Here is a 72,089-nt window from a genome sequence, read left to right on the forward strand (position 1 = left end):
AGTGCTCCCCTCTCTTGGTGGCCAGGGTCGAGCTCGCTCTCAGCTCTCTCTGTCGGGGTCGAGTGCTCCTCTCACTTGGTGGCCAGGGTCGAGCTCGCTCTCTCTCTCTCTCTCTCTGGTCCGGAAGCCCTCTCTGCCTCTCCTTCTTCTCGGTACAGTGCTATCTCTCTCTCCCTCTCGTGGGCCGGCGAGCGGCCTGTTGGTGGAGACCCGGACGGGAGGCGCAGCAGTGCCGGCTGTCTGGTGGACCTGCGCATCCGGACGAGGGGGCGGAGAGGGTTCGCTGGCCGCGTGGGAGGCCGGAACCAGGCGTGACCATGCTGACGGTCATGGGAGAGAGAGACTGGACAACCACTTTAGGGAGGTCTTTTCTTTTGTTTGTGTGTGTGTGTTTGTGTGTGTGTGTGTGTGTGTGTGGCGCCGTGTCCGACAAGTAAACCTGTGTTAGTGCCTGTACATTGCCAATAATTACACTGAACAACAAATTTCAAAAATTTTTTTTTACTGGAGATGTGTAAAGTGATTAAGACTAATTTGGGTACGCTGATTTCAAAAATCATAACCGTTTTGCTGTATCATGTCAGGATTTTCAGGAACAGAAATATTCCCATTGCCTAGAAGTCAGGATTTCAATGAAATTTACATATGTCTTTAACATGTCTATTTCGTACAATTGTTGTTAACTTGTGTTATATTTCTTTCTTTCAGATAAAGATGAGTAGGCGTTCCTGTACCAATCATCCTGACAACTTCTGTTATGTCTGTGGTCGGTATACCAAAAAAGATCAACAGCGAAGTATATCTACAGCAGTGAAAATGAAGGCCGCCTACTTTCACTACTTCGGGTGTAAGGTGGGGGACCAAGAACAGAGCTGGGCACCACACATCTGTTGCACAAGCTGTCACACAACCTTGACTCAGTGGTTGGTGGGCAAGCGCGCGAGCATGCCATTTGCGGTGCCCATGATATGGCGTGAGCCGCAGAATCATCATGATGATTGTTATTTCTGCTGCACAAGCATCGCCGGCTTCAACAAGAAGAATAAAGGTCACATCAAGTACGCTGACTGCGTCTCTGCTCGTAAACCTGTGCCTCATGATGACGAGAACCCCGTTCCAACACTTCCAGCTGATCAGAACATAGCTGTAAGCAGTGGTGAAGAGGATGGTGATGATGAACCTTTTGAACCCGACACTCAAGAATCACACCTTCTGAACCAGGGAGACTTAAATGATCTTGTAAGAGATCTCTCGCTGTCAAAGGCGAAGGCAGAGCTGCTTGGATCAAGGCTGCAGCAGTGGAATCTACTTGAACCTAACACCAAGATATCCTTGTTCAGAGCACGTCACAGAGACATGGCTGAGTTCTTTGAGATGGAAGACACGATGACATTCTGCAGTGACATCAACGGTCTGTTGAAAGAACTTGGGTGTGATCACGATCCTGCAGACTGGCGCCTCTTCATCGACTCGGGGAAGAACAGCTTGAAGGCTGTTTTGCTCCACAATGGCAACGAGAAACCATCAGTCCCACTGGCTCACGCGTTCGGCATGACAGAGACCTATGAGACTATGCGGCAGCTGCTTGATTCCATCAAGTACAACTTCAACTGGCACATCTGCGGAGACTTGAAAGTGGTGGCGCTGTTGTTAGGGCTGCAGTCAGGCTACACGAAATACATGTGCTTCCTTTGTCTCTGGGATAGCAGAGACGACAAGAATCACTGGACGAAGAAAGATTGGGAAGAGCGAAAAGAGCATGTACCTGGTCGACACAACGTGAAGCATGTCGCCCTTGTCGACCCAGCCAAGGTTTTCCTTCCACCACTCCACATAAAACTCGGCTTGATGAAAAGTTTTGTACGGGCAATGGATCGGAATGGGCGTGGGTTTTTATACCTCAAGGAAAAGTTTGGCAACACCTTGTCGGAGGCCAAGATCAAGGCTGGTGTCTTTGTTGGACCGCAAATCCGACAGATTATGAAGGACGAAACTTTTCCGACAACTCTAAACCCCAAAGAGCTGGCAGCGTGGAGGAGCTTCAAAGCTGTGACAGACAACTTCTTGGGGAACGAGCGCGCGGACAACTATGAAGAAATAGTGCAGCAGCTGCTGGAGTCCTTCAGGAAACTTGGCTCCAGGATGTCCCTGAAAATCCATTTCCTACACCAGCACCTGAACTTCTTCCCTGACAACTTGGGAGCAGTCTCGGACGAGCACGGCGAGCGATTCCACCAAGAGATTTCACTCATGGAGACGCGTTACCAAGGGCGGCACAACCCGAACATGATGGGCGATTTCTGCTGGTTCCTGCATCGTGAAACTGACACAGAGCAGCACAAACGCAAAGCCAAATGCCTAAAGCATTTTTAATTACATTCTAGTGGAGTTTTTCTGTAATTTCTATAATTTTGAAGCATTCATGATGAAATAAATGAATTTTTGTAAATTTCATTGAAATCCTGACTTCTAGGCAATGGGAATATTTCTGTTACTGAAAATCCTGACGTGATACAGCAAAACGGTTATGATTTTTGAAATCGACGTACGCAAATTAGTCTAAATCACTTTACACATCTCCAGTAAAAAATTTTTGTTGTTCAGTGTTATAGTCGGTGGTATTGCTTTCATTGCTTTTTTGCCTGTATCCGTGTTCCATTTTGATTTGCTTTGCTTGTAAATACGTACATGATTCCTTGCTTGTGTTGTGTGTTATAATAAATGTCCTTGTGTGAAATGTATCCCGTTCGTCGTCTTTTTCCCTTTTGAAAGTGCCATCTTAAATCGCGGAATAAATTAGTAGTGGGTTTTGAACACCCGGTTAAGAAGAGAATCTGATACGTCGAGGTCGGCGATAACACCGCTCGGTTATCGCTGTAGCACGGAACGGACCGCTTACGGTTCGTGTCCGAGGCCGACCTGCGTCGAGGTTGAATCGCCCAGTGGACTACTCGCGCAGGTACTGAGGTAGGTCGAATTTGTCGAGCAACCCTATCCTGTGCGGGTGGGCAATTGACACGATCGTGGTGAGGTTAAACCCCCACCCGTGACTGGCTCCTGGCGGTAGTTTCAGGAGGGTCACGACTGAATTGTCCGTCCGGTGGGCGACGCGGTTGCGATTGGAGTAACACAATCGCTAGCACGCCTGGCGGGACAGAATTCGTAACACTGGTGTCCGGGAGTGAGATTCGAATCCACCCCGTCTCCAACTAAATTCACGGGAATCGGTTCAGGGGTGAGTGCAGCAACCCCCCCCCCCCCCGTTCACCCCAAATTACGAGCGATTCAAATTAAATTCTTCCACGGGATAAGATGGCATTTGAAGGCGAACAGGAGCCGGGGGTATTAGAAATGGACGTGGAATTGGTAGAATCCATGGCTCAGGATGAGAACCCCGAGCAGGAAATGCTTGTTGTGCAGGAGCAATTCCCCCCCCCCAACCGAACCCAGAACCCGAAATGGGCGCGGCAGCGGTGGATGACACCCCCCCTCCCCTCCTCCGTCAAGGTCCTCCTCCGGTCTCCGGCGAATCCACGCCTAATGATGGCGAAGCGACCGCCACAGACCCACCTGACGTGGGCCAGCGATTCATAGTTCTGCTGGCACAAATGAACGAAATGAAAACAAATGCGCAACAAATGGTAAGAGAAATGAACGAAAAGATGGATACAAACACAAATAAAATAAAAAACGGAATGAAAGAAGAAATGAAAAAAAATGATGCCTGCAGGCGGGCAGAATGGCGATTGAGAGGAGCGAAACGCGGGCAGTGGAGCTCAAAATGGCGGCGCCACGTACTGGAGCGAACGAGCTGGGGGGGAGTGCAACGGCTGTCAGGCCCGCAATGGAGGCGGGTGAGGGCGAATTAATTCGGGAGACGTGTAAAACGAGACTCGCAAAGATGAGGGAGAAAGTGACGGTGACACAGAGGGAAAAATTAAATGGAGAGACTGAGACATGTGGAAAACACGGAGAGACGACGGAGATAATGGACGAGGGGAAATAAATAACAGAGACACGGGAGGGAGAAACGGTAGAGGAGAGACTACACGGATAAAGACGGGGTGAAAAACGTGCAGACACACACAGAGTTCGTGGAGGACGATGAGGGGAGCTCGGGGAATGTGTCGTGACCCGGTGCAAGCAGCCAGATAGCCTCCTTCGGGAACGGAGGGAGACGCGATTCTCCCTTGAAGCGGATCACGACCAGGTGGGTCCGGTTGAGCTTTGCGAGGTCGAGGGGGCGAGTGCTGTGGACGGGTGAACACGGAGCTTGGGGGGTTTGAAGGCCCCGGGAACCTTTGTGGTGACGCGATTCCTCATTGTGAATGTTCCTGTGTGTGTGTTCAGGAGTGAGGCGAAATTTGTGCTGAAACGCGCGCATAGTGTGTGAAAGGCGTTGTGTGAGTAAAGTGGTGTGCGAGGTTGCGAGTGGGCCGAAGTGCGTGCTTCCCAGCACGCCGTGTGTGGACGAAACACCCTGTGTGAGTGGAACCACGTGTGCGAGGAAAATGGCATGCGTGTGTGAGGGACAGCGTGTGTGAGGTCGTTGTGTGTGGGGAGATTACGGTGGGCATGTGGGAGCACGCAGCCGCATCTCCGAGAGTGAGTGTCATGGTGAGGAGTGTGAGTCTCGTGACACGCGGGAGTTTGAGCGCGTGGATGGAATGGCGACGAAGATGGCGACAGAGAGACAAGGGCCGAGTCGCAGCCGGAGATGCAATGGGGACCGCGCCGGGTTCACCCAGCGGCGAGCGCGACGTTCGTGCCGTGCTGCGCACGAGATGCCGCGTACGCGTCTGCGGGAGTGAAACCCGGTCCGGAAACGCCCGCGGTGGATGTTGCCGATCGCGCAACGGATAAAAGCTTGGCTGGATTACGGATTCGGACCGGATGGGTTCTCCACGCGGGCGTGTGTGAAGCTCCAACGGGCAGAGCACATGTGTTCGTGTGGGGAACCCCTCGAAACGCGAGGCTTGTTTTTTGAACGCGCAGGGTGACGTCATGGCTGCACGTAGGGTTGGAATCCGGCAGGAGGGGTATCCCTACCGGATGGTACCGTCCAAGAGGGACGAGGTTCGTGAACAGCTGCCATGACGTCACGCCAAAGGTGGGCGGCTGTGAATTGCCGCGCTGGTGCGCAGGCTGCGAGTTGCCGCGTTGGTGATGCGCAGTTGAAAAAAAAGCAAGCCTCGCTTCGGTTGACCAGGATTCCCGGGCATGGGGTGGAAGACCCCCCTGCTCGGGCACAGGATAACACTAGTTAGGGGGAAAGGTTAGTGTTATTTAGACCGGCTTCATGGGGCAGGGGTAAGTCCTTATGGAGCCCGTGGAATGGATGAGTTTGAGGAATGTCAGTTCAGATTTAGGATGAGATATGGAAGATGGGAAATAATATTTGAGGACAGTGATATACTTTGATGTGTAGAGGGGACGTAGCTTAGCTACGTAGGTTAAAAGGAACGTGCTATTGTGTAAGGGACTGTGGTGTATTGGCATCGAGCGTTGTGGGGGCGTGGAGGAGTTGTGATAGTAGTCATGTGTCTGCAATGAATATAGCTGTTCTCGCCCGCTCGGGACTTGGAGCACCAGTTCGCAATATGTGGTATCATTAGCAGTGTCTTGTAGGTCGTGTGCCTGTAGGGGGCATCCTACGCCTACCCTCTCGCTCGAAGCAAGAAAGCGGAGTTGTGTTCCCCTCCGGCTCGTGTCTGCCTGTTCGCACCTCGGCCACGACACCACAGGGACGACGTGGGAGCACGAGGTAGTTAGGGGTTTTAGTGAGAGGGATGGCAGAATTCAGCGGGGTGAGTTGAAGAGCGGAAAGGAAACATGATGAGTGAGTGAGGCCAGCAGGTCTGAGTGTATGGAGTGAATGGGGAAAGCATGGTGTGATGAGTGATTGGGGGTAAGAGTGATTCCCACCCAAGGGACCCTGGGGTCAGTGTAAAGTGAGTTCGTGGGTTAGTTTAATTGACAAAAATGGAGGTCGTTTTGCTGTTGGTGGGAGTGTAGGCTCGATACCCATTTGGAGGGGTGCAGGAGCCCTGTTGACGGGCTGGGAGCGTGGCTGCGAATGGTGAGTATCGTGGAGTGGGTACCCCGGGCACTGGGCTAGTCAGCCACGGTAGGCCAAGGGCCCATGGTGGGGCCGGGATAGCGTAGTGGGCTTGGGTGCGCCCGCATTATGCGGGGGCCCGGGGCGCCATTGGCCATGTGGGCAGTGGCGTGGGCACGGGTGACCCTCGGAAAGGGGCCAGGGAAGCCAGCCTGCCACGTGAGCGTTTCAGGGGAGTCGCCATGGAGGGCACTCCCCGCTGTTTCGGGAGCTGGTAGGCTCGGAGGCAGTGTTGTGCCCAGGGTTGCCATCGTAGGAGAATCGGCAGAGGGTAGTGCCTGCCAAGGGAGCCACGCGTCCCAGACATGAGACCGTGTGAGGGCACGGAAGGAAAATTGGGGGGCGAGGCCTGAAATTTGAGAGGACACCAACACAGGCGACGGGAATCTGGGTTGTTAGAACCAATAGTTTAAGCGAGAGGCGCTTGTTGAAAGCCCTGGGGTAGTTCAAAAGTCAAATGGATAGGGTAGATAGGAAGTGTACCCCTCCGCACCATCCATCCCTTCGCTCTCGTTGTGGGCCGCTGAACCCACTTTGGGTAAAGATCCCTGAACTCCGAGGAGGCCATCTTGAGGCTTGAGTTGGGCCTCGACACAAGACGCTAGCTCCACTCATTCCCCTCCGGGAAGGGAACGTAGGGGTTGGGAGTAGGCTAGGACAGGATAGGTTAGCCGAACAAAGACAACAAAGGGGGTTAGGGGACGATTCATAGTGGGAAAGTAAAAATACAAACAAAAAAATAAGTTGGGGCTAAATTGGGTTTTACAAATTAAGGGGGTGGGTAGGTACAGAGACAGGCAAAGGCGATAGGTTGGGAGGGAGACAGCAGGTTAGGTCCGAGCCCGCCTTCCGAGTGGCCAGCACCACCGCACTCCCTCCACCAACCTCCAATGAACAAGGCCTGTGCAGGCCACTTCATCGGCTGGCTGTTTGCTGCAAGGCCTGTGTCGGTCGGATCGTCTGTCGGCTGTGATTGCTACAAGGCCTGTGCCGGCCATTTCGTCTGCCGGCTGTGTTTGCTACAGCGGCCTTGTCATGCCATGCCTTGCCTGCCTGCCTTTGCCTTGGCCAATGCCTGCTGCCCTCATCCAGTTGCCCTGTTCTGTTTTGCATTCCCCTCCCCCCCCCCCACCTTGCTCATTGCCATGTACGCCAGGATCACCGCACAAATTTGCAGGGACTGCCCTGATGGCAGCTGCAACACGGGCCTGCACCGGCGGCCCGTGCATCGTTCATTGTTTGTGTTGCTTGAGCCAACACGGAGACTGCGTTTGCGCAGCTCGTGCGCCGTTGTTCGCTGCGTCTATTTCAGAGGGGGGAGGCCTTGGACTGTGTTTGAGCAGCCGGCCACGTTCCCTGTCACCTGCATTTCATGAGCCTTGGACTGCGCTTGAGCAGCCTGGCTCCCTCCTAACTCTTGTGTTCTCCACAGAGTCCATAGGTCCTGGGCCATGGTTTAGTGTAAATTATAAGGTTAAGTTGTAATTATACATGAGTGCACCCCCGGCATGTATGTCTTCGCGCCGGCAATTTAGTTAAGTCGTCTGTATGAGTGGGTTTGTTTAGTTAGTTACTCAGCCCGTAGGTTAATTATTTTGGGGACACGAATACACTGAATGTCGCACTCAGGGATCCGCAGGTAAATCGTACTCGGGGAGAACTTACACATGATGGCACACGAAAATTCGACGACTCGGGAGGAGTCTGTAAAAAATGGAGAGGGTAGTGTTACGGCTGTGGAAATTCGCAATACACCATAATGGTCCTAAGATCAGATATGACGCTAAGTTTATGTGCAGATAGTTCCCTACCGTTGTTTAAAGGGATTTCGTGTGATTCACCGGGCTGCGACTCTTTGAGATAGCCGTTTTTCTTTTTCTATTGTTATTTTGAACAAACCTACACGCAAGCAACAAGCCGCGTTGAAAACCGTCGAACGAAAAAGGGAACCAAAAGAGTTCGCTTTTCGGCGCGCGGATTTTTTCCCGCCTATTTTTCCCCGCGCTTGGTGTGAAGGAAAGGGGGAGGGCAGCTCACCGCCGATTGGTGGATGAACAGCGTGAGGCTGTCGGGGTGAGGGAACGCCCTTTTTCGGGAACCTTCTCAAAGGGAGGTGGAGCCGAAAACAGGGAGGAGCGAAGGGCGGAGCCCCGCGCTATATAAGGCGGACCGCGGACGGGGCTCACTCTCTCTCTCTCTCTCTGTCGGGGTCGAGTGCTCCTCTCTCTTGGCGGGCAGTGTTGAGCTCACTCTCACTCTCTGTCTGGGCCATCGACGTCACTCTCTCTCTGTCGGGGTCGAGTGCTCCCCTCTCTTGGTGGCCAGGGTCGAGCTCGCTCTCAGCTCTCTCTGTCGGGGTCGAGTGCTCCCCTCTCTTGGTGGCCAGGGTCGAGCTCGCTCTCAGCTCTCTCTGTCCAGGTCGAGTGCTCCCCTCTCTTGGTGGCCAGGGTCGAGCTCGCTCTCAGCTCTCTCTCTGTCAGGGTCGAGTGCTCCTCTCTCTTGGTGGCCAGGGTCGAGCTCGCTCTATCTCTCTCTGGTCCATGAGCTCTCTCTCTCTCCTTCTTCTCGGTGCAGCGCTCCTCTCACTTGGTGGCCAGGGTCGAGCTCGCTCTCTCTCTCTGGTCCGGAAGCCCTCTCTGCCTCTCCTTCTTCTCGGTGCAGCGCTCTCTCTCTCTCTCTCGGTCCTGCGCTCATGGTCCGGCGAGCGGCCTGTTGGTGGAGATGCGGACGAGAGGCGCAACAGTGCCGGCTGTCTGGTGGACCTGCGCGTCCGGACGAGGGGTGCCGGAGAGGGTTCGCCGGCCGCGTCCGAGGCCGGAACCAAGCGCGACCACGCAGACGGTCGTGGGAGAGAGACTGGACGACCACTAAAGGGAGGTCTTTTCTTTTGTTTGTGTGTGTGTGCGGGTGGCGCCGTGTCTGACAAGTAAACCTGTATTAGTGCCTCTACATTGCCAAGAATTATAGTCGGTGGTATTGCTCTCATTTCTTTCTTGCCTGTATCCGTGTTTCATTTCGATTTGCCTTGATTGTAAATACGTGCATGATTCCTTGCTTGTGTTGTGTGTGTAATATGTGTGTGTTATGATAAATGTCCTTGTGTGAAATGTATCCCGTTCGTCGTCTTTTTTCCCTTTTGAAAGTGCCATCTTGAATCGCGGAATAAATTAGGAGTGGGTTTTGAACACCCGGGTAAAGAAGAGAATCTGATCCGTCGAGGTCGGCTATAACACCGCTCGGTTATCACTGTCGCACGGAACGGACCGCTTGAGTGGTTCGTGTCCGAGGCTGACCTGCAGCGAGGTACGATCGCCCGGTCGACGACTCGCGCAGGTATTTAGGTAGGTCGAATTTGGCGAGCAACCCTATCCAGCGCGGGTGGGCAATTGGCACGATCGTGGTGAAGTTAAACCCCCACCCGTGACTGGCTCCTGGCGGTAGTTCCAGGAGGGTCACGACTGAATTGTCCATCCGGTGGGCGACGCGGTTGCGATTGGAGTTACGCAATCGCTCGCACGCCTGGCGGGCCAGAATTTGTAACAATATATATATATATATATATATATGTATATATATATATATATATATATATATATATATATATATATATATATATATATATATATATATACATATATATTGCATATCATTGGGATTCTCATGTGTGCACTTTGTGTGAACGTCTTTATAGCTGTGGATGAACTCTGGGAAGGGTTTGAAACAGCAAAGCACTTACCTTGTGAATAGCCTTCTTGGGTTGCTTTCTGCAGCTCCTTCGGCTGGAGAAGTGTGAGAGGTGTCCATTACAAATATATATATAGTGTTGTGGTTACCAAATTCGCAAACCACCATTCAGGTCCCTTCGGTGAGGTATCTCGGTAAGTACATGTGTAGTTAGGCCCAAACCCGTTGTCTAGTGGGAATACATGTCATTCATGCGTGCTGCGACTCTTCAGGATAGCCGTTTTTCTTTTGCTATCTTTATTTTGGACCAACCGCCATGATTACCACCACAACCACAACATCAACCACCAACCACAACGCCGCTTCACCACAACCGCCACGACCTTCACGTCACACCTCGCAACCGTCGCATCGCCACCGTTCTTGCGCCGCCTGTGGGTACCGGTGTTGGACTCGTGCAGGGCGCGCGCCGAACAGCGTGTACAAAATCACGGATTTTGTGCTTCAAAAACGGATCAAAAACGACACACGCCCACTTTTTGCCGTCCAATCGGTGAGCGAGGGGCGAATTGGCCCCGCCCCCAGGGCGTTGGAGGGCGATCGATATATGCAAATTTATGGATCAAAAATCATTCACGCCCACTTTTTCTCGGGCCAATGGGGAGCGAGGTGAAAGGTCGAAGGGAGGGGGTCAAAGATGAGAGGGCGAAGCTACGGGGCTGATAAAAGGACCGTGTTCGTCAGTCCGGAGAGTAGTAGAGTAGGAGAGTCGAGAGGGAACAGAGAGTCAAGACTTCGCGGGCGGTGGAGTTGGCAAGAAGGAGCTGGTCGTCGTGTGCGTTGGAGTCGGAACGGAGGGGACGGAGCTGTGGAGAGGCGGCGAGGGCAGACGAGGGGGTGCTCGAGTCGTGCAGGGAGCTGCACCCCAGGGAGGCCGACAGCGCGACCTGGCCGAGGTGGAGACGCTCGTCGCGGGACAATAAAAATCCTCTATACCCCGAGCATCAGCAACCCCCTCCTGTTTCCCCCCCGCGCTGAGATAGTGCGACCAAGGGGGCCCCTTTCCCACCCCCTACCAGACACTGCCCGCGAGGCCCGCGGAGTTGAGGCACCATCGCCGCTCCGCGTCTCATCACCAGACGGGTAGGCCCGACCCGGTCTCGGCCTCAGGCCCGCCTCATCCTTGAGGGTATTCTTTCCTTGGTTTTGGGTATGTGTTGTCGGCGCCGTCTGTGAAGTAAAATTGTATAAGTGTTGCCGTGTGCTCGGTAGTCGGTAGTAGATCTGCATTGTCTGTGTGTGTGTGTGTGTGTGTGTGTGTGTGTGTGTGTGTGTGTGTGTGTGTGTGTGTGTATGTGTGCTTTCCGTTCGTCGCGAATAAATGTGCTTTTGTGTTGAACTGTTTCCCGCTTCGCTTCGTCATTTTCTTCATTGAATCCTCATCTTGCTTCGCGTAAAGGGTTGGTAGTGGGCTGAATACACCCGATAATTAATCGAACCGTCGAGGTCGACGAATAACACCGCTCGGTTATCCTGATACTACGGAACGGGTCGCTTAAGTGGCCCGTGTCCGAAGTCGACCTGCGGCGAGGTGCGATCGCCCGGTCTACCCTCCGCGTGGGTACTTAGGTAGGTCGAATTTGGCGAGCAACCCTATCCCACGCGGGGGCTGATTGGCTCGATCGCGGTGAGACCGAAAGGTCCACCCGTGACTGGTTCCCGGCGTTAGTCCGAGAGGGTCACGACTGGATTGTCCGTCCGGTGGGCGACGTGCCGCGATTCGAGTTACGTCGCCGTCAGCACGCCGGCGGGCGCAAATCCGCAACAATATATATATATCGAAAATATATTTTTATATATATATTTTTTATATATATATATATATATATATATATATATATATATATATATATATATATATATATATATATATATATATATATATATATATATATATATATATATATATATATATATGGAGATATATACAGACTGCATACATACATATATATGTATTTGTATACATATATTATATATATATATATATATATATATATATATATATATATATATATATATATATATATATATATATATATATATATATATACTGTTATGGCTGTAGAAATTCGCAAACCACCATTCAGGGCCTGAAGGTGAGATAACTCTAAGTACATGTGTAGTTAGCCCCAAACCCGCTGTTTAGAGGGAATTTATGTGATTCATTCGGGCTGCGACGCTTTGAGATAGCTGTTTTTCTCTTCTATCTTTATTTTGAACCGCCATAACCATCAATCCACCACCAAAAACCCTCCACCACCCTCACCTCTCTCCTTCTATGGCCATTCCCGCACCAGCTGTGAACACTGAGCGTTGGGCTGTCTTGGGCTCGTTCAAGCGATACGCACTGAGCCGCGAGTGCAAATAGCGGCCTTTCCGAGGGAGAATTCGGATCAGGAATGCTGCACGCCCACTTCTGATCCGTCCAATCAGAAAGCGCGGAGCGGCTTGTCCCCGTCTCCAGGCGCGTCCGTGTGAAATCGAAATATGCAAATTTTAAGATCAGGGGAGGTTCACGCCCACTTTTCCTCCGTCCAATGGGCGAGCGTGGCTCCGCCCCCGAGCTCATCCTGATCCGGAAATTTGCATATGGGTTCTCCTGCCGGCCTATAAAACGCCGAGCGCAAGGCAAATCGGGGCTGAGAGTTTTGGCAGAGAGTGAGAGTTTTGGTAAGAGAGTCATCGGGCGGAGTGTGGCAGAGAGTGGGGTCGGGTGGCGAAGGCATCGAGTTTGGTTCTGCAGTCGGCTGAGGAGAGTTGGGGGAAGAGGCCAAGGAGCTCGGGTCTGAGGCGAGAAGGACTGCGGTCGGCGACGAGGTCATGGTGGGAGATCGCTCGTCGCGGGACCTAAGCCAGCCAGCCATTCTCCCTCCCCCAGAGCATCAACAATCCCCCCTTTTTCCCCCGCGCTGAGATAGTGCAACTAAGGGGGCCCCGTTCCCACCCCACTCCAAACGTTGTGCCAACGAAACCCGCGAAGGAGCACGGAGTTGGGGCACAGCCACGCGGCCACGTCTGCGGCTCGTCCGCCAACGCACCACGAGGACGCGGGTCTTACCCACCCGGTCTCACGGACCTGGCCGTTCCTTCAGGTCCCGCGCACATATTGGCCTACAGTCCCGTCTGCCCCCTTGTCTATGAGGATGGCTTCTTTCCTTTGCTTTTGAGTAAATGTTGGTTGCCGCTGTGTCTTGTAAAGTAGAACTGTGTAAATGTTGCTGTGTGTACGCGTATTCGGTTGTAACTCTGCGTCGTTGTTTCTTTTGTTTTCCTAATGTAGGTGCATTCTGACTGTTTGGCTGTATATGTTTGCTTTCCGTGTGTCGCGTTATAAATGTGCATTGTGTGAACTGTTTTCCCGTTTCGCTTCATCTTTTCTTTATTGACCCTCCATCCTGCTTCACGTAAAAGGGTTCGTAGTGGGCTAAAAATGCCCGATAATTAATCGGAACCGTCGAGGCCGACGATAACACCGCTCGGTTATCCCGATAGCACGGAACGGACCGCCTAAGCGGTTCATGTCCGGAGTCGGCCTGTGGTGAGGTACGATCGCCCGGTCGACCATCTGCGCAGGTACTTAGGTAGATCGAATTTGGCGAGCAACCTGATCCTGCGCGGGTGGGCAATTGGCACGGTCGTGGTGGGGTTAAACCCCCACCCGTGACTAGCTCCCGGCGTTGTTCCGAGAGGGTCAAGACAGAATTGTCCGTTCCGGTGGGCGAGGCGGCCGCCATTCGAGTCGAGCGGCCGATCGCACACCGGCGGGCGCGAATTCGCAACAATACTAATAAAAGGCAATGTGTGTATGTCAGTGTGTCTCCTCCATAACTCCAAAACTATAAAACCAAGCATCCTGAAACCTTACATGCATACTAAGAAAACTCCACGGAATTACAAGAGTGAAAATTGCATGATTGGGTTAATTAAAACACCCCTTTGAAAGATAATTTACGGCCTTATTTAATTATATCCTTCATTTGGCAATCCTCGGCCACCTCGCTGTCTGGGGTCTGAAGGTGTTTCCTGGGTAACCACGCTGGGGGTCTGAAGCCGCCATGTGTTTTTGACCTGCTCAACCTTAACTTGACATGGAACAAGCCTCAACTTTGAACAAGTTGTTTATCATCGCTACGAATCGCTGGGTACATTGCAAAGCTTATTAATGCCTGGGTACATCAGCGTTCGTTGTTGTATTTTATTTCATTTCCACATATGTGTTTGCCAACGAGTTTCTTTGAAACTAAAAATAATTACAAAATTTAAGCTCCAAAATCGAACTTACAAGCACTTCCGACTCCGAGAAAAGTGTTCATTTGTCCAATTCGGACATATGTGACATTTTGAGCGTCTCCGGGAGGTGTATGCTTAATATGACGGGTCAGTGATTGCCATTTGCGTGCCAAGGAAGCCGTTTCATTTTGACCGTTTAGTTGAAGTGCTTGCTTGAATGCTTAAGCCACATGGCGAGCACTCTCCAAGCTGCTTGGTTGTTCGTTTCAGGAAAAAGTACGTGTTTTCAATCTCACATCGATTTGATCAAGTCCCAATTAAAATCAAGTTTACCTCCCTGTCTTTGCTTGCCATGACAATCACTGCCATTGACCAGTGCCACTCGTACGCTACGGGAACTAAATGGCGCCCTTTCCCCATCGGCCATGCCTACGCAGCAACATGTCTTGTCATTGGTTTGGTAAATAAATGGCCATAACTTGTGAAGTACTTGTCCGATATGTTCTCCTGCATGAGGCATTGCGTGGTGAGGGTACGTGGTCTACCGAGTGCCTTTCTCGTCATGATTGTTATTATGTTCTTTTCATTGTGTTCATCTGTTATGTTATGATTATCAGTTGTTTTTATCTTGTAAATCATTTATAGCTGCGATGTTTTTGTGAGCTTTATTGCTTTATAACGATATAATATGGTCTTATCAGCTTTATAGCTGCGGTGTTTTGGGGGTTTTTTTTCATCATCAAACCATTCATTTTCATCGTTATTATTTATCTTTAAAACATTGTCTTGCTTCATTTCCGATTTAACATAGCATTTATCCATGTTTCGACAACCGCTTTTAAACAGAATCTTCGTCATATCAAACATGTTTGAACCAGCCTGCCAATATGCTTAATCAATCAATTCCTGGTAACTCCAAAAGAGGCAAGAACTTTGATGGAATACTTGCTCCATTACATTATGATTCTTCCAATTATTCTTATTTTTGTGCACTGCCTTCAATAGCTATGTTCGGTATATACATAGCACAATGAGTGTATGCAACGAGATTTCTGTGCAGATAGTGTTTCTATTTTTTAACAGCCCAAAAGAGGCAAAAGATCAACGTGTAAAGAATCATTGGTTCTTGGCTCAATGGGTGTGCTTCGCATGAGATGAATAAATAGCTGACATTTCCACTTGTAGCCATTCTCAACACTGTCAGTATTGAAGTCTTCAACGATCTTGAGAAGTTACAGACGATGCAGATCTCACTTCAAACTCTTCTGCTTCTTTTAGTGGCTTTTGTGCCAGCCACAGTCTACAGCGCAAGTGAGTTTTGCTTATTAATTATCCCGTTTTGTATTCTGTTAGTTCCACCATCGATAATAGAAATTGAAGAAGCATTAAAGCCCAGTGATATTTAATAACTGTTATCATGTGAGCTGATGATGTATTTTGTGATGTAATTTATTCTGCTCGGGCTGGCATGGCTGGCCAAGACTCCAGAGGTATGCGCAATCGCCTCTGAGCTGCCGAGCCTGGGTTCGAATCTCGACCCAGCGATAAACTGACGTCCCAGTGTTTCGCAGGCAGGGTGATGCACAGCTTACATCCGAAGGACTCTTCTTCCAGCATTGGTCATTGGTGGACATGAAAGATCGATCCTTCGATACCCATCCTGAAGAGTAGGCGAGCTATCACCAGCACCCTGAACAAATTACAAATTCCTGCTGTATAACCAGCCACACTCTCAACAATGATGCAACGAGCATGCAAAATGAATGAATGAATTTATTCTGCTTGGATATGCTGTGCTTGTCAAAAGCCCTATCACTGAACATTGTCGCCCGTCATGATCGGTCAACGAAGGACATGTTTCAAAACTTACAAAAGTACCGCTAGGCAAGTTTTTCAACCACAACTTCTGTTATTACCTTCTATGGTACCAAGTCAGAGGAGGCTTTGTGACCAAATCATGCCATGAGACGTCTTCATGTTCAGATTACCATGAGAAATATGGAGGGCGTTGTATGAATGATATACTCACAGTGTTGTCCAAGACATGCCAAAAATGTATAACAAGGTTAATATGTGAGTTAATAATACATTTTTATTTTCTCACCAATCTGAGAATCTTATGTTTTGAAAAATGAAAACACAATTTGTCATGCGTTCTATGGACGACTCATGTGAGCATCTCATTCGTATAACTTCTTGAACGCCCTATATATTTGACGGTGGTGAAAAATTACCCATTTAACATGTTTGTGTTTCACAGTGATCCTCTTATTTATTTACAATAGCCATCGTCGTCGTTGGTTGCCCATTCGTTGTCCAAGATAGCCATTTCATGCGTAGGTTTTTATTCATTACTTGTGCGTCTGCGAATGGGCTGAACAGCAACATCCTCCATCTGCATGGCTTTCTGCACTCAGGACATGGAAAAACTGGCTGATTTGGCTGAGCTTGATTGCTCTTTCGAGCTTGCCTTTTCTCCTGAGCTTTCTGGATTCTTTATTCATAATAAGTGATGTCTCTTCTTCTCCTTCTTTTTCAATGTTCTCTCCAGGCAGTTCTGTCTGAAGCTTGGCTCTCCCAGTCCATGGTTGGCCCTGCCACATTTCCAAACGTTTGCCTTCAGGGAATCTGTGAATCTTAGCCTTGGCCTCTCTTTTGGTAACTTGCGATGACCAAATTTAAGCTGAGAGTACATGATTGCCTTGGGAATTTTATCAGTCATACTTTATGAATGTCCACTCCATCTGATCTCAGCCTTGATTATGGATGCTTCGATTCCAGTCAAAGCGGCTCTATTCAGCACCTCAATAAAGGGCACTTTATTCTGCCACTTGATGCACATGATGCTCCGAATGTATTTGCTGTGGAACCGGTCCATCTGCTTTATATGTCTGGAATAAGTTGTCCATGTCTCATACACATGCAGGAGGGTAGGTATGACCACAGTTTTGTGGACTGCAAGTTTGGTTGAGAGTTTGAAACCTCTCTGTCACACGATCTAAGGCTCATAGCGGAGCTGCCACACACATCTCACACACATGGACATACTGATGAATGCATGAGACATAACACAGAACTGTTAGATGAGACAAACACAGCCACTGAGCTTAGGAGAAGTGCCGTCACTTCCCGGGGCACTCTGGCTCCCGGCGACCACAACAATGGCATTTCCTAAGGAGGAATTTCCTCCTCCCCATGGATGCAAACCTATGGAGATTGTCTGTGCCCTTAACCTTCTAATTGCTAAACGTCGAACAAGTAAGCAGTACGTACCATTTTTAAAGTCTTTGTTACGACTCTACTGGTGTTTGAACCACTGACCTCCAAGATTTGGAACAGAGGCTCGAACCATTACGCCACCAAGTCTCCCTTTTGACTTTCTTGAACTTAATTTCTTAGACCATGTCAAGAATTGAACTTGTACCCAGATTGTTAACCAAAACCTTTTTCGTGTTAAGGAGAACAGGGTTGGCCAGTACAGGGCACTCCACATGTTATCGACCATGTTTTGCAGAACGCGTAGCAGGAATAAATAGTCGAGTTCCCACAATAGGGTCCCGTGACCGTTTTTCCGGGACCAAGGTTTGAAGGTTGATTTTAGTCAATTTGAGGGTGCTGATTAAAATGAGCTGTGGTGAACCTCGTGAAAATGTGGGCTAACTCGGCCAGATGCGACAATTCAAAATGGCCGCCATGCTACTTCCAGTATATCAAAAATTGCATATCTTTCGTTCTACATGTCCGATTTTTCTGATTTTTGGGTCAAAATATATATTTTGAAGGTCAAGGATGTCATATATTACCATTCCAGATTGCTATATTTAAGGGTTAAGTCACAAAATATGAAATATAACTTTTCGGGGGCCAAATCCAAGATTGTCGTTGAGTAAGATCTGGAAAATAGTAAAAAATCAATTTTCTTCTCATAATATTATTGGCAGTGAATCTTTTCATGCAAGTAAATGTTTGTTTATATGTGGAAGTGCACAACAAATTGAGACAAGAAGAAAAGGACGCAATCATTGTCTATTTTCAGAACATGATGTGTACATAATATCAATTTCTCAACTTTTACACTATTCAGGTAGGTTATATCATTCTTTTGTATGTCCCTCCTGTACTTTATCTAGAACAGTAATCTGATGAAAGAATATCAACATTCCTTCATTTTGTCTGAAGAGCAACATTGTTTCAATGGAAAAATGAAATAAAACATGAATTATCTGAATTCCCGGCAATTGACGCTTTCCCGGTAAGTATTCTTGTAATTTGCATTGACCAAAGTTTGATGTACTGTCCAAACTGTCTTTTATCTAAGACAGTCATAATAAAATAATATTAATATCTCATATTTTGACTGTGGCAATGTTTTTACAGTTGTAAATTAAATGAAATCTCCATTGAAACACATACATGTAATCCTTCAGTCACTATCTGAGTCGCTGGCTCCAGAGTCACAAACTTCATCATTACTTTCAGCCTCATCATCGTGCAACAATGTCTGTTCTTGTTCAACCAAGTCATGTAAACTTCTTGGGAGTGCATCATGGGTATACCTCACTGACACACATCTACCGTCTTTAATTGTCCATCCATGGTTGGTGGGATTTGGGGGTGCATCCGGCTTGTCATAATTTAGTTGAATGTAAACTTGGTAGTTACTTCGCGTCACATGCAGATTCTGAGAATCTGGATCTGGTGGGATGCGGGACGTGGACTTGTTTTTCATCTGACCCCACTTCCGTGCTCTGGCTTCACCTAACGTTTTACTGATTGTGTCATTATAGATGTGTCTAATAGTGAATGTGGCCATTTGCTGAAGCACCTCTTGTGTCACTGGAAGTGTTTTGCCAACATCTTTCAAAAAATTGCGTGCCTCCTGAGTTCCTGTTCCTTTTTCATAAACTGTGTTTTTCCCATGTCCATAGAAGCCAGATGTTGTATCAGATCCACTATGGATGTGTAATGGGATTATTATTTCAGTGACATCATCAGAGCAAAGGTCTCTGCAGCTGATGATTTTGTCTTTCTGTTTGATAGCAAGGGTGCCCTCCAGTTGATGTGCAACATATGCAGAAAGAATCACTACATTTGTGTCCTCGGCATCAATCACGACTGTCTCCATTTTTCCTGCTTTTCGGATTTGCAAATCGATGAAGAACAGCATTGTGTCCGCCTCAATGTGACTACATTCAAATTCTTCCATCCTTTCTCGGGAGGAGATGTTCCAACAATTTTGCCTGATGGAGGACACAAAGTCAATTTCTCTATGATTCTTTACAAGCATGGTGAACTCATCCTTTAGAAACTTTTGCAGCCTTTGTTTGTTTCCCTGATTGCTGAACAGCACCTGGAAGTTCTTTGTGGCAGGAAACCTATCTGATGTTTTCATGTACACATTTCTGGACCCATCTCTATATGCTGTCGTGGATTTACGATGCTCATGCTCACTGTCTTTGATGGAATTTTCCACACCATAGGCATAATTTACAAAAACAATCTGGCATGCAAGCCAGATATGTAGAACCAAAGATATGCAATTTTTGATATACTGGAAGTGGCATGGCGGCCATTTTGAATTTTCACATCTGGCCGAGTTAGCCCACATTTTCACAAGGTTCACCCCAGCTCATTTTATTCAGCACCCTCAAATTGACTAAAATCAACCTTCAAACCTTGGTCCCGGAAAAACGGTCACGGGACCCGATTGTGGGAACTCGACTAAAAAGTCCCCTTAACATATCTTTACTTTTAGTGAATGAGTAAACACCGTAAATACCATTGGCCGATGGATAAAGTACAGCACGGGTGGAGCTCAGTTACATTAGTATTCCAGGGGCAGAAGAGTCTTTGTTAAGTCCACTAATGTATCGAGGTTATGACGGATAGAATAAACGTTAAAAACACCCAAAAAGAATGCTCTACAAATAACCTCAATGACTCAATCATCTTACCCATGACTGCAGCGGTCGTCAAGAACTCTCATAAGTTGACCGTAGATGTTAACAACTAGGAATGTGAGTGCAACCGTTCCTCTGACAGTTTGAATAAGACTACCATGGTAATTATAGAACAAAGGAACAGCACAACGACAAAATTGATTGCTTCCTATATTTTTCTCCAACTTCCTCTCTCTCCCCACTTCAGTATTGTGGGGAAATGAATGGTGCGGTGAATGCCCGCATCCCTCTTGCCTTGAATGCCACATTAACTGCAAGCCTTGCTGGTGTGACAATGATTGCCCTGGCAAAGAGATGTGTTGCAATACCAAGGATGACAAGAGGATCTGTGTAGTTCCAAAACATGGTGAGGACGTTCAAGATGAATAGCAAAGTTGACTTGAAGCGGAAAACGAAATGGAATGATGATGATTGGAAGGGGGTGTGGATGAAACGCACAAAGTGATTTGGAGTTGGAAGATTGTTCCTGAAGAGTGAATTATTACAGCACCTCCTTAAACCTTTTGTTGCAAAACCGACATTAAAAAATGTTGCTTGGAAAGGTTGAACTCGGTGTCATTATCTTTGTTTGTTTGTTTTTTTCAGTCATACTTGAGCCGTGGGTGTACGAGCACGATCAGAAGAGGACTGAGACACAGTCTTGTTGAAATGTAATTGTTCCTTGTTTTGTCCCCCACTGCAGATCCGTGTTGCGATGAGAAGTGCGGTGAATGCCCGGATCCCTCTTGCCTCGAATTTCATCCCAACTCCAAGACTTGCAAGTGTGACTGTGACTGCTGTGATAAAGAGAAATGTTGCTGCACCAAAGATAACAAGAGGATCTGTGTAGAACCCAAACACGGTGAGTGGTGCAATGTCAATATTTAGACAAAAGACTTGAATCAACAGAATGAAATCAAATTAGTTTTCTCAGAAACAGAATTTTGTTGCAAGGTGAAACTCACAAAGTGGTTGGAAATGCGAAGATAATAATGGTCTCGTGTCCTGAAATTCTTACATGAAATTAGTGCAGACAACTCGGTTGCCGGGGTTTTTTTTTTACCGTAAAATGGACAACGGATTCCAACGTATAGACAGACATCCGTGCCTTATCTACGAGCCACGAGAAGACAAATTCCAAAACCGACGAGAGTTTGTAACCAATGCCCCATGTTATCAAACCGTGTCTCTTTTCTTACCAACCCGACAATAACACTCTTCCAGGGTAGTACGAATAGACTTTACAACTCTGCAACCTGCACAACTTTTCAATGGTGTCGACCTGGTATTGTTACCCTCACCGAAGGAGAAGGTATTGCATTTGGGTCCGTTTGTTTGTTTGTTTGTCCATACAGAACTTTCATGTTTTTCTCCACAACCGCTTGTCGGATTGAGACCAAATTTTCACCATCGGTGCGACTATTCATGTCGAATGTTTAAATAATTATGACGTCATAGGTCACGTGGTGTGCAGCCATATTGGAAAAAACGGAAAAAACTTTGGACTTCAATCTCTGAAACCACACCAAGGAAAAAAATTGAAACTTGGCATGCAACAAGTACTACTCATGGGGAATGAGTGTGATTTTTTTAATAACATCGGTGCCTTCGTTATGATATCATAATTGCATATGTACAACGCGACATCCGATCAGTATGAAAATTTTTGAGGGTCACCTCAGGATAAAATGTCCCCGAAATTTGTTTCATGATGTCACCAGTCACATGATTCGGCAGCCATATTTTTTCATTTTTTCCTTAAACCTTCAAAAATCTTCGCTTAAATGGCTGATCCAGTCATCACTGCAGGCATTTATACAGTGGCAGTTCTAATTATTTCTCTTATTAATAATGTAGCACACCAGTACACAAACGCCACACAAAATACACAACACAAAACAAGTCCTGGTGAGGGTCTGCAATCTGCTTACTCTTTTTCTTGTTGTTGTTTTCTTCCAATATGGTACCCTCTAAAGTGATTGCACAATCGCGCAATGTATCTCAGCACCTGCACATAACATTTTACAGTCATACTGCCGGTTATTTCACTTAAATGTTATTGTGTTGTTCAAACACTTCCTTATTTGTGTCTTTTATTCAAAAGCCGACTTTAAACAAACCTTGCTTGAAAGAGATCCCACCAGTTTCGTCATCTGGTTTTTCTGCCAAATCTCATCCTGGGGCATTTGGCGTGAAAGGGGAGAGCTTGAGGAACACTTCAGTGTAGTCTTATCGTGGTGTGTTTTAATGTTGGTCGATGCGCATTCAGAGACAGAAAATGATAATTCAGACTCAAAACACTGAAGAAATTGCTGTAGTGTTAGCTCAAAATGGTCCAAAAGACCTCATTGTGATCCAATCAGAAGGATTAGCCAAGCAATAAATATAGTTGCAATTGTGACCATACATTTACTTTACATAAGTTCAGCCACTTAAGGTAGATGTGTACAGAATAAATAACCAAGGCAGTACATTGACAAAAAAACTGATTAATTTAATTCCTGCACACGCATTTACAAAATCCCAATTTTCATTCTTCATCCAAAGTTACATAGCTCAGTGAAGGTAGCGTTTTACAACCAGCATTAATTGTATATGGTTACACAGGTCGGCACACACTATAAACTGTTCCCTCCAATAAAATAATTAATCAACCACAAAGAGAATAATCCCCTTCACCACAAATACTTAATCATATGTATGTATGTATGTATATATATATATATATATATATATATATATATATATATATATATATATATATATATATATATATATATATATATATATATATATATATATATATATATATATATATATATATATATACATACACACACACACACACACACACACACACACACACACACACAGTATATGCCTGGTGTTGGCGCAGTGGTTAGGGCAGCGGCTTGGGATCCAAAAGGTCCTGAGTTCAAGCCCCGTTGGGCCACTGAATTAATACACCAGGGGGTTGACTCAGCCTGTCATCCTTCCGAGGTCGGCGAAATGAGTACCAGTATACTGGGCCGGTGTATACCCCAGTGAGAATAGGTGTACCATATCCCTCTGTCGTATGAGGCGACCAGGGTTGCGTCAGGAAGGGCATCCGGCGTAAAACATGTGCCAAATCACTATGCGGATCATACGGATGATCCGCTGTGGCGACCCCTAACGGGAGCAGCCGAAAGAAGAAGAAGAAGATATATATACACAGTATGAACTAAATTGTGAACCGTGGTGTGATTCGGACCGTGCATTTGTCTGTCTCCCATTAATGGCAGCCGCTTCCCGTGCTGCATTTCAAAAGCTGCTGATTGGTTATTTCATTTTCATTTCAATTTTCTTGATGCAATGTACTGTCTCTTTATTGTCTCTTCCAGTAATCTTTAAAATCAATCTGAACATCTGGATTAAAGTAGATTTAATACACATCTTCATTGAGTCAAGCAATTTAAAATAGCTATATTTTGCCCTATTTTAAGACAAATCTGACCTCCATCGCTTGATGTTGCACCAACATTTTGCACTGGATGGCAAAAGTAGCTCAGAGCTTTGGCTCTGAGAGAAACCAAGAGTGCAACACAATTAGCCTTTTTAAAGTCCATGAAATAATTTAAATTGAGAGATAAGCTTTAACCTTTCCCATCATATAAATCATATTAATATTTCTCTTATTAATTTGTTTTTTCTCCCCATTACCTTCAATTTCTATCCTCCCCATTACCTTCAATTTTGATGCTCCCCACTTTCCAAACATCCCCCATTCTCCCAACTAATCTCTTTCTTATCTCAACAAAAAAAAAAAAACAAAATACCCTACAACAACAACAACACGCTCACCTTCTCCCGATTTGCTTCTTCTTCTTCCTCTTAACTTCCTCCTCGTCTTCTTCCTCGATTTTTTTTTTTTTACACTTCCATGACCTAATCTGTTGAACTCTGTCATATATTAATATTAACAACAAAAAAAAAATATATATATATATATATATATATATATATATATATATATATATATATATATACCCAACAACAACAACAACACGCTCACCTTCTCCCGAACCTGCTTCTTCTTCTTCCTCTTAACTTCCTCCTCGTCTTCTTCCTCGATTTTTTTTTTTTTTTACACTTCCATGACCTAATCTGTTGAACTCTCTCATACATTATTTTTAACTACAAAAACGATCTTATAATGCTTCATCTTCCTCTCTCACACATGTGGTACTCTTTACTGTTTCACAATGCACTACTCTTCTGCTATTTTAACAGACTGCTCTCATTTCGACCTTTCCTTCATTCCTTGCCTAAAAAATCCAACTATTACAGCGCTACTTCTCTCCATGCTCTGAATTCGCCTTCATTGCATCCATCAAGAATTGTGTTAAATCGCATCTCTGACCTAAAACTTTTCAAAACCACAGTTTGCAATGGATGCTCGCTTTCCATCAAACATTCTTTTTTTCCAACTTCAGTGCCAACTCACCCCCTCACCCCCCTCATCCCTCACTCTCACTCTCAAAGCAACCATCCCACTCTTCTCCCTCCAAGCCTCCCTCTCACCTCTCTAAAAAATTCCCCCTCACCTTTCTCCCACCTTTCATCCCCCTCACTCTTCCTTCTCAAAGTTGCCCCCCTCTCATCCACCAACCTGCCTCCCTCCACTGCCCTCTCACCTCCATCTCTTCACTCCACCTCCTCAAATCCTCAACTGCCTTCTTCCTTGTCTCTTGTCCCCCCTCTCCCCCAGCACCACAGAGCCTTTTCTCCTCCTCATTCGGCCCCCTCCCCTCGCTGTTCTGCAATACCCCACACTCCTTCAGCAACCCTCCTTACCTGCCCCCTCGTCCCTTGTCCTACCCTCCCCTCCCCCTCCACCTCCTGCACCCAAAGCCTCCTCCCCTTCCTCTTCATTAAAAGTGTGGACCTCAAATATCCGGGGCCTTCGCTCAAACCTTTCAGATCTTTCCATACAGGTTGCCACTGACAAACCAGACATTATCTGCCTAACAGAAACTTTCCTCTCCCAAGACGTGTCTGACTTCCAAGTATCTCTCCCTGGCTACTCCCTCTTACGGTATGACAGACCTGAGCCTCGTCCTGGTGGAGGTGTTGCTCTCTTCATCAAAGACTCTATTCCTCACTCTCCATGCACTGCTCTCACTCCCCCACACCCCCAGGAATACCTCTGGCTTCGGCTTCCCCTCCACTCCCACCTCATGTTTATATATGTACTGTACCGTCCACCGAACAGTGATGACTCCATCTACACCTCACTATCCGAAAACATGGACCATCTTCTATCTTCTCATCCAAACTCTCTCTTCCTCTTATGTGGTGACTTCAATTGTCATCACGCCAGTTGGCTAGGTGTGGGTACCTCTCTCACCTGCCATGGCACCTCAGCAAAAGCTTTCTGCGACTCATTGGGACTGACTCAATCGGTCAACTTCCCGACCCGGATCTCAACCAATGGTACTCCATCTCTTCTGGATCTGATTTTGACAAATTTCCCTGACAATATCTGCTGCTCTTCCTTCGCTCCAATTGGTTCTTCTGACCACGTCCTTGTCAAAGTGGACATCTCTCTGGCTGTTATCAGAGAACCACCTCACCGCCGTCGAGTCTGGCATTTCACTCAAGCCGACTGGCAGGGTCTCCGAGCAGCCATCAAACTTACAGACTGGTCTCCTATCATTACTTCCTCAAACATCAACTCATCCTGGGAATTCTTTCAAAGAAACTTGCTCTCCCTCATGCACAGATTTATCCCCTCTCGTGTTCAGTTGTCTTACCCTTCCTCCCGCCCTTGGTTTACTGAAGCTTGTGGCGAGGGAGTTGTCCTGAAACAACTTGCCTTTGCCTCATGGAAAGCAAACCCAACTGAGGGCAATCTCAGTTCTTTCCACAAAGCTCGGAACAAGTGTGTATCTACCCTCAGGAGAGCCAGAAAACAACATCTTTCTCATCTCAAGTCTGAACTCTCAAACCTCTCTCCCTCCTCAAAATCCTGGTGGCGTTTAATCAAATCTGTTTCTGGTGTATGTTCCCCCTCCATCCCCTCCCTTACCTCAAATGGCCGCACTGCTGATTCCACACGTGATAAAGCTGAATGTCTAAACTCGGTGTTTGCAGCTAAATCTTGTGTCCTAAACCCATCTCTATCTCTACCCACTTTACCCAGTCGCACCCAACTGTCCCTGGACTCTGTATGCTTTTCTCCTGACAAGGTGGAGAGCTTGCTTTCAAACCTCGAGTCAGATTCTGCAACCGGTCCAGACGGCATCAGCCCACGTGTCCTCAAAGACTGCTCTTCTGCTCTTGCTCACCCTTTCTCTGTTCTATTCACCCTCTCATTTGCCCAAGGTCATCTGCCATCTGCTTGGAAATCTGCTAACATCACTGCCCTGCATAAAAAAGGTGCAAAAACAGATCCCTATAACTACAGACCAATCAGCCTTCTCCCAATCATCAGCAAGGTGATGGAATCCATCATCGCCTCAGATATGAAATCCTTCCTCTTCTCCAATGGCTTGATTTCCAATCATCAATTTGGTTTCAGACCAGGTCACTCTACCCTGGATATGCTGCTTCTGCTCTCCCATCAATGGATGGAGGTCCTCAATGCCAGACAGGAAATCCGAGCCGTATCCCTGGACATATCACGTGCTTTTGACACAGTCTGGCACCCTGCCCTACTCACCAAACTCTCTTCCCATGGTATTCAAGGTCATCTCCACTCATGGCTCGCAGACTTCCTCTCCTGTCGCAGTCAACGTGTGGCCCTAAATGGAGTTCTTTCATCCCCTCTTCCTGTGCAGGCTGGAGTTCCTCAAGGTAGCGTTCTGGGCCCTGTTCTTTTTCTGGTTTTCATCAATGATCTCTCGGACTCTCTGGAAAATCCTCTATTTCTCTTTGCCGACGACTCCACCCTCTGCCGTACCATCTGTCATCCCTCAGACCGGCAAGCAGCAGCTTCTTCACTCACTGCAGATCTGGATAAAATCACAAACTGGTCCAACACGTGGAACATGTCTTTCAATCCAGACAAATCTCACACTCTCACTATGTCTCTTCGAAAGGACCATTTACAAAACCCCCCCATCCACTTTCTCAACAATCCTCTGGAAGAAGTCTTTTCTTTCAAGCTTCTAGGTCTCACTATCTGCCATGACCTTTCCTGGGAAAGTCACATTTCCAACCTCGCCTCAAAAGCCAGTCGCCGACTGGGAATCCTCCGTCGTGCTAAGTCCTTCCTCGGCCCTCTTGATCTCCTGACCACTTACAAAGCTTTTGTCCGTAGCCTGATGGAGTACTGCTCTCCCCTCTGGGCTGGTGCTCCTGCCTCCCACCTTTCTCGGCTTCACGCTGTCGAAACCAGGGCATTTAAGATCATCGGCATCTCCCGCAATGAAGCTGAGTCTTTGGGCCTCTCACTCAATCACTGCAGGTTGGTCGGTGGTCTTTCTGTCTTCTACCGACTCCTCTCCAGCCTTGCCCCCCCCCCCTGCTCTCTCTGCGATTTGTCCCCACCACATTTCCACAGGGCGCTCAAGGTCCGCCAACAACCCCCTTCTGGTAAAACTACCAAAATCACGAATCACTGCTCATCTTCACTCTTTCATTCCTCTTTTTTCCCGCCTTTGGAATAAACTTCCTCACTCTATTCTTTCCCATTCTTCCCTCCAGGCTTTCAAAACAGCTGTTCACCACCACCTCTTATCTTCCCCCATCCAAATCCTCGATCTTTTCTACCCCCGATAATCCACCCAAGCCCACTTCCTTCATTTCTCCTGCTTTCCTTCCTGAAAGTCCCTGAAATGTCCATCTTCTCTTCGCCATGTTCCCCGTCCCATCCCCATCCCTCTCCCTTCCACAGTTCACCTAATGTGTCTGTTCCCCACTGTTTTGTCCCGTCCACTCCCGCCCCTCTTGTCTCATGCCTCCTTGCTGTGAGTTGTGTGTTAGCTCTCATACGAGCCTCGACCAAGGTCTACAAAAAAAAAAATCGTTAATCAGAAAGAAACTTTTGTATCACTCGAAGTGTCTGTAGGAAGAACTGTTGGCAGTTAAACATAAAAGACACAGATCGAGGAACACGCAAGGTTGAGCAATGGAATCGCCGAGAAGTTATTCTCTACCTTTTCGTGTGGACTAAACTGGCAGTCAGTATAAAAACTGGAATGAAAGCCCTTCGTATGGGTGAGACGTGGCTCATAGTTTGCTTGGTGAAACATCGAGGCAATCTTGTCCATGGCCACAGGACATAAGTTGCCCACCTGCTGTGATCTATCGGCTGCAATTCCAACACAACAAACGAGTTGGAGCAAAAATCCAACTTTAATAATGATTTCAAAAAGTAAGGGTGCATGGAAGAAGGTAAACCTAAAATGTGATTGCAAGGGGAAGATTATTCCTGAATTGTGAGACAACCCATCACCTCCTTAAAATTCCTATTGAGACAACGAAATTATAAAACGTTGCATGGAAGGCATGACTGCAGTTTCCACAAATGCCACTTCAGTCAAGTGGGTGTAGGGGAGGTGGGGATGAGAGGAGAGGGGGAGAGGAGGAGGGGAGGGTGATGGGAGGGAGGAATGGACAGAAGCTGAAGAAGACTTAGATATATTCTTATCGTAACTGAATTGATCATTGCTTTTTTTATACCCCATTGTAGAACATTGTTGCGATGAGAAGTGCGGTGAATGCCCGGATCCTTCTTGCCTCGAATGCGATCACCACTCCAAGACTTGCAAGTGTGACTGTGACTGTTGTGGAAAAGAGAAATGTTGTTGCACCAAGGATGACAAGAGGATCTGTGTTGCACCAAAAGATGGTGAGGGAGTGCAATGCTCATTTGGTTGATGATTTAGAGTAAAGATCTGATCTAATTTTCATTACATCTAACAAATTAAGGGAGCATGGAAGGTACAATCTACACAAAGTGATTTGGAGTTGGTGCGAAGATTGTTCCCGAATAGTGAGTTGTTACAGCACTTCCTTAGATCTTCTGTTGAGACCCACATTAAAAGTAAATGTTGCTTGAAAGGTTTTGCAACAATTTCAACATGTAATTTTAGGCTAATGGGGATGTGATGTGGTTGGGAAACATGATGAAGACCGAGACATATCGTGATCGAAAATGCATTCTTCATTGTTTTGTTATACCCCAACGTAGAACATTGTTGCGATGAGAAGTGCGGAGAATGTCCCGATCCCACTTGCCTCGAATGCGATCACCACTCCAAGACTTGCAAGTGTGACTGTGACTGTTGTGGAAAAGAGAAATGTTGTTGCACCAAGGATGACAAGAGGATCTGTGTTGCACCAAAAGATGGTGAGGGAGTGCAATGCTCATTTGGTTGATGATTTAGAGCAAAGATCTTATCTATTTTTCATTACATCTTACAAATTAAGGGAGCATGGAAGGTACAACCTATACAAAGTGATTTGGAGTGGGTGCGAAGATTGTTCCCGAATAGTGAGTTGTTACAGCACTTCGTTAGATCTTCTGTTGAGACCCACATTAAAAGTAAATGTTGCTTGAAAGGTTTTGCAACAATTTCAACATGTAATTTTAGGTTAATGGGGATGTGATGTGATTGGGAAACGTGATGAAGACCGAGACATATTGTTATCGAAACTGCATTCTTCATTGCTTTGTTATTCCCCAACATTAGAACATTGTTGCGATGAGAAGTGTGGAGAATGCCCCGATCCCTCTTGCCTCAAATGCGATCACCACTCCAAGACTTGCAAGTGTGACTGTGACTGTTGTGGAAAAGAGAAATGTTGCTGCACCAAGGATGACAAGAGGATCTGTGTCGCACCAAAAGATGGTGAGGGTGTTTAAAATGAATACAACAAATATGTACATGTAAGAGGAAATCAAATCATGATGACAACACCAACCAAAGGGAGGATGGAACGTAGAAAACTGCAACATGATTGGAGGAAAAAGATTGTTCTTGCTTCCAGCACCTCGTTGAAATTTATGTTGAGATGAGGACTTCAAAAATGTTGCTTGTTCGGGTTGGCAACAGTTTCCTTATATAATTCTTCACTCAAAGAGAGTGGGGGAGGGGTGATGTGTGGGAGGAGTAAACAGAACCTGATGAGGACATAGACATACGAGGGGGGGGGGCGAGAACACACCAATAGTATGGTTGAGGGGCAAAATACAGGAAGACTTGAGAAATAAGGGATATGGGGAAGAATGAGGGGAAAGGAAGGACATTGGGGGTGAGCAAACAGGATGGATACAGCTGCAAATTTTCAATTACAGAAGTGGAACGAGAGAACTGGAAACTCGGAAAAAGGTGGCAGGGGAGGGGGCGTACTTTATGAGGGTAGAATATATGGTTTGGATGGGGGGTGACCTGAGATGGCAGTGAACAGCTGTCTTTAAGACCTTGAGGGAAGAATGAGATGGAAGAGGATGGCGAAGTTGGTTCCACAGGTGGGGAAAAACAGCAACAAATGAGTGGAAGTGAGCAGTGATCCTGGATTTAGGTAGTTTCACCAGAAGAGGGTTGATGGTGGACTGTGTGTAACTGCAGAAACATAGGAGTGTGGGAGGGGGTGGAGAGACAGAGCATGGAAAGGGCAGAAGATGCGAGACCAGAAAGATGGCGGTATAAGACAGAGAGAACACCGACCTGTGCGTGATGAAAAAGTGATCGGCCCATCGACTCAGCTTCATTACACGCGATTCAAATGATGTTAAAGGCCTTGATCACCATGGTATTAATCTGAGCAAGGGGTGAGGGAGGTGCCTCACCCCAGAGGGGTGAGCAGTACTCCATAAAGCTGCAGAATAAGGCCTTGTAGGTCGATAAAATTTCAGCTTTGACAAGGAAAGATTTTGAATGAGACGCACCCCACACCCCTGATGATACTTAAGTGTCCTTTTGTTTCCCCCTCATCCCCCTCCCCCTCCCCACTGTAGAACATTGTTGCGATGAGAAGTGCGGTGAATGCCCGGATCCTTCTTGCCTCGAATGTGATCACCACTCCAAGACTTGCAAGTGTGACTGTGACTGCTGTGGAAAAGAGAAATGTTGCTGCACCAAGGATAACAAGAGGATCTGTGTTGCACCAAAAGATGGTGAGGGAGTGCAATGCTAATTATATCGATGATTTACAGCAAATATTTAAATCTAATTTTGATTACAACTCAAAAAGTAAGGGTACATGGAAGGTACAACCTTCAAAGCGATTGGAGTGGGTGGGAAGATTGTTCTCGAACAGTGAGTGAGTTGTTGCAGCACTTCCTTGGAACTTCTGTTGAGATCTACATTCAAATTAAATATTGCTTGGAAGGGTTTGCAACAATTTCAACATGTAATTTCAAGTTGATGGGGATGTGATGCGATTGGGAAACGTGACGAAGACTGAGACGTATTTCCATCGTAAATGAATTGTTCATTGCTTTTTTTATATACCCCACTGTAGAACATTGTTGCGATGAGAAGTGCGGTGAATGCCCGGATCCTTCTTGCCTCAAATGTGATCACCACTCCAAGACTTGCAAGTGTGACTGTGACTGCTGTGGAAAAGAGAAATGTTGCTGCACCAAGGATGACAAGAGGATCTGTGTAGCACCAAAAGATGGTGAGGGAATGCAATGCTAATTTTATCGATGATTTAGAGCAAATATATAATCTTATTTTGATGATAACTTCGAGTGGTAAGGGAACATGGATGGTACCACCTACAAAGTGACTGGAGTTGGTGGGAAGATTGTTCCCAAAGAAAGAGTTGTTACATCAATTCCTTAGACCTTTTGTTGAGATCCACGTTAAAAAAAAATATTGCTTCGAAGGGTTTGCAACAATTTCAACATGTAATTTTAAGTTGATGGGGATGTGATACGTGATTGGGAAATGTGACTAAGACTGAGATATTATTATCGGAACTGCATTCTTCATTGCGTTTTTATACCTCACCGTAGAACATTGTTGCGATGAGAAGTGCGGTGAATGCCCGGATCCCTCTTGCCTCGAATGTGATCACCACTCCAAGACTTGCAAGTGTGACTGTGACTGCTGTGGAAAAGAGAAATGTTGTTGCACCAAGGATGACAAGAGGATCTGTGTAGAACCCAAATATTATTGAGTGGATTGGCTCCTCACCTTGTCTGTGATCAATACGAGATGTTTCCGAGACATTGAGTAAGCATGATGAAGACTCAAAGTGAAATTGATTCATGATTGGAACTATGACTAATCTTATAACACAATGATATTATTTCTTGCAGTTAAAATAGAGATGATGAAGCATTAATTACATGTGGCATCTTTTCGCTTTTGCATCAGGTGAATTTCAATAGCTTTCATGATGATGATTTTTCAAATATTATTTATGTTTAACTTATGAAAGAGTTTCAATGTCAGGAAAGAAAAAATGTTATTTCTTTCCTTTGAAATTGCTTTCTTTGTTGGAGTTCAAGTAAAATATGACATTACACTGCCGATTGTGGATCCTTCACTGGCATAAAAAAGGCGATCTCTGCTGAGATAATCGGGAAATTCAATGAAATTAATGGAAAGAAGTGAAATGAAAAGGTTAAGTCATGACATTTTGTAATTCTCAGTCTTTAAAAAAAAAAGAAATATATGTTAAATTAACTTGGTTTGGAAGAGACTTTCAAAATAGACATTTACTGAACTATACTGTCGGACCCCGCTATTCACGGGGGATACGTTCCTGAAAAATGCTGCGAAGGATCTGTGTTGTCCACAAATGTCAGGACATTGTTTAAAAATATATATGTATATTTATTATTATTATTATTTTAAATGGTTTACGCTCATGGAAGAGCGATTACACAGAACACATCAGGGCACAACATAACAAAAGGAACAGCAGAAGAAAAGGGGAAACAACAACAGCAGGGCAGAGGGAGAAAGTAGACGGAGATGGATAAACAAGGGATGGAGACCACGATGAGGGGTGAGGAAAACGCAAAGGGTGTACAATATGGATACATAAGCAAAATTGCGTTTGACCAGTTTGTGATTTTTGACAAGGTCTGAGGATAGGGAAGAGGCTACTGCCTGTCTGTCAGAAGGATGAGGGATGTCACGGCAGAGAGTGGAGTCATCAGCAAATCGAGAAAGTGGATTTTCCAGAGAGTCGGAGAGATCATTGATGAAAACCAGAAAAAGAACAGGGCCCAGAACGCTGCCTTGAGCAACTCCAGCCTGGACAGGAAGAGGGGATGAGAGAACTCCATTTCGGGCCACACGTTGGCTGCGACAGGAGAGGAAGTCTGCGAGTCATCAGTGGAGATGGCATTGGATACCATAGGAATAGAGTTTGGTGAGCAGGGCAGGGGGCCAGACCATGTCAAAAGCATGTGATATGTCTCGGGATACGGCTCGGATTTCCTGTCTGGCATTGAGGACCTCCATCCATTGTTGGGAGAGCAGAAGCAGCATATCCAGGTTAGAGTGACCTGGTCTGAAACCAAATTGCCATTGGAGAAGAGGAAGGATTTAATGTCTGAAGCGATGATGGATTCCATAACCTTGCTGATGATTGGGAGAAGGCTGATTGGTCTGTAGTTGCAGGGATCTGTTTTTGCACCTTTTTTATCCATCCATCCATCGATTGTGACCATACTCTGTGCAGAGAATTGGTGCTGCCGAAGCAGTCTCCTTGGCTATTGGACACAATCCTGGACGGGTCGCCACTTCGACACAGGATGCTCGAATGGCTCAATCATCCCAGCATGCTGGCACTCATTTTGCCGACCTCGGAAGGATGACAGGGAGAGCCAGCCCCACCTGGTTTTAATTCAACAACTAGTGGGATTTGAACTCAGGATCCTTGGATCCCAAACCATTAAGCCAACACCATGCATACCTTTTTATGCAGAGCAGTAATGTTTGCTGATTTCAATGAAAATAAAATGAAAATAAAAACGCCCTGCTTCTGGTCGCTTCCCGCGCGTACTGGAAGAGGGGGGCGGAAGGGAGGGGCGAGGTGCCGTGAAGATAAAATGGCGCGCTGAACGCAAGGTCGCTCTCTGCTGGAGGTTGTGAGTTGTGTGGAGGAGAGGAGAGAGTGTCGTGTCGGAGTTGTGGGCAGTGTGTGGAGCCGCGGTAGGGAGCTGGAGAGAGAGAGGAGCGCAGCGGAGCCAAGGCGCGCGGCCTGCCGTATCGTGCCTTACCGTGGGTCGTTGGAGAGGGGACGTCGAGGGTCGCCCTTGCAAGTCACCACGTGGGTTGTTGGTAGCCAGCCCGGTCTCTCGGAGCCTTTGCGGTCTGCACGGCTCCGTGCCTATAAAGACCCCAAGAAGTCCAGTCTACCCCTCGTCTTTCCTGGAGTTTTCTCTGTTGCTTTTGAATGAAAGTTTTGGCGCCATGTCCGTAAGTAGAACTGTTAAGTGTGTACATAATAGATAGACGGTAGTAGATCTTTTGCATTGTTTTTGTTGGTTGTATACTTGCGTGCGTGTTCGGCCTTGCATAATTGAATACCTGCATGACTGCATCACTGTTTATGTGTGCTTTGTAAATAAATGTGCTTGTTCAAATGTTAACCCGTTCGTTGCGTCCTCTTCCCTTAATTGAGCTGCCGTTCTGCGTTCGGAATATCGTTGGTTTTTAAATAGCCGATAAAGTGATTGGGTCCAACGGGGATGCACGATAATACTCCGCTCGGTTATCCCAAAACAAAGTGAGCTGCTTAAGCGGCTCGTCTCCAAGAGGCCCCGTTGAGGTAGTCTCCCGGTAGTCTGCCCGCGCAATTAATTCGGTATATCAACAATTCAGCGATTGACCCTGTAGCACGGGTAGAGTGTTGATTAGGCTGTGGTGTGCACCCAAAACACACCCATAGCGGGATTCCGGCGTTTGATCCGGAAGGCTGCGACGAGATTGTCCGTTCGGTGGGCGAAGCGGCCGCTATTGGTAAAATGCGATCGTCCGCACGCCGGCGGGCGGGAATCCACAACAATATATATTGTTGCGGATTTCGCGCCCGCCGGCGTGCTGACGGCCACGTAACTCGAATCGCGGCACGTCGCCCACCGGACGGACAATCCAGTCGTGACCCTCTCGGACTAACGCCGGGAACCAGTCACGGGTGGACCTTTCGGTCTCACCGCGATCGAGCCAATCAGCCCCCGCGTGGGATAGGGTTGCTCGCCAAATTCGACCTACCTAAGTACCCACGCGGAGGGTAGACCGGGCGATCGCACCTCGCCGCAGGTCGACTTCGGACACGGGCCACTTAAGCGACCCGTTCCGTACTATCAGAATAACCGAGCGGTGTTATCGTCGACCTCGACGGTTCGATTAATTATCGGGCGTATTCAGCCCACTACCAACCCTTTACGTGAAGCAAGATGAGGATTCAATGGGAGAAATGACGAAGCGAAGCGGGAAACAGTTCAACACAAAAGCACATTTATTCGCGGCACACGGGAAGCACACATATACAATTCCACCAAATGCACACAGAAAAGACACAATGCAATTTACACAACAAGCAAATGTAAAAGTGAAAACACAATGCAGAGCTAATACCGACTACCGAGCACACGGCAACACTTATACAATTCTACTTCACAGACGGCGCCGACAACACATACCCAAAACCAAGGAAAGAATACCCTCAAGGATGAGGCGGGCCTGAGGCCGAGACCGGGTCGCGCCTACCCGTCTGGTGATGAGACGCGGAGCGGCGATGGCGCCCCAACCCCGCGGGCCTCGCGGGCAGTGTCTGGTAGGGAGTGGGAAAGGGGCCCCCTTGGTCGCACTATCTCAGCGCGGGGGGAAACAGGAGGGGGTTGCTGATGCTCGGGGTATAGAGGATCTTTATTATCCCTGGTGTGCGTCTCCACCTCGGCCAGGTCGCGCTGTCGGCCTCCCTCGGGTGCAGCTCCCTGCACGACGCGGGCACCCCCTCGTCTGGTGTCGCCGCCTTTCCACAGCTCGTCCCCTCCGTTCCGACTCCAACGCACACGACGAGCAGCTCCACCGCCCGCGAAGTCTTGACCCTCTGCTTCCGACTCTCCTACTCTCCGCCTCTGGACTCTCCGACTCTCCACTTCTCGACTCTCGAACACGGTCCTTTTATCCCCCCGTAGCTTCGCCTTTGACCCCCTCCCTTTGACCTTTCACCTCGCTCCCCATTGGCCCGAGAAAAAGTGGGCGTGAAGGCTTTTTGATCCACAAATTTGCATATATCGATCGTCCTGGAGGCGGGGCCAAATCGCCCCTCGCTCACCGATTGGACGGCAAAAAGTGGGCGTGTGTCGTTTTTGATCCGTTTTTGAAGCACAAAATCCGTGATTTTGTACACGCTGTTCGACGTGCGCCCTGCACGAGTCCAACACCGGTACCCACAGCGGGGCAAGAACGGTGGCGATGCTACGGTTGCGAGGTGTGACGTGAAGGTCGTGGCGGTTGTGGTGAAACGGCGTTGTGGTTGGTGGTTGATGTTGTGGTTGTGGTGGTAATCATGGCGGTTGGTCCAAAATAAAGATAGCAAAAGAAAAACGGCTATCCTGAAGAGTCGCAGCACGCATAAATGACATGTATTCCCACTAGACAACGGGTTTGGACCTAACTACACATGTACTTACCGAGATACCTCACCTAAGGGACCTGAATGGTGGTTTGCGAATTTGGTAACCACAACAATATATATATATATATATATATATATATATATATATATATATATATATATATATATATATATATATATATATATATATATATATATATGTATATATATATATATATACATATATATATATATATATATATATATATATATATATATATATATATTGTTACGGCTGTGGAAATTCGCAATACACCATAAAGGGTCCAAAGATCAGTTATGACGCTAAGTTTATGTGCAGGTAGTTCCCCACTGTTGTTTAAAGGGATTTCGTGTGATTCACCGGGCTGCGACTCTTTGAGATAGCCGTTTTTCTTTTTCTATTGTTATTTTGAACAAACTTCCCCGCAAGCAACAAGCCGCGTTGAAAACCATCGAACGAAAAAGTGAACTAAAAGAGTTTCCTTTTGGGCGCGCGGATTTTCTCCCGCCTATTTTTCCCGCGCTTCGTTTGAAGGAAAGGGGGAGGGCAGCTCGCTGCCGATTGGTGGATGAATAGCGTGAGGCGGTCGGGGTGAGGGAACGCACCTTTTCGGGAACCTTCTCGAAGGTAGGTGGAGCCGAAAACGGGGAGGAGCGAAGGGCGGAGCCCCGCACTATATAAAGCGGACCGCGCACGGGGCTCACTCTCTCTCTGTCGGGGTCGAGTGCTCCTCTCTCTTGGTGGGCAGGGTCGAGGTCACTCTCACTCTCTCTGTCTGGGCCGTCGACGTCACTCTCTCTCTCTGTCCGGGTCGAGTGCTCCCCTCTCTTGGTGGCCAGGGTCGAGCTCGCTCTCAGCTCTCTCTGTCGGGGTCGAGTGCTCCTCTCACTTGGTGGCCAGGGTCGAGCTCGCTCTCTCTCTCTGGTCCGGAAGCCCTCTCTGCCTCTCCTTCTTCTCGGTACAGTGCTATCTCTCTCTCCCTCTCGTGGTCTGGCGAGCGGCCTGTTGGTGGAGACCCGGACGGGAGGCGCAGCAGTGCCGGCTGTCTGGTGGACCTGCGCATCCGGACGAGGGGGCGGAGAGGGTTCGCTGGCCGCGTGGGAGGCCGGAACCAGGCGTGACCATGCTGACGGTCGTGGGAGAGAGAGACTGGACGACCACTTAAGGGAGGTCTTTTCTTTTGTTTGTGTGTGTGTGTGTGTGTGTGGCGCCGTGTCCGACAAGTAAACCTGTGTTAGTGCCTGTACATTGCCAATAATTATAGTCGGTGGTATTGCTTTCATTGCTTTTTTGCCTGTATCCGTGTTTCATTTTGATTTGCTTTGCTTGTAAATACGTACATGATTCCTTGCTTGTGTTGTGTGTTATAATAAATGTCCTTGTGTGAAATGTATCCCGTTCGTCGTCTTTTTCCCTTTTGAAAGTGCCATCTTAAATCGCGGAATAAATTAGTAGTGGGTTTTGAACACCCGGTTAAGAAGAGAATCTGATACATCGAGGTCGGCGATAACACCGCTCGGTTATCGCTGTAGCACGGAACGGACCGCTTAAGTGGTTCGTGTCCGAGGCCGACCTGCGTCGAGGTTGAATCGCCCAGTGGACTACTCGCGCAGGTACTTAGTTAGGTCGAATTTGTCGAGCAACCCCATCCTGCACGGGTGGGCAATTGACACGATCGTGGTGAGGTTAAACCCCCACCCGTGACTGGCTCCTGGCGGTAGTTTCAGGAGGGTCACGACTGAATTGTCCGTCCGGTGGGCGACGCGGTTGCGATTGGAGTAACGCAATCGCTAGCACGCCTGGCGGGACAGAATTCGTAACACTGGTGTCCGGGAGTGAGATTCGAATCCACCCCGTCTCCAACTAAATTCACGGGAATCGGTTCAGGGGTGAGTGGAGCAACTCCCCCCCCCCCCGTTCACCCCAAATTACGAGCGATTCAAATTAAATTCTTCTACGGGATAAGATGGCATTTGAAGGCGAACGGGAGCCGGGGGTATTAGAAATGGACGTGGAATTGGTAGAATCCATGGCTCAGGATGAGAACCCCGAGCAGGAAATGCTTGTTGTGCAGGAGCAATTCCCCCCCCAACCGAACCCAGAACCCGAAATGGGCGCGGCAGCGGTGGATGACACTCCCCCTCCCCTCCTCCGTCAAGGTCCTCCTCCGGTCTCCGGCGAATCCACGCCTAATGATGGCAAAGTGACCGCCACAGACCCACCTGACGTGGGCCAGCGATTCATGGTTCTGCTGGCACAAATGAACGAAATGAAAACAAATGCGCAACAAATGGTAAGAGAAATGAACGAAAAGATGGATACAAACACAAATAAAATAAAAAACGGAATGAAAGAAGAAATGAAAAAAACTGCGGGGTGAAATGCAGAGCGTGGGGCGATGCCTCCAGGCGGGCAGAATGGCGATTGAGAGGAGCGAAACGCGGGCAGTGGAGCTCAAAATGGCGGCGCCACGGACTGGAGCGAATGAGCTGGGGGGGAGTGCAACGGCTGTCAGGCCCGCAATGGAGGCGGGTGAGGGCGAATTAATTCGGGAGACGTGTAAAACGAGACTCGCAAAGGTGAGGGAGAAAGTGACGGTGACACAGAGGGAAAAATTAAATGGGGAGACTGAGACATGTGGAAAACACGGAGAGACGACGGAGATAATGGACGAGGGAAAATAAATAACAGAGACACGGGAGGGAGAAACGGTAGAGGAGAGACTACACGGATAAAGACGGGGTGAAAAACGTGCACACACACACACAGAGTTCGTGGAGGACGATGAGGGGAGCTTGGGGAATGTGTCGTGACCTGGTGCAAGCAGCCAGATAGCCTCCTTCGGGAACGGAGGGAGACGCGATTCTCCCTTGAAGCGGATCACGACCAGGTGGGTCCGGTCGAGCTTTGCGAGGTCGAGGGGGCGAGTGCTGTGGACGGGTGAACACGGAGCTTGGGGGGTTTGAAGGCCCCGGGAACCTTTGTGGTGACGCGATTCCTCATTGTGAATGTTCCTGTGTGTGTGTTCAGGAGTGAGGCGAAATGTGTGCTGAAACCCGCGCATCGCGTGAGTGAAAGGCGTTGTGTGAGTAAAATGGTGTGCGAGGTTGCGAGTGGGCCGAAGTGCGTGCCTCCCAGCACGCCGTGTGTGGACGAAACACCCTGTGTGAGTGGAACCACGTGTGCGAGGAAAATGGCATGCGTGTGTGAGGGACAGCGTGTGTGAGCTCGCTGTGTGTGGGGGAGATGACGGTGGGCATGTGGGAGCACGCAGCCGCATCTCCGAGAGTGAGTGTAATGGTGAGGAGTGTGAGTCTCGTGACACGCGGGAGTTTGAGCGCGTGGATGGAATGGCGACGAAGACGGCGACAGAGAGACAAGGGCCGAGTCGCAGCCGGAGATGCAATGGGGACCGCGCCGGGTTCACCCAGCGGCGAGCGCGAGGTTCGTGCCGTGCTACGCACGAGACGCCGCGTGCGCGTCTGCGGGAGTGAAACCCGGTCCGGAAACGCCGCGGTGGATGTTGCCGATCGCGCAACGGATAAAAGCTTGGCTGGATTACGGATTTGGACCGGACGGGTTCTCCACGCGGGCGTGTGTGAAGCTCCAACGGGCAGAGCACATGTGTTCGTGTGGGGAACCCCGAGAAACGCGAGGCTTGTTTTTTGAATGCGCAGGGTGACGTCATGGCTGCACATCGGGTTGGAATCCGGCAGGAGGGGTATCCCTGCCGGATGGTACCGTCCAAGAGGGACGAGGTACGCGAACAGCTGCCATGACGTCACGCCAAAGGTGGGCGGCTGTGAATTGCCGCGCTGGTGCGCAGGCTGCGAGTTGCCGCGCTGGTGATGTGCAGTTGAAAAAAAAAGCAAGCCTCGCTTCGGGTGACCAGGATTCCCGGGCAAGGGGTGGAAGACCCCCCTGCTCGGGCACAGGATAACACTAGTTAGGGGGAAGGGTTAGTGTTTGTTCGACCGGCTTCATGGGGCAGGGGTAAGTCCTCATGGAGCCCGTGGAATGGATTTGTTAGAGGGATGTCAGTTTAGATTTAGGATGAGAAATGGAAGATGGGAAATAATATTTGAGGACAGTGACATACTTTGGATGTTTAGAGGGGTCGGAGCTTAGCTACGTAGGTTAAAAGGAACGTGCTATAGTGTAAGGGACTGTGGTGTATTGGCATAGAGCGTTGTGGGGGCGTGGAGGAGTTGTGATAGTCACGTGTCTGCAATGCATATCGCTGTTCTCGCCCGCTCGGGACTTGTAGCACCAGTTAGCAGCATGTGGTATCATTATCAGTGTCTTGTAGGTCGTGTGCCTGTAGGGTGCATCGAGTGCGTACTAAAGCGGAGTTACGGGCATCCTACGCCAACCCTCTCACTCGAGGCAAGAAAGTGGAGTTGTGTTACCCTCCGGCTCGTGTCTGCCTGTTCGCACCTCGGCCACGACACCACAGGGACGACGTGGGAGCACGAGGTAGTTCGGGGTTTTAGTGAGAAGGATGGCAGAATTCAGCGGTGTGAGTTGAAGAGCGGAAAGGAAACATGATGAGTGAGTGAGGCCAGCGGGTCTGAGTGTGTGGAGTGAATGGGGAATGCATGGTGTGATGAGTGATTGGGGGGAGGGGTGATTTCCACCCAAGGGACCCCAGGGTCAGTGTAAAGTGAGTTAGTGGGTTAGTTTAATTGACAAAAATGGAGGTCGTTTTTCTGTTGACGGGCTGGGAGCGTAGCTGCGAATGGTGAGTATCGCGGAGTGGGTACCCCGGGCACCGGGCTAGTCGGCCGCGGTAGGCCAAGGGTCCATCGGGGGGGCCCGGGATAGCGTCGTGGGTACGCGTGTGCCCGCATGATGCAGGGGCCCGGGGCGCCATTGGCCACGTGGGCAGTGTCGTGGGCATGGGAGACCCGCGGAAAGGGGCCAGGGAAGCCAACCTGCCACGTGAGCGTTTCAGGGGAGTCGCCATGGAGGGCACTCCCCGCTGTTTCGGGAGCTGGTAGGTTTGGAGGCAATGTAGTGCCCGGGGGTGCCATCGTAGGAGAATCTGCAGAGGGTAGTGCCTGCCAAGGGAGCCACACGTCCCAGCTATGAGACCGTGTGAGGGCACGGAAGGAAAATTGGGGGGCGAGGCCCGAAATTTGAGAGGACACCAACACAGGCGACGGGAATCTGGGTTGTTAGAACCAATAGTTTAAGCGAGAGGCACTTGTTGAAAGCCCCGGGGTAGTTCAAAAGTTAAATGGATAGGGTAGATAGGAAGTGTACCCCTCCGAACAATTCATCCCTTCGCTTTCGTTGTGGGCCGCTGAACCCACTTTGGGTAAAGATCGCTGAACTCCGAGGAGGCCATCTTGAGGCTTGAGTTGGGCCTCGACACAAGACGCTAGCTCTCCCTCATTCCCCTCCGGGAAGGGAACGTAGGGGTTGGGAGTAGGCTAGGACAGGATAGGTTAGCCGAACAAAGACGATAAAGGGGGTTAGGGGACGATTCATAGTGGGAAAGTAAAAATAAAAACAAAAAAATAAGTTGGGGCTAAATTGGGTTTTACAAATTAAGGGGGTGGGTAGGTACAGAGACAGGCAAAGGCGATAGGTTAGGAAGGAGACAGTAGGTTAGGTCCGAGCCCGCCTTCCGAGTGGCCAGCATCACCACACTCTCTACACCAACCTCCAATGAACAAGGCCTCTGCCGGCCACTTCATCAGCTGGCTGTTTGCTGCAAGGCCTGTGCCGGTCGGATCGTCTGTCGGCTGTGTTTGCTACAAGGTCTTGTCATGCCATGCCTTGCCTGCCTGCCTGCCTTTGCCTTGGCCCATGCCTGCTGCCCTCGTCCAGTTGCCCCGTTATGTTTTCCATTCCCCTCCCCCCTTGCTCATTGCCATGTGTGCTGGGATCACCACGCAAATCAGATCACCTGATGGCAGCTGCAACACGGGCCTGCACTGGCGGCCCGTGCATCGTTTATTGCTTGTGTTGCTGGAGCCAACACGGAGACTGTGTTTGCGCAGCTCGTGCGCCGTTGTTCGCTGTGTTCATTTCAGAGGGGGGAGACCTTGGACTGTGTTTGAGCAGCTGGCCACGTTCCCTGTCACCTGCATTTCATGAGCCTTGGACTGCCCTTGAGCAGCCTGGCTCCCTGCTAACTCTTGTTTTCTCCAGAGTCCATAGATCTTGCGCCATGGTTTAGTGTAAATTATAAGGTTAAGTTGTAATTGTACATGAGTGCGCCCCCGGCATGTATGTCTTAGCGCCGGCAATTTAGTTAAGTCGTCTGTGTGAGTGGGTTTGTTTAGTTAGTTACTCAGCCCGTAGGTTAATTATTTTGGGGACACGAATACACTGAATGTCGCACTCAGGGATCCGAAGGTAAATCGTACGAGGGGAGAACTTACACATGATGGCACACGAAAATTCGACGACTTGGGACGAGTCTGTGAAAAAGGGAGGGGGTAGTGTTACGGCTGTGGAAATTCGCAATACACCATAAAGGGTCCTAAGATCAGTTATGGCGCTAAGTTTATGTGCAGATAGTTCCCCACCCCACTGTTGTTTAAAGGGAATTTGTGTGATTCACCAGGCTGCGACTCTTTGAGATAGCCGTTTTTCTTTTTCTGTTGTTATTTTAAACAAACCTCCACGCAAGCAACAAGCCGCGTTGAAAACCGTCAAACGAAAAAGGGAACCAAAAAGAGTTCCCTTTTGGGTGCGTGGATTCTTTCCCGCCTATTTTTCCCCGCGCTTGGTGTGAAGGAAAGGGGGAGGGCAGCTCGCTGCCGATTGGTGGATGAATAGCATGAGGCGGTCGGGGTGAGGGAACTCCTCTTTCCGGGAACCTTCTCGAAGGGAGGTGGAGCCGAAAACGGGGAAGAGTGAAGGGCGGAGCCCCGCACTACATGAGGCGGACCGCACGCGGGGCTCTCTCTCTCTCTCTCTCTCTCTCTCTCTCTCTCTCTCTCTCTCTCTCTCTCTCTCTCTCTCTCTCTCTCTCTCTCTCTCTCTCTCTCTCTCTCTCTCTCTCTCTCTCTCTCTCTCTCTCTCTCTCTCTCTGTCGGGGTCGAGTGCTCCTCTCTCTTGGTGGGCAGGGTCGAGCTCACTCTCACTCTCTCTGTCTGGGCCGTCGACGTCACTCTCTCTCTCTGTCGGAGTTGAGTGCTCCCCTCTCTTGGTGGCCAGGGTCGAGCTCGCTCTCAGCTCTCTCTCTCTGTCGGGGTTAAGTGCTCCTCTCACTTGGTGGCCAGGGTCGAGCTCGCTCTCTCTCTCTCTCTCTCTGGTCCGGAAGCCCTCTCTGTCTCTCCTTCTTCTCGGTGCAGCGCCCTCTCTCTCTCTCTCTCTCTCTCTCTCTCTCTCTCTCTCTCTCTCTCTCTCTCTCTCTCTCTCTCTCTCTCTCTCTCTCTCTCTCTCTCCCTCTCTCGGTCCTGCGATCGTGGTCCGGCGATCGGCCTGTTGGTGGAGACGCGGACGGGAGGCGCAGCAGTGCCGGCTGTCTGGTGGACCTGCTTGTCCGGCCAAGGGGTGACAGAGAGGGTTCACCTGCCGCGTGGGAGGCCGGAACCAGGAGCGACCACGCTGACGGTCATGGGAGAGACACTGGACGACCACGAAAGGGAGTTCTTTTCTTTTGTTTGTGTGTGTTTGTGTGGGTGGCGCCGTGTCCGACAAGTAAACCTGTGTAAGTACCTGTACATTGCCAATAATTATAGTCGGTGGTATTGCTTTCATTGCTTTCTTGCCTGTATCCGTGTTTCATTTCGATTTGCCTTGATTGTAAATACGTGCATGATTCCTTGCTTGTGTTGTGTGTGTTATACGTGTGTTATAATAAATGTCCTTGTGTGAAATGTATCCCGTTTGTCGTCTTTTTCCCTTTTGAAAGTGCCATCTTGAATCGCGGAATAAATTAGTAGTGGGATTTGAACACCTGGGTAAATAAGAGAATCTGATCCGTCGAGGTCGGCGATAACACCGCTTGGTTATCAATGTAGCACGGAACAGACCGCTTAAGCGGTTCGTGTCCTTGGCCGATCTGCGGCAAGGTACGATCGCCCGGTCGACTACTCGCGCAGGTACTTAGGAGGGTCGAATTTGGCGAGCAACCCTATCCTGCGCGGGTGGGCAATTGACACGATCGTGGTGAGGTTAAACCCCCACCCGTGACTGGCTCCTGGTGGTAGTTCCTGGAGGGTCACGACTGAATTGTCCGTCCGGTGGGCGACGCGGTTGCGATTGGAGTTACGCAATCGCTCGCATGCCTGGCGGGCCAGAATTCGTAACAATATATATATACATATTGCATATCATTGGGATTCTCATGTGTGTACTATGTGTGAACGTCTTTATAGCTGTGGAGGAACTCTGGAAAGGGTTCGAAACAGCAAAGCACTTACCTTGTGAATGGCCTTCTTGGGTTGCTTTCTGCAGCTCCTTCGGCTGGAGAAGTGTGGGAGGTGTCCATTACAAATATATATAGAAATATATATTTATAAATTTAGATATATTCAAACTGTATACATACATGTATATGTATATGTATACATATATATCTATCTATATTTCCAGCAGTGTGTGTGTGTGTGTGTGTGTGTGTGTGTGTGTGTGTGTGTGTGTGTGTGTGTGTGTGTGTGGGTGTGTGTGTGCGTGTGTGTGTGTGTGTGTGTGTGTGTGTGTGTGTGTGTGTGTGTGACCGCTGTTTCTCGACAACCTCTGGTCCGATCTTATTGAAACTTGCCAGGTATATTGCTGGGGACCTGAGGATGTGCCTTTTCAAGGTTTGATATTAATCGGACAAGTGCTTCCCAAGTTATGGCCATTTATTTACCAAACCAATGGGAAGACACGTTGTTGTGTGGGCGTGGCCGATGGGGAAGGGAAGCACAGCCACGTTCCCCATTACGGGTTACAACGTACGTGCTTCTGGAGAGTGATGACTTCGTGTATTCTAATAATTTCTCGATTTCTTATGCGCATTTATAGATAAATACAATGGCCCAAGTTATGATCGTTTTCATATTAGATGGTGTATAAATTTCGGGAACATCCGAGTGCTGGTATGCTCCGAACCAGGAAGTAAATTTTTCTCTCTCTTGTCTTCTCTTTTTGTTTTTCCTTGCCACGACATTGCGAAAAGGTAAAATGCGTTGGCGCTAATTGAATAATTGGGTATTAAAAATAAATTGCGAATAATGGTAACTGTGAATAATATCGAACTTCCGGGTCACGCACGTACGGGCACGTGAGAGCGAAGAAACGGCCTGTGTGGTTTATTTATTTATTTATTTATTATTATTATTATTTTTTTTTTACGGGCACGTACTAGTACTAATAAAAGGCACTGTGTGTATGTCAGTGTGTCTCCTCTATAACTCCAAGACTATAAAACCAAGCAGCCTGAAACTTTACATGCATACTAAGAAAACTCCAAGGAAGTATGAGTGAAAATTGGCTGATTGGGATAATTAAAACAACCCTTTAGAAGATAATTTACCGCCTTATTTAATTTTATCCTTCATTTGGCAATCCTCGGCCACCTCACTGTCTGGGGTCTGAAGGTGTTTCCTGGGTAACCACGCTGGGGTTCTGAAGCCGCCATGTGTTTTTGACCTGCTCAACCTTAACTTGACATGGAACAGGCCTCACCTTTGAACAAGTTGTTTATCATAGCTACGAATCGGTGGGTACATTGCAAAGCTTATTAATGCCTGGGTACATCAGCGTTCGTTGTTGTATTTTATTTCATTTCCACATATGTGTTCACCAACGAGTTTCTTTGAAATTAAAAATAATTACAAAATTTAAGCTCCAGAATCCAACTTACAAGCACTTCCCACTCCGTGAAAAGTGTTCATTTGTCCAATTCGGACATATGTGACATTTTGAGCGTCTCCGGGAGGTGTATGTTTAATATGACGGGTCGGTAATTGCCAGTTGCGTGCCCAGGAAGCCGTTTCATTTCGACCGTTTCGTTGAAGTGCTTGCTTGAATGCTTAAGCCACATGGCGAGTACTCTCCAGGCTGCTTGGTTGTTCGTTTCAGGAAAAAGTAAGTGTTTTCAATCTCACATCGATTTGACATACATTTCCACCTTTGATAGGTCCCGTGGTGCCATGTGGTGGGTGCCTCGGGAGGTGTCTCATCCACTGACAATGTGCAAGGATCGCTTTGTGTGATCTCCATTTGTAATCCACCTCTCACTTTGAAATCAATACATATTTTTAAATATGTCCCTTTTAAATACTAGTACGTGCCCATACGTGCCTGGCCGTACGTGCATGGCCGTGCGTGCCAAAAAAAATGTTCAAACCGCATGCTACAAACAAATTCGCAGGCCGTTCCTTCGTCTCGCGTGCCCGTACGTGCATGGCCGTACGTGCGTGACCGTTCGTGCAAACAAAAAAAAAACAAAAAAACTTTCAAACAACTATGCAGGCCGTTCCTTCGCTCTCGTAAACGACGACTGGATTGGTGCATTGTGTTTACCTATAAATGCACGTAAGAAATCGAGAAATTATTGGAATACAGTAAGTCATCACTATCCGGATGTGGTGCGTGCCCACACAGAATGTTCACAAGCATTCCACGAATTATCGCTTGCATTGAAGTAACAACTGCTGTGATACTTACACACACAAAGTTAATTAAAGTCCCAATTAAAATCAAGTTTATCTCCCTGTCTTTGCTTGCCATGACATTCGCTGCCATTGACCATTGCCACTCCTACGCCACGGTAACTAAATTATGCCCTTTCCCCATCGGCCATGCCTACGCAGCAACGTGTCTTGTCATTGGTTTGGTAAATAAATGGCCATAACTTGGGAAGCACTTGTCCGATATGTTCTCCTGCATGAGGCATTGCGTGGCGAGGGTACGTGGTCTACCGAGTGCCTTTTTCGTCATGATTGTTATTATGTTCTTTTCATTGTGTTCATCTGTTATGTTATGATTATCAGTTGTTTTTATCTTGTAAATCATTTATAGCTGCGATGTTTTTGTGACCTTTATTGCTTTATAGCTATAAAACTATATAATATAGTTTTATCAGCTTTATAGCTGCAGTGTTTTGGGGGGTTTTTTTTCATCATCAAACCATTCATTTTCATCGTTATTATTTATCTTTAAAACATTGTCTTGCTTCATTTCCAATTTAACACAGCATTTATCCATGTTTCGACAACCGCTTTTAAACAGAAGCTTCGCCATATCAAACATGTATGAACCAGCCTGCCAATATGCATTATCAATCAATTCCTGGTAACTCCAAAAGAGGCAAGAACTTTGATGGAATACTTGCTCCATTACATTATGATTCTTCCAATTATTCTTATTTTTGTGCACTGCCTTCAATAGCTATGTTCGGTATATACATAGCACAATGAGTGTATGCAACGAGATTTGTGTACAGATAGTGTTTCTATTTTTTTTTAACAGCCCAAAAGAGGCAAAAGATCAACGTGTAAAGAATCATTGGTTCTTGGCTCAATGGGTGTGCTTCGCACGAGATGAATAAATAGCTGACATTTCCACTTGTAGCCATGCTCGACACTGTCAGTATTGAAGTCTTCAACGATCTTGAGAAGTTACAGACGATGCAGATCTCACTTCAAACTCTTCTGCTTCTTTTAGTGGCTTTTGTGCCAGCCACAGTCTACAGCGCAAGTGAGTTTTGCTTATTAATTATCCCGTTTTGTATTCTGTTCGTTCCACCATCGATAATAGAAATTGAATAAGCATTAAAGCCCAGTGAGATTTAATAACTGTTATCATGTGAGCTGATGATGTATTTTGTGATGTAATTTATTGTGCTCGGGCTGGCATGGCTGGCCGAGACTCCAGAGGTATGCGCAATCGCCTCTGAGCTGCCGAGCCTGGGTTCGAATCTCGACCCAGCGATAAACTGACGTCCTGGTGTTTCGCAGGCAGGGTGATGTACGGCTTACATCCGAAGGACTCTTCTTCCAGCAATGGTCGTTGGTGGACATTAAAGATCAATCATTCGATACCCATCCTGAAGAGTCGGCGAGCTATCACCAGCACCCTGAACAAATTACAAATTCCTGCTGTATAACCAGCCACGCTCTCAACAATGATGCAACGAGCATGCAAAATGAATGAATGAATTTATTCTGCTTGGATATTCTGTGCTTGTCAAAAGCCCTATCACTGAACATTGTCGCCTGTCATGATCGGTCAACGAAGTACATGTTTCAAAACTTACAAAAGTACCGCGAGGCAAGTTTTTCAACCACAACTTCTGTTATTACCTTCTATGGTACCAAGTCAGAGGAGGCTTTGTGACCAAATCACGCCATGAGACGTCTTCATGTTCAGATTACCGTGAAAAATATAGAGGGCATTGTATGAACGATATACTCAGTGTTGTCCAAGACATGCCAAAAATATATAACAGGTTAATGAATTAATAATACATTTTTATTTTCTCACTAATCTTAGAATCTTGTATGTTGAAAAATGAAAACACAATTTGCCATGCGTTCTATGGACGACTCGTGTGAGCATCTCATTCTTATAACTTCTTGAACACCCTATATATATGACGTTGGTGAAAAATCACCCATTTAACATGTTTGTGTTTTACAGTGATCCTCTTATTTATTCACAATTGCCGTCGTCGTCGTTGGTTGCGCATTCGTTGTCCAAGATAGCCATTTCATGCGTAGGTTTTTATTCATTTATTGTGCATCGGCGAATGGGCAAACAGCAACATCCTCCATCTGCAGGGCTTTCTGCTCTCAGGACATGGAAGAACTGGCTGATTTGGCTGAGCTTGATTGCTCTTTCTAGCTTGCCTTTTCTCCTGAGCTTTCTGGATTCTTTATTCAAAATAAGTGATGTCTCTTCTTCTCCTCCTTCTTCTTTTTCAATGTGCTCTCCAGGCAGTTCTGTCTAAAACTTGGCTCTCCCAGTACATGGTTGGCCCTGCCACATTTCCAAACGTTTGCCTTCAGGGAATCTGTGAATCTTAGCCTTGGCCTCTCTTGTTGGCGACTTGCAATGACCAAATTTAAGCTGAGAGTACATGATTGCCTTGGGAATTTTATCAGTCATACTTTATGCATGTCCACTCCATCTGATCTAAGCCTTGATCGATGCGCATTCATAGACAGAAAATGATAATTCAGACTCAAAACATGAAAGAAATTGCTGTAGTGTTAGCTCAAAATGGTCCAAAAGACCTCATTGTGATCCAATCAGAAGGATTAGCCAAGCAATAAATATAGTTGCAATTGTGACCATACATTCACTTTACATGAGTTCAGCCACTTAAGGTAGATGTGTACAGAATAAATAACCAAGGCATACATTGCCAAAAAAAACTGATTAATTTAATTACTGCACATGTATTTACAATTCCAATTTTCATTCTTCATCCGAAGTTACATAGCTCGGTGAAGGTAGCGTTTTACAACGAGCATGAATTGTATATGGTTACACAGGTCGGCACACACTATAAACTGTTCCTTCCAAGAAAATAATCAACCACAAAGAGAATAATCCCCTTCACCACAAATACATAATCATATATATATATATATATATATATATATATATATATATATATATATATATATATATATATATATATATATACAGTATGAACTATATTGTGAACCGTGGTGTGATTCGGACAGTGCGTTTGTCTGTCTCCCATTTATGGCAGCCGCTTCCCGTGCTGCATTTGAAAAGCTGCTGATTGGTTATTTCCATTTTCATTTCACTTTTCTTGTTGCAATATACTGTCACTTTATTGTCTCTTCCAGTAATCTTTAAAATCAATCTGAACATCTGGAATAAAGTAGATTTAATACACATCTTCATGGAGTCACACAATTTAAAATAGCTATATTTTGCCCTCCTTTTAGACAAATCTAACCTCCATCGCCCGATGTTGCACCAACATTTTGCACTGGATGGCACAAGTAGCTCAGAGCTTGGGCTCTGAGAGAAACCAAGAGTGCAACACAATTAGCCTTTTTAAAGTCCAGGAAATAATTTAAATTGATAGATTAACTTAAACTTTTCCAATCATATAAATCATATCAATAGTTAATCATAAAGAAACCTTTGTATCACTCTAAGTGTCTGTAGGAAGAACTGTTGGCAGTTAAACGTAAAAGACACAGATAGAGGAACACGCAAGGTTTAGCAATGGAACCGCCCAGAAGTTATTCTATACTTTCTCATGTGGACTAAACTGGCAGTCAGTATAAAAACTGGAATGAAAGCCCTTCGTCTGGCTGGCATAATGTATGGGTGAGACGCGGCTCATAGTTTGCTTGGTGATACGTCGTGGAAATCTTGTCCATGGCCACAGGACATAAGTTGCCCACCTGCTGTGTTCTATAGGCTGCAATTCCAACACAACAAACGTGTTAGAGCAAAAATGCAACTTTAATTATGATTTTAAAAAGTAAGCGTAAACAAGTAAAGGTAAACAAGAAAAGGAAGAACAAGTAAAGGAAGAAGGTAAACCTAAAATGTGATTGCAAGGGGAAGATTATTCCTGAATTGTGAGACAACCCATCACCTCCTTAAAATTCCTATTGAGACAACGAAATTATAAAATGTTGCTTGGAAGGCATGACAGCAATTTCCTCAAATGCCTCTTCAGTCAAGTGGGTGTAGGGGAGGTGGGGATGAGAGGAGAGGAGAGGGGGAGAGGAGGAGGGGAGGGTGATGGGAGGGAGGAATGGACAGAAGCTGAAGAAGACTTAGATATATTCTTATCGTAACTGAATTGATCATTGCTTTTCTTATACCCCATTGTAGAACGTTGTTGTGATGAGAAGTGCGGAGAATGCCCCGATCCATCTTGCCTCGAATGCGATCACCACTCCAAGACTTGCAAGTGTGACTGTGACTGCTGTGGAAAAGAGAAATGTTGTTGCACCAAGGATGACAAGAGGATCTGTGTAGCACCAAAAGATGGTGAGGGAGTGCAATGCTCATTTGGTTGATGATTTAGAGTAAAGATCTGATCTATTTTTCATTACATGTAACAAATTAAGGGAGCATGGAAGGTACAACCGAAACAACGTGATTTGGAGTGGGTGCGGATTATTTCCGAATAGTGAGTTGTTACAGCACTTCCTTAGATCTTCTTTTGAGACCCACATTAAAAGTAAATGTTGCTTGAAAGGTTTTGCAACAATTTCAACATGTAATTTTAGGTTAATGGGGATGTGATGTAATTGGGAAACGTGATGAAGACCGAGACATATTGTTATCGAAACTGCATTCTTCATTGCTTTGTTATTCCCCAATGTAGAACATTGTTGCGATGAGAAGTGCGGAGAATGCCCCGATCCTTCTTGCCTCGAATGCGATCACCACTCCAAGACTTGCAAGTGTGACTGTGACTGTTGTGGAAAAGAGAAATGTTGCTGCACCAAGGATGACAAGAGGATCTGTGTCGCACCAAAAGATGGTGAGGGTGTTCAAAATGAATACAACAAATATGTACATGAAAGAGGAAATCAAATCATGATGACAACACCAACCAAAGGGAGGATGGAACGTGGAAAACTGCAACATGATTGGAGGAAAAAGATTGTTCTTGCTTCCAGCACCTCGTTGAAATTTATGTTGAGATAAGGACTTCAAAAATGTTGCTTGTTGGGGTTGGCAACAGTTTCCTTATGTAATTCTTCACTCAAAGAGAGTGGGGGAGGGGTGATGTGTGGGAGGAGTCAACAGAACCTGATGACATAGACATACAAGGGGGGGGGGAGAACACACCAACAGTATGGTTGAGGGACAAAATATAGGAAGACTTGAGAAATAAGGGATATGGGGAAGAATGAGGGGAAAGGGAGGACATTGGGGGTGAGCAAACAGGATGGATACAGCTGCAAATTTTCAATTACAGAAGTGGAACGAGAGAACTGGAAACTCGGAAAAAGGTGGCAGGGGAGGGGGCGTACTTAATGAGGGAAGAATATATGGTTTGGATGGGGGATGACCTGAGATGGCAGTGAACAGCTGTCTTTAAGACCTTCAGGGAAGAATGAGATGGAAGGGGATTGTGAAGTTGGTTCCACAGGTGGGGAAAAAGAGCAACAAATGAGTGGAAGTGAGCAGTGATCCTGGATTTTGGTAGTTTCACCAGAAGAGGGTTGATGGTGGACTGTGTGTAACTGCAGAAACATAGGAGTGTGGGAGCGGGTTCAGAGACAGAGCATGGAAAGGGCAGAAGATGCGAGACCAGAAAGATGGCGGTATAAGACAGAGAGAACACCGACCTGTGCGTGATGAAAAAGTGATCGGCCCATCGACTCAGCTTCATTACACGTGATTCCAATCATGTTAAAGGCCTTTATCACCATGGTATTAATCTGAGCAAGGGGTGAGGGAGGTGCCTCACCCCAGAGGGGTGAGCAGTACTCCATAAAGCTGCAGAATAAGGCCTTGTAGGTCGATAAGATTTCAGCTTTGACAAGGAAAGATTTTGAATGAGACGCACCCCACACCCCTGATGATACTTAAGTGTCCTTTTGTTTCCCCCTCATCCCCCTCCCCCTCCCCACTGTAGAACATTGTTGCGATGAGAAGTGCGGTGAATGCCCGGATCCTTCTTGCCTCGAATGTGATCACCACTCCAAGACTTGCAAGTGTGACTGTGACTGCTGTGGAAAAGAGAAATGTTGCTGCACCAAGGATGACAAGAGGATCTGTGTTGCACCAAAAGATGGTGAGGGAGTGCAATGCTAATTATGTAGATGATTTACAGGAAATATTTAAATCTAATCTTGATTACAACTTAACAAATAAGGGAACATGGAAGGTACAACCGACAAAGCGATTGGAGTGGGTTGGAAGATTGTTCCCGAATCCTGAGTTGTTCCATTACTTCGTTGGACCTTCTGTTGAGATCTCCATTCAAATTGAATATTGTTTGGAAGGGTTTGCAACAACTTGAATGTGTAATTTTAGGTTGATGGGCATGTGATGTGATTGGGAAATGAGACAAAGACTGAGACATATTTTTAATCGAAGCTGAATTGTTGATTGCTTTTTTTTATACCCCATTGTAGAACATTGTTGCGATGAGAAGTGCGGTGAATGCCCGGATCCTTCTTGCCTTGAATGTGATCACCACTCCAAGACTTGCAAGTGTGACTGTGACTGCTGTGAAAAAGAGAAATGTTGTTGCACCAAGGATGACAAGAGGATCTGTGTAGCACCAAAAGATGGTGAGGGAGTGCAATGCTAATTGTATCGATGATTTTGAGAAAATATTTAAATCTAATCTTGATTACAACTGAAAAAGTTAAGTGAACATGGAAGGTACAACCTACAAAGCAATTGGAGTGGGTGGGAAGATTGTTCTTGAACAGTGAGTGAGTTGTTGCAGCACTTCCTTGGACCTTCTGTTGAGATCTACATTCAAATTAAATATTGCTTGGAAGGGTTTGCAACAATTTCAACATGTAATTTTAAGTTGATGGGGATGTGATGCGATTGGGAAACGTGACGAAGACTGAGACGTATTTCCATCGTAACCAAATTGTTCATTGCTTTTTTTTTTATACCCCACTGTAGAACATTGTTGCGACGAGAAGTGCGGAGAATGCCCGGATCCCTCCTGCCTTGAATGTGATCACCACTCCAAGACTTGCAAGTGTGACTGTGACTGCTGTGAAAAAGAGAAATGTTGCTGCACCAAGGATGACAAGAGGATTTGTGTAGAACCCAAACATGGTGAGTGGGTGCAATGTTTATAAGATAGTTTATTTAGAGCAAATATTTAATCTTATTTTGATGATAACTTCGAGTGGTAAGGGAACATGGATGGTACCACCTACAAAGTGACTGGAGTTGGTGGGAAGATTGTTCCCAAAGAGTGAGTTGTTACATCAATTCCTTAGACCTTTTGTTGAGATCTACATTAAAAAAAATATTGCTTGGAAGGGCTTGCAACGTATTTCAACATGTAATTTTAAGTTGATGGGAATGTGATACGTGATTGGGAAATGTGACGAAGACTGAGACATATTATTATCGGAACTGCATTCTTCATTGCGTTTTTATACCTCACCGTAGAACATTGTTGCGATGAGAAGTGCGGTGAATGCCCGGATCCCTCTTGCCTCGAATGTGATCACCACTCCAAGACTTGCAAGTGTGACTGTGACTGCTGTGGAAAAGAGAAATGTTGTTGCACCAAGGATGACAAGAGGATCTGTGTGGAACCCAAATATTATTGAGTGGATTGGCTCCTCACCTTGTATGTGATCAATACGAGATGTTTCCTTGACATTGAGTAAGCATGATGAAGACTCAAAGTGAAATTGATTCATGATTGGAATTATGACAAATCTTTTGACACAATGATATTATTTCTTGCAGTTAAAATAGAGATGATGAAGCATTAATTACATGTGGCATCTTTTCGCTTTTGCATCAGGTGAATTTCAATAGCTTTCATGATGATGATTTTTCAAATATTATTTATTATGTTTAACTTATGAAAGAGTTTCAATGTGAGGAAAGAAAAACTGTTATTTCTTTCCTTTGAAATTGCTTTCTTTGTTGGAGTTCGAGTAAAATATGTGACATTACACTGCCGATTGTGGATCCTTCAATGGCATCAAAAGGCGATCTCTGCTGAGATAATCAGGAAATTCAATGAAATTAATGGAAAGAAGTGAAATGAAAAAGTGAAGTCATGACATTTTGTAATTCTCAGTCTTTAAAAAAAAGAAATATATGTTCAATTAACTTGGTTTGGAAGAGACTTTCAAAATAGACATTTACTGAACTATACTGTCGGACCCCGCTATTCATGGGGGATACGTTCCTGAAAAATGCTGCGAAGGATCTGTGTCATCCACAAATGTCAGGACATTGTTTAAAAAAATATATTATTATTATTATTTTAAATGGTTTACGCTCATGGAAGAGCAATTACACAGAACATATCAGTGCACAACATAACAAAGGGAACAGCAGGAGAAAAGGGGAAACAACAACAGCAGGGCAGAGGGAGAAAGTAGACAGAGATGGATAAACAAGGGATGGAGACCACGATGAGGGGTAAGGAAAACGCAAAGGGTGTACAATATGGATACATAAGCAAAATTGCGTTTGACCAGTTTGTGATTTTTGACAAGGTCTGAGGAGAGGGAGTAGGCTGCTGGCTGTCTGTCAGAAGGATGAGGGATGTCACGGCAGAGAGTGGAGTCATCAGCAAATCGATAAAGTGGATTTTCCAGAGAGTCGGAGAGATCATTGATGAAAACCAGAAAAAGAACAGGGCCCAGAACGCTACCTTGAGCAACTTCAGTCTGGACAGGAAGAGGGGATGAGAGAACTCCATTTAGGGCCACACGTTGGCTGCGACAGGAGAGGAAGTCTGCGAGTCATCAGTGGAGATGGCATTGGATACCATAGGAAGAGAGTTTGGTGAGCAGGGCAGGGTGCCAGACCGTGTCAAAAGCATGTGATATGTCTCGGGATATGGCTCTGATTTCATGTCTGGCATTGAGGACCTCCATCCATTGTTGGGAGAGCAGAAGCAGCATATCCAGGGTGGAGTGACCTGTCTGAAACCAAATTGCCATTGGAGAAGAGGAAGGATTTAATGTCTGAAGCGATGATGGATTCCATAACCTTGCTGATGATTGGGAGAAGGCTGATTGGTCTGTCGTTGCAGCGATCTGTTTTTGCACCTTTTTTATCCATCCATCCATCGATTGGGACCATACTCTGTGCAGAACGTTGGTGCTGCCGAAGCAGTCTCCTTGGCTATTGGACACAATCCTGGACAGGTCGCCACTCCGCCACAGTATACCAGCATGATGACACTCATTTTGCCGACCTTGGAAGGATGACACGCAGAGCCAGCCCCACCTGGTTTTATTTCAACAGCTAGTGGGATTTGAACTTAGGATCCTTGGATCCCAAACCATTAAGCCAACACCATGCACACCTTTTTATGCAGAGCAGTAATGTTTGCTGATTTCCAAGCAAATGTCAGATGACCTTGAGCAAATGAGAGGGTGAATAGAACAGAGAGAGGGTGAGCAAGAGCAGAGGAGCAGGTTTTTAGGACACGTGGGATGATGCCGTCTGGACCGGTTGCACAATCTTAATCGAGGTTTGACAGCAAGCTCTCCACTTTGTCGGAAGTAAAGGACACAGAGTGCAGGGACAGCCGGGTTCAACTGGATAAGGTGGATACAGAAAGCGATGGGATTCGGAAACAAGATTTTGATGCAAACACCGAGTTTAGGCATTCAGCCTTTTCACGTGCAGTGTCAGCAGTGTGGCCATTTAAGGTAACATAGGGGATGGAGGGGGAGCATACACCAGAAACAGATTTTATTAGATGCCACCAGGATTTGGAAGAGGGAGAGAGGTTTGAGAGTTCAGACTTGAGATTAGAAAGATGTTGTTTTCTGGCTCTCCTGAAGGAAGACTCACACTTGTTCTGAGCTTTATGGAAGGAACTGAGAATACTCTCAGTTGGATTTGCTTTCCATGAGGCAAATGCAAATTGTTTCTGGACAACTGCCTCACCACAAGCTGCAGTAGACAATGGGCAGGAGGAAGGGTAGAACAACTGAAGATGAGAGGGGGAAAATCTGTGCATGAGAGAGAGTAAGTTTCTTTGAAATGATTCCCAGGATGAGTTGATGGAGAAAGTAGCGTTGGGAGACCAGTCTGGAAGTTTGATGGCTGCTTGAAGACCCTGTCAGTCAGCCTAAGTGAAATACCAGCCTCGATGGTGCTGATGAGGTTCTCTAATAACAGCCAGAGAGATGTCTATTTTGACAACTATGGGGTCAGAAGAACCGATTGGAGTGGACGAAAAACAGCAGATATTTTCAAATTTTGGGAAATTTGTCAAAATCAGATCCAGAAGACATGGAGTACCATTGGTGAGATTCGGATCGGGAAGTTGACCGATTGAGTCAGTCCCAGTGAGTCGCAGAAGTCTTTTGCTGAAGTGCCATGTGAGGAAAGAGAGGTACCCACACCCAGTCAACTTGCGTGATGACAATTGAAGTCACCACGTATTAGGAAGAGAGAGTTCGGATGAGAGGATAGAAATTGGTTCATGTTTTCGGAGTGAGGTGTAAATGGAGTCTGTTTGGTGGATGGTACAACACAGATAAACATGAGGTGGGAGTGGAGGGTAAGCCGTAGCCAGAGGTATTCCTGGGTGAAATGCACTACCCAACTACACCCTCTGTTTCTTTTCTTAAAATTAAAAAAAAAAATCACAAAAAAACCCAAAAACCTTTTCTCCCTCCATACCCACGACTACCGACCCTTCTTCTTCTTCATCCTCCTAAATTTTAAGACAAGAAACAGAGTCTTTGCTGTGAAATGCAAGACCCAGCAGAGGAAACCTAAAGGAACAGCTGATTTTATTTTGAAATCATCAATCACTTCAATTTAATACAGATGGAGAACAATTAACTTAGTGTGTGATTTGAAGGTTATTGGTTACATCTGAGCTCATTTACAATTGCGAATATAAGTGGGGTGGACACTTTTACAAGCAAGATATTCTGGTTTTGTATGTTTAATTAATTTTCTGAAATTTGCGGAATTTATTTTTCGCATGGATTTTTGGGTTACGATGTGCAAATAAAGGTGGAAAAGCCTGATTTAATACAATTTAATTCCAGGCTACAAGGCAACAAAAGGTGAAAATGTTGAAAGGGGGTGTGGACTTTCGATACGCGCTATATATATATATATATATATATATATATATATATATATATATATAAATATATATATATATATATATATATATATATATATATATATATATATATATATATATATATATATATATATATATATATATATATATATATATATATATCCATCATTTAATATGACGGGTCTGTGATTGCCAGTTTCGTGCCAAGGAAGCCGTTTCATTTCGACCGTTAAGTTGAAGTGCTTGCTTGAATGCTTAAGCCACATGGCGAGCACTCTCCAAGCTGCTTGGTTGTTCGTTTCAGGAAAAAGTACGTGTTTTCAATCTCACATCGATTTGACGTTCGTTTCCACCTTTGTTCGGTCCCGCGGTGCCATGTAGTGAGTGCCCCGGGAGGTGTCTCTTCCACTGACAATGTGCAAGGATCGCTTTGTGTGATCTCCATTTGTAATCCACCTCTCACTTCGACATCAATACATATAAACCAATGAGGTCCATCTGACCAGGTGTTCCCCATGTTTGTTCTCTCTGTGAAGGCTTGAAGTATAGATTGAGATTTTGTGTTCTGTGACTTGGTACATTTTTGAATTGAATTTCGCTAATTAACCACTTTAAATCCTCCTTCAAAGAACGCTGTTTCAAGGTACATCTTTGTGTTTTTTGTTTTTATTTACTTGATGCGTGTGTACATTTGCATGTTAGTACATTTGCATATTTGTGTCTGTACATAAACTGTACTACCACAATGGTGTGTGTGTGTGTGTGTGTGTGTGTGTGTGTGTGTGTGTGTGTGTGTGTGTGTGTGTGTGTGTGTGTGTGTGTGTGTGTGTGTGTGTGTGTGTGTGTGTGTGTGTGTGTGTGTGTGTGTGTGTGTGTGTGTGTATGGGGTTTCAGAATGTGGAATGGAGTCTTCCAAGGGTGGGCTCAAAGTATCCCCCTTCATCTCAGTATGGGGTCACGATTCATGGACCAAGCTGTGAAGTTTTCTGTTCTCAAAGTTTTGTGCCGAGGGCTCTCTTCAGGATCGTCAGTGAGCGCTGAACAGCTTCCAACTGTAGTTCGTTTGTAATATTCCCAGGGATGGTTTGTAATATCTCTGTGAGGTTATTTGTCATCATTCCCGTAGCTCCAACCATCACTGGTACAACTTTGGTATTCTTCAGCTTCCAGGATCTTTTCACTTCATTCTTGAGGTCTTGGTATTTGGTCATTTTCTTGATTTCTGCATCGTTTAGCCCAAAATCACTGATATTAACATCTCAATTGGCAATGCCTTCTTCTCTCTTTTTTTTTGTATCCAAGTATGATATCTGGTCGCAATGCTTTGTTTTCGATGGTCACGCTCGATGCAATCATGAGGTCGTTCATGACCTCCATGTTTTCAGTCCATGCTTTTGATTCAGGTTCCCACAATTGATCTGGAACTGGGATATCAAAGTTTTTGCAGATGTGCCAGCGGATTACATTTACAAACTCGTGTGTACAGCTATTCTGACAGGAGATTTAAAAAAATTTGTGTTCGGTCATTAAGCATAATATATCCCTGTTTTTGCTAATGCCACCTCCACCCCTCACCTATTTATTAACCTCCGCCATCGAAGATGGATGGAGGTTACTGTTTTCACCCCTGTCTGTTTGTTTGTTTGTGAACAGTATTACGGAAAAAACTCCTGGACAGATTTCGACGAAACTTGGTGGGGGGATTAGGTATGGTCCAAGGATCATGCCATTAGATTTTAGACTTGGCCCAAAAAAAAATTTTTTTTTCAAAAAAAGTTTCGATTTTATTTGAAAAATATTTGAATTTTTTTTTTTTAATTTCTACATGTTTTAAGTGATTTCCAACCCCTAAAAAAAATTTGTTAGAGAAAAAAAACAAACAAATTTTGCAAGTTTTTTTTCAAAAAAATTTCGATTTTATTTTTTGGGCATTTCTACATGCGCGTCGATCTAGTTTAGTTTATTCAATCGTGGTTCAGTAGAGTCTGATCCGTTTGGACCTACAATGAATAGGATATCAGGTTCACTTAAGTGACCCAGCAGTATTGGCGGTGGAGGTTTTGCACTCTACCGAGTGCTCCCCCTCTAGTTATCGAAGATGGACGGAGGTTACTGTTTTCACCCCTGTCTGTTTGTTTGTTTGTTTGTTTGTGAACAGTATTACGGAAAAACTCCTGGACGGATTTTGACGAAACTTGGTGGGGGGATTAGGTATGGTCCAAGGATCATGTCATTAGACTTTGGACTTGGTCAAAAGTCCAATATGGCCGCTATGGCGGCCATTTTGAAAAAATATTTGAATTCTTGTTTTTGCATCTCTCCATGTTTTAAGTGATTTTCAACCAAAAAAAAAAAATTGTTAGAGAAACAAAAATATATTTTGCAACTTTCTTTCAAAAAAATTTCGATTTTATTTGAAAAATATATGAAATTTTTTTTGCATTTCTACATGTTTTAAGTGATTTCCAACACCCCCAAAAAAAAATTTGTCAGAAATTTTTTTTTAGAAATTTTGCACCTTTTTTTTCAAAAAAATTTAGATTTTTTTTTGGCATTTCTACATGTGCGTCGATCGAGTTTAGTTTATTCAATCGTGGTTCAGTAGAGTCTGATCCGTTTTGACCTACAATGAATAGGATATCAGGTTCACTTAAGTGACCCAGCAGTATTGACGGCGGAGGTTTTGCACTCTACCGAGTGCTCCCCCCCTAGTTCTCTCTCTCTTACTCTCCTCCCCCTTCCCCCCGCAGTGTCCTGCATGGGAAGACATGCCCAAAATGGCGCAGAGCCGCTCTCTGGGTGGGAAACGTACATGAGGTAATTTGTGAGGAGGTATTCAACACCAGGGCTCACCAACCACCGTGCAGCTTCCTCATCGATCGCGCTTGCCGACGCCGCTGTCCTTTACAGAATGGCGCCACTCCCTTCGGTGACATACACAGGGCTTTGAGGTCGGTCTCTCATGACTCAGCCAAGAGTCAATGGTCAGAGTCTTGCTCCACCACACAAGCCAATTCTCCTCAGCACGAATACGAGAATCATGCAGTCTTCTTCATGCGTTGAAGTAAAGTCAGACATAATGCCCAGATCTTACACGCCATCTCCTATCACTGTCATCTCTCGACTGCATCCCTCACACCGAACTAAACCCAACAAAACGAACTGCTCTTCCTCTTCGCTTCTGACGTCATTCCCATCAATCATCCACCTCCGGGGACAGGATTTCCCCCGCCAACACCCTTGGAGCTGAGGCTTCTTACCTGCTTGGTCGTGCAGCTTCGTTGTAATTGTTTTAAAGACGTGATTCCCCTTTATCACCGGTCTTGAAATACAAAAAAAATGGGAAAAGGTCACAGGGGGGTAATTACATGCTGGGGAAATTGGTCTTAATCCCTATCTAATTAAAACAGCACCCCCCCCTCCCATGTCATGACAAGTAACACTTAAGCTCACAGTCGCCCTACTTAATTTACATCGAGATGTCTCCTACATGTCAACAGACCAGGCAACTCTATACAATCCCAACTTTGCTATGAAATTCCTCCATCTACCCCCACAACTATATATATATATATATATATATATATACATTGTTACGAATCTGGCAGCCATTTGCACACAACAGCCAGAGTCCCCGCAGTTCAGTTATTTCGATAAGTATGTGTTTATAGTTAGGGTCCCGTCCCTATGTTTAATGGGTGATTAAGTGTGTGTGCGCTACGAGTTATTTTCTAGTTAGTTTTCTACACCAAAACCCTCACACCACTCCTCCTCCCACTCTGCGGGCAAACAAGCACTTCACCCGCCCAGCTTTCACTTCACACCACGACGCCATAACCCACGTGTTCAAGGCTACAGATGTGGGCGGAGCCCCCTCGCCTCAGGGCCGACTCTGCCCCAGCCAGATGAAAGTTCCCCTCGTCCAATCGGGGGTGAGATCACCTCAGGGCCGACCCCGCCCAAGCCAGATGGAATGTTCACCTCGTCCAATGAGGGGAGGACACCAATCGCCCGACACCCCCCGACCAATCCGGAGGCGAGTTACCTCAGAGCGGATCCCTCTATCCGCCCCGGGGGGGGGGGGGGGAGGATAAGAAAGATGGTTGTGTCAGGGGTCGGGTCTCTTGTCAGCGGTCTGCGGTCTTGGGTGGTTGGTTGGTTGGTGATGTGTCGCGGGTCTGGTCTTCTTTGTTTGGGGTGCCTTGGTGGTCGGTGCTCATGGTGGTGCTCGTGTCGTCGATCGTCATTCGTGGCAGCCAGGATCGCTTGTTGGATTCGGGGTCATGCATTCGAGTCCCACCGTGGTGGGTTGTGTTGGAGTGCTCGAGCTGGGGATCCCTGTTCCTGTCCACGGACTCTGACTCGCATGTAAAACCGCACGAGGCGGCCAGGTACCCGGCCAGACTCTGGCCCTCAGCTCGCCTTCCGTCCCAAGCTGAAGGGCCAAATAAAGACCCACGAGGTCCATTTCTTTTTGGGTGTATGTGTCTGTCTGTAGCCAGTCTGTAAGTAGAACTGTTTAAGTGATTCTATTGTACATTTGCCTGCATCTTTATTCGAGATTAAGTCTGCTCTGTGTTTCCCTCCCTTTGACAATTGTAAATAAATAACTGTTAAATGTTCCATTTCGTTGCCTGTCGTTTCTATCATTGACCCAGTATGGTTTGGGTTTGAGAATTAGGGAGGCGATTGTGCCGTAAATTGTTCATTTGGACCGACAGGCTTTGGTAATCCCCGCTCGGTTACGCCGGATCAGAGTCGGTAACAGCGACTCGGTTCGGACAAAGTCGGCCGAGGGTGTGGCTTCCCCGGTAGTTAGACGGTGTGAGTACTTAGGTAAATTGGAATTAGACAATTAACCCTACCCCACGCCGTCAAAATATTGGCATCCACGGTCCACTAAGGGACCTGTGACCTTCGGAGTTATCCGAAGGTTACGACCTTCAATTCCGGTGTTCTGTGGGAGACGGGCCAACTGCTCCGTCTGGCGGTCATCCTCACCACTGAACCCGGCACCACAACAATATATATATATATATATATATATATATATATATATATATATATATATATATATATATATATATATATATATATATATATACAAATCAAGTGTATCGGATGAAAATTGATGATTTATGTGACCTTGACTTTTGACCTTAAAAAATAGGCTTCCAGGTGGATAAGTTTCATGAAGGTGAAGTTTTTGCAAGCAACAGCTTCTTCGCTCTCTGCACATCTGGGTAAAATCACAAACTGGTCGAACACGTGGAACATGTCTTTCAATCCTGACAAATCTCACTCTCTCACAATGTCTCTCCGAAAGGACAGTTTTGAGCTTGGGGGGGGGGGGCTTCAACCATAAATCTGGGTACACTCTGGGTACATTTATGGTTGAAGCATTTTTTATCATTAAAAAAGGTAAAAAAAAACGTAGAGGGACATTCAAAGTACACTGCCTCCATGCCAAATAAATAAATAAATAAAAAATCCTTCAGCGTGCAACATGGCCAGGGTGCTTTCGGCACTCGGCGATGCCACTGTGCAGCACATGGAGATGAAATTTGGATGGAGCAGTGTACAATAATTGATTGATTAATTGTGTAATTGTAATAAATAAATAATAATCGTAAAATAATTAATTCCTCTATCAATTGCGGAATAGCATACCAAAACCACGACCGTTTCATCCGTATCTAACTTTTTGAAAATTAAGTAGTTAATCGAAAAATGAATAATTAATCGATGAATTGATTAACCATTAAATCCAAAATACTCTTTCTCGCCAAATCACTTGGTCACTGCCATGTCCAAATATCAGTTTCCGAGCTCAAAATGTGCCTGAGATATTGCCAGGACGAGAAAGAAAATAAATCAATAATAATTAAGTAATTATTCAATTAATTAAAAAAGAGAAAAATACAATTTTTGCCAAAGCACATCTTCACTTTTGTGCCAAAAATTTCAGCTTCCTTGATCAAAGGATGGTCAAGATATCATCTGGACAAACAAACAAACTGAGTAACAAGCTGGTAGGCGACATGGGTGGTCGCTATATAATTGCATACTAGTCATACAGTTTTTGACGGATCGGGCTGAAATTTTTTTGACAAAGACGTTGATTATAGTGCGCATAAAAGTGCGGAAGCCGATTTTTGATTTTCGAAAAAACAAAATATTTAATAATATTTTCCGGATTTTTTCAAAAATTTCAGTCCCGTTGCTCGGCAACGGTGGTGTCCATAGTAACGGTGCTCAAAAGCATACAACTAGATCCTGGTATGAACCTACCAGTCAAGTTTCATCAAAATCGGTTGACTCCTCTGGCCTCCAGAGCTGACCATTACATACAAACAGACAGATGGAAAACCTGAGACTAAGGGTAGTCTAGCGACCACCCAATAGTCTAGCGACCACCCAAAAACTGAGTACTCCCTTCCTTGGGCAATCGATGATGACGTCATGCATCACCTGGACATGACATTGGGAAGGAGCGGTGTACAACAAAATACCATTGACTACACAAACACGCATTTTTACACCAAAGGGTCAGAAAGCAGTCACAATGGTGGGACCACTTCCCAAAAGGAGTGGATCCCCACAGCACTCTGCATACCTGTGACGTCACAACTCACAACAACGACGTCATATTTCTTTCCCAATCAGTAGTGCATTGCCTCAATAAGTGATTGCTCACAATCATTACAAACGCCGCACGAGTCACGTGAGCCACGTGAGTCACGAATCATTAATTTGTCGGTTTGAGCCACGTGAGTCACGTGGACAAACCGCACGAGCCGTGAGCGATTTGTCGGAGATTTAAATCTGGTTCGGACGTTGTTTCATCTATTTATTACGTCCGCAAACATGCTCAGGGCGGTGTAAGGTGGAAGGATCGACAATTCTTCAGTCACCGATACGTGTCATCGTGCGGACAACATCGGCGATCGTCACAACAAGGAGGATTCCAAGGTGTTTACTCTCTCAGAGGGAGAGATCGTTCGCTGTGACGTAGACGAGTGTGTGTTCAAAGTGTGAAGAGGCTGTGTCGGCCCAGGGTTGTGGGGTTAAAGGTTAAAGGTCTCTGTACAAGGTGCGGCCTTCGTCGGGTGAGTCGCGGTGACGGTCCCTGCTGGTCGTGACGTCACGCGTTCGTGTGGAACCGAACCGTGCCGTGCCGTTCCTCCAGGCCCGAAACGAGGCCTTTACACACATAAAAGTGAGAATGAAGCGGTCGGCGCTCGATTGCTTCCTGTCGGTGTTGAAAGAGGAAGTGGGTGTTTGATGTGGAGCCGGTTCTTGATTTCTGTTTTATTTTTAGACTTCGTACTCGTCAGTTCAGTCGTGATTGGGTGTTTCCTGTGAACCTTGAGATGTTCGCTTTTTGGAGGATCATTTTGTGTAAACGCCGTGTGGTTACTGTCACCGACACGTGACACGTGCTGAAGGCTCCGTGGGTCCGGAGTTCAAGGCTCTGGATGGTTGTACGAGGCGTGGTGGACGAGGCGTGGTGGACGGCGGGATTAGGAGGGTTTGCCGGATGTGAATTTAGCCGAGAGAACCCGGTTGGGAACTTTTATGGAGTCGTGGTCCAAATGTCCCCCTTTGTGTCCTTCGTGGGAACTGTCGAGCATCGGCTGTGACGGGAAAATGTGAGTTTGTAATCGTTGTGACGCTGGAAAGTGTCATGTCGTCATCACTGGATCTGATGAAATGGTGTTGGCATGGGTTTTCCAAGATTGATTGGGGTGCTCGGTCTGGGACGGTCGTGCTGGGGTGCTCGGTCTGGGATGGTCGTGCTGGGGATGTCGTGCTCGGTCCGGGGTGGTCGTGCTGGGACGGTCGTGCTGGGGTGCTCAGTCTGGGACGGTCGTGCTCGGGTGCTCGTGCTGGGATGGTCGTGCTCGGTCTGGGACTGTCGTGGTCGTGCTGGGGTGTTCGGTCTGGGATGATCGTGCCGGGGTACTCGGTCTGGGGTGGTCGTGCTCGTGCTGGGATGGTCTTGCTCGTGCTGGGATGGTCTTGCTCGTGCTCGTGCTGGGATGGTCGTGCTCAGTCTGGGGATGTCGTGCTCAGTCTGGGACGGTCGTGCTGGAGTGCTCGGTCTGAGATGGTAGTGCTTGGTTCGGGCTGGTCGTGCTCGTGGTCGTGCTGGTGTGCCCGGTCTGGGGTGCTCTGTGTTTCTTTCCCAGCAGTCAATCGTGACGGGAATTGGTAACTTGAGGATGCCGGTGATGACTCGCTTCGTCTTTGCAAAGGACATCATAGGATCTTTAATGTTCACAAACTAATGCTAGCAGATGGGACGCCCAGCTTAACTTCCATTCAAGGGACTGCGTGCACATTAATGAAACGTCAGAATAAGTTTTTTTTTTTTTTTTTTTTTTTTTTTTTTTTTTTTTTTTTTTTGCTGGGCCAAGTTTCAAACCCAGGCGAGACAGATTGGAAGCGAGTGCGCACACCTGTCGGCCATCGTGTCAGTCTGTGTAGTGCAGTCCGTACAGATCACCTCTTGTATTTAAGTAATTTTAAAAGTTTACTGGTGGTGGTGTATATGCACACACTTATTTATTTATTTATTTTTTATTATCCAGTTACTGTCATTTTTCATTATTTTATTGTTTTCGACATGGCCTCGTGCACGTTATACAGTACATGCCTGCATGGTGTTAAAATAAACCGACAAGGTGTCCTGATATTGTTGTCCTGTGACTGCCTCATTACACGTCGAGCGATGCGGAGCGGAAGAGTTGCGTCTGAGTGCATACAATGCGAAAATGGCTGTTTGACCTTCATTTATTTCTGTGGATCTGCAAGGCCAAAGTGAAATGTATCAACCACAGAGTATACTACTTTTTTTTTAATCTACTAATGTTTAGGTGCATACGAGTTGGGTGTTGAAACTTGGGATCCACGATTCTTTGCTTCAGTTTATTGTCCAATTATAATGCGTTTGTGTCAGATGGTCATGCATGACGTGAAAGTTTCGTCCCATCTTCAAGTGACTTGTGGAAATGTGATGACCGTTTCTGACATCGCTTGCGTCCTCTCGTTATCTGCGGAAAACGGAGCGTGGCTTACATTTGATTTTTGGTGTGGAAAAAAAAAAAGAAAAAAAAAAAAGCCAAATGCCTTTTTGTCTTGCGACCTAAAACATGATGCTGTTGTGTTGCAGAGTATGGAAGAATGTTCCCAACGAATTGCCAACTACTTTGTAGTAGCAGGACTTACGGATGCATCGATACCACTTGAGGAGGCGTTGCATGTGGCTGAGGGCTGCGCAAAGCCTGCGAGACCCCGTGAACCCATTACTGATGTTGCAGTCATCGTCCCATCGCAAGGCGAGGTCGTCCCCGAGGATTTCGCGTGTTTGGAGCATTCTCCTTCGGGACTCCCTGCCAACCTAAACCACGGCAGCTTCACCAGCCCAGAAATTTACTTGTGTTACCGCCGAGGACATGACCGACCACCCTTGACCGATCTCGGGTAGGCTCCACCAACCTGTAACGGAGCGTGTCCTGTTATGATTGATTCTGTTAAGATGGCGGAAAAGTGGAAAAAACGTAATTGCTCTACTTGAGCAAACGTTAAACAGGTGTGTGCATTGAAGTTATTGCGCACAAACATTAGTAAGTGGTACACACTGCATAACAGGGAAATGTGCCTTGGAGAGGTCAAAGGTGCATTTTCATTAACTTTGTATTTTTGATTAATATTGAACTCCAAGAGCTTTTGGAACAAAGTCTTTTTTTTTCATCTGTAGATTAATTGGTTTGGTTTGCATGCCAGCTTGATTTTTATATATATATATATATATATATATATATATATATATATATATATATATATATATATATATATATATATATATATATATATATATATATATATATATTTTTGCGGATTCGCGTGCGGACGGCCACGTAACTCGAATCGCGGCACGTCGCCCACCGGACGGACAATCCAGTCGTGACCCTCTCGGACTAACGCCGGGAACCAGTCACGGGTGGACCTTTCGGTCTCACCGCGATCGAGCCAATCGGCCCCCGCGTGGGATAGGGTTGCTCGCCAAATTCGACCTACCTAAGTACCCACACGGACGGTAGACCGGGCGATCGCACCTCGCCGCAGGTCGACTTCGGACACGGGCCACTTAAGCGACCCGTTCCGTACTATCGGGATAACCGAGCGGTGTTATTCGTCGGCCTCGACGGTTCGATTAATTATCGGGCGTCTTAGCCCACGACCAACCCTTTACGTGAAGCAAGATGGGGATTCAATGAAAGAAATGACAAAGCGAAGCGGGAAAACAGTTCAACAATAAGCACATTTATTTCGCGATGAATGGAAAGCACACATATACAATTCCACCAAAAGCACATGTAAAAGAAGAAGACAAAAAGCAAATGCAACAATGCAGATCTATCCGACTACCGGGCACACGGCAACACTTATACAATTTTACTTCACAGACGGCGCCGACAACACATATTCCCAAAGCAAAAGAAAAGAGAACCACCCTCCAGGATGAGGGGGGTAGGCGGGCCTGGGGCCGAGACCGTGTCGGGCCTACCCGTCTGATGATGAGACGCGAAGTGGCGGTGGTGCCTCAACTCCGCGGGCCTCGCGGACAGTGTTTGGTAGGGGGTGGGAAGGGGGCCCCCTTTTGTCGCACTATCTCAGCGTGGGGGGAAACAGGAGGGGGTTGCTGATGCTCGGGGAAAGGAGGATTTCACAAAATCTCGGGTCCCGCGACGAACGTCTCCACCACGACCTCGGTCGCGCCGCCGGCCTCTCCCTCCGCAGTTCCCCGAATCCGACGCGAGCACCCCCTTAACCGCCTTCGCCGCCGCCGCCGCCTCTCCACAGCTCCGTCCTCTTCACTCCGACTCCGCGAACTGCCAACTGCGAACTGCCCACTCGACTGACGAACGCAGTCGTTTTTATAAGCCCCGTGGCTTCGCTCTTTCATCTTTGACCCTCTGCCTCCGACCTTTCACCTGGCTCCCCATTGGGCCGAGGAAAAGTGGGCGTGAATGCTTTTTGATCCATGAATTTGCATATAGCGAACGCCCTGGAGGCGGGGCCAAATCGCCCCTCGCTCACCGATTGGACGGAACAAAAGTGGGCGTGAGTCGTTTTTGATCCGTTTTTCTGCGGAAAGTCCGTGATGTTTTTGAACACGCTTCTCGGTGTGCGTCCCGCACGAGTCCAGCATCGGTGCCCACGAGTGGCGCGAGATGACGGTGATGCGATGGTGGCGAGTTGTGACGGTAAAGGTCGTGGCGGTTGTGGTGAAGCGGCGTTGTGGTTGTTGTGAAGCGGCGTTGTGGTTGGTGGTTGTTATTGTGAAGCGGTGTTGTGGTTGTTGTGATGGCTGTTGAGACGTGGTTGGTGGTGGTAATAATGGCGGCTGGTCCAAAATAAAGATAGTAAAAGAAAAACGGCTATCCTGAAGTCGCAGCCCGCATGAATGACATTTATTCCCTCTAGACAACGGGTTTGGGCCTAACTACACATATACTTACCGAGATATCTCACCTAAGGGACCTGAATGGTGGTTTGCGAATTTGGTCAACCACAACAATATATATATATATATATATATAATATTATATTTATGGATTTGGAAACTTTTTGGGGAGAGAAAATGTGGACATTTTAGGAGACCCGAGGATCAGTTATTTCATTAGTTGATGTGTGGATAGTCCTTGGTCCCTTGTCGAGGGAGGGTGGGTGGGGCGGGGGGGGCGTGCATTGGTTAGTTCGTGTTTCCCTGCTGTGATGTCTTGTTTTACTAAACTCTGCTACTTTCAATCTTTCCTCCTTTACCCCACCAGTCCGTTTCCCCCTCCCCCGCTCTTCACCGTCAGTCCGTTGCCCACCCCCCCCCCCGCCTTTCTCAATCCACCAATAAGCAGAAATAGAGATTCTTCCAGCTTGCATATTTGGGTCATCAGAGAGAACTTGCTTACTGGGTTTAGGTGCCTCAGGGATGCGGCTTCGTGCCACATCACTGCCCATCTCCCCATCCTCGAGTGTATTTGGGCTGTATGAGGTGGGTGAGAAAAGAAAAGATCCTTTTCTTCTCCCCTGTTTGGATGATGGCTGTATGTCCTTTGTGTAAATAAGATTGTACAAGAATGTGTTGTAATTAAATCTGCTCTTATGTGCATTTTGCTTTCTTGCTTATCACTTTTAAATGATGGCTTGTGTGTTTGTGATAAATAATTGTTGGTCGTTTCCAATCTGTTTTTGGTCATCTTTTCCTTTATTGGTCTGACAGTGTACAAGTATGGTTAGACAGGAAGTTGTACGCGACCTGATTTGCTCTGTTAGCCGGTCTTGTGCATCTATCTGTTCTGTTCTGCAGAAAATCACTGGGTATGGCCTCTAGTTAGGTTGCCGTGCCAATAGAATGGTGTTGTGGAAACGTCGAAGCGTAACCATGCTAGGCCGGTAGTCTAAGTCAAGCGGCTACGGCTGTGTAAGAACGACATTCCATTGGACCGTGGAGTTAAGGTCGGTGGCCTCAGAACTGGGTGTTCGGGAGAAACTTGAGTGCTTCTCCTCGTGGTGAGCCCCAAATCCTGGGCCATAACTATACGTATATGTATCGTGCCGGACCTCCGCCAATTGCCAAATTTCCCCTTTTCTTCACTATGAAGTGGTATATTTTGTGAATCCGGTTGTTTAATTGATGTCATCTACCAGGATTGTTTCGGAGTGGTTTTATTTGAACGGTCAATGGAAAAAAGATTGAATTTCGAATTTCTTTTTGTATGTCTTATGACATTCACTAAATGTGGTACCATCGTCTCAACGAGCGATAACTGCAGCCCATTACCACTTCTCCTGAAGACTAATTACCTCCGCCACCCTTGGTGAAGGAGGTTGTTTTCACCTCTGTCTGTCTGTGTACAGGATATCTCAAAGTTGTGAACAGGTTCGGTGTGTGACAAAGCCGAACTGATTAGATTTTGGTGAAGATCCGGATCTGAGGACGAGAATTTTTTTTCAAGTGATTCTTCACCATTGAGAGAAAGAGGGCCAAAAACAATATATAGCACAATCTGTCAAAAAGTTGTGGGTGGATATGTTGGATGTGAGACGAGGAAGAATTGATTCAATTTTGGTGAAGGTCCGGATCTGACGACGAGAATTTTAAAGCGATTCATCACCATTGAGAGATAGGGCTCAACCAGAGAGTTGGTGTCAAAGCCACCCAATGCTCGCCTGTTTATACATTAATCGTTTTTAAAGGCTAGTCTAATATTTTTATAAAGCATTGCAGTGAAGTCTGATCCAAATAATTTTAAAGCAATATATGTATTTGTAATCAGTAACAAGAGTGCAAGTGAGCACTATATGCCCGAACAAGAAGGTATATACAGAATTATGCTACTACATGGAAAACAGCATCCTAGTTGCCATGGCAACCACTTTAGATGACTAACATATGTCGTGACACACCATCTCCACAGTGTACCTACATACCAAATATGAAACGTGAAAGTTGAAAACTTTGGGAGTTAGAGTGCGGACAGGAACGGACGGACACACACAGACAGACAGACGGACGGAGGACACATAATACACCCCGACATGTATGTATATATATATATATATATATATATATATATATATATATATATATATATATATATATATATATATATATATATATATATATATATATATATATATATGGCGTATGAAAAATAGTGTGGTAGATAAAAAACATTAGAAAGGAAACTAGAGGGGAGCACTCGAGAGTGCAAAACCTCTGCCGCCAATACTGCT

The 72,089-nt window shown here is 46.4% G+C and overlaps 2 protein-coding genes across 7 annotated transcripts in view; both read left to right on the top strand.

The window, feature by feature from the left end:
* Window positions 1-3,611: 3,611 nt before the first annotated feature.
* LOC147030866 (uncharacterized) lies at window positions 3,612-55,201 on the top strand. The gene is made up of 16 exons (XM_085875387.1): window positions 3,612-4,210; window positions 15,278-15,403; window positions 20,240-20,398; window positions 20,735-20,893; window positions 28,709-28,867; window positions 29,210-29,368; window positions 29,712-29,870; window positions 30,980-31,138; window positions 31,486-31,644; window positions 31,985-32,139; window positions 51,373-51,535; window positions 51,876-52,034; window positions 53,139-53,297; window positions 53,641-53,799; window positions 54,149-54,307; window positions 54,650-55,201. The coding sequence occupies exons 2-16, from the start codon at window positions 15,334-15,336 to the stop codon at window positions 54,811-54,813; spliced, it is 2,301 nt and encodes a 766-aa protein (XP_085731513.1). The 5' UTR covers window positions 3,612-4,210; window positions 15,278-15,333; the 3' UTR covers window positions 54,814-55,201.
* Window positions 55,202-65,038: 9,837 nt separating this feature from the next.
* Window positions 65,039-72,089, top strand: part of LOC147030867 (C-myc promoter-binding protein-like) — a 74,872-nt gene continuing 67,821 nt past the window's right edge. The window contains exons 1-2 of one of the 6 annotated variants that reach the window (XM_085875391.1): window positions 65,039-65,258; window positions 67,462-67,772. In XM_085875391.1, coding sequence (XP_085731517.1) covers window positions 67,465-67,772 — 308 coding nt within the window. In that variant the 5' untranslated portion in view covers window positions 65,039-65,258; window positions 67,462-67,464. Of the gene's footprint in view, window positions 65,259-65,294; window positions 65,506-65,541; window positions 65,560-65,627; window positions 65,939-67,461; window positions 67,773-72,089 lie in introns of those variants that run through there. The other 5 variants (XM_085875393.1, XM_085875392.1, XR_015056550.1 and 2 more) reach the window with 5 other exon arrangements.

This window comes from Eptatretus burgeri, chromosome 3 (genome assembly GCF_056783735.1).
Source record: "Eptatretus burgeri isolate ZD-2024b chromosome 3, Ebu_testis_v1, whole genome shotgun sequence".
Taxonomy (NCBI): Eukaryota; Metazoa; Chordata; class Myxini; order Myxiniformes; family Myxinidae; genus Eptatretus; species Eptatretus burgeri.

Coding starts and splice junctions, on each gene's coding strand:
- LOC147030866 (XM_085875387.1), top strand. CDS start 15,334: ATGCAGATCTCACTTCAAACTCTTCTGCTTCTTTTAGTGGCTTTTGTG. Junction 29,369..29,711: donor CTGTGTTGCACCAAAAGATG/GTGAGGGAGTGC, acceptor CCCCAACATTAG/AACATTGTTGCGATGAGAAG. Junction 53,800..54,148: donor CTGTGTAGCACCAAAAGATG/GTGAGGGAGTGC, acceptor ACCCCACTGTAG/AACATTGTTGCGACGAGAAG.